Source organism: Astatotilapia calliptera, chromosome 3 (assembly GCF_900246225.1).
Source record: "Astatotilapia calliptera chromosome 3, fAstCal1.2, whole genome shotgun sequence".
Classification (NCBI taxonomy): Eukaryota; Metazoa; Chordata; class Actinopteri; order Cichliformes; family Cichlidae; genus Astatotilapia; species Astatotilapia calliptera.
Genome location: NC_039304.1, coordinates 37,256,955 through 37,327,616, shown reverse-complemented (window position 1 = coordinate 37,327,616; position 70,662 = coordinate 37,256,955). Strand labels below are relative to the sequence as shown.

At 39.8% G+C, this 70,662-nt stretch overlaps 5 protein-coding genes across 7 annotated transcripts; 3 read left to right on the top strand and 2 right to left on the bottom strand.

Annotated features, from left to right (window-relative positions):
- Positions 1-14,109: 14,109 nt before the first annotated feature.
- Positions 14,110-21,126, top strand: LOC113019438 (zinc finger protein 883-like). Of its 2 annotated transcripts, XM_026163165.1 has the most exons (5): positions 14,110-14,365; positions 15,070-15,388; positions 15,696-15,816; positions 16,898-17,434; positions 19,349-21,126. In XM_026163165.1, exons 3-5 carry the CDS (start codon positions 15,714-15,716, stop codon positions 20,674-20,676), a joined length of 1,968 nt encoding a protein of 655 aa, XP_026018950.1. In that variant the 5' UTR covers positions 14,110-14,365; positions 15,070-15,388; positions 15,696-15,713; the 3' UTR covers positions 20,677-21,126. The 2 variants fall into 2 exon arrangements, with proteins under 2 accessions (XP_026018950.1, XP_026018949.1); XM_026163164.1 differs by lacking the exon at positions 15,070-15,388.
- A 5,555-nt stretch (positions 21,127-26,681) lies between these two features.
- Positions 26,682-34,569, top strand: fga (fibrinogen alpha chain). The gene is made up of 8 exons (XM_026163162.1): positions 26,682-26,790; positions 28,495-28,596; positions 29,113-29,296; positions 29,684-29,829; positions 30,605-30,703; positions 31,579-31,740; positions 32,562-33,198; positions 33,647-34,569. Exons 1-8 carry the CDS (start codon positions 26,740-26,742, stop codon positions 34,345-34,347), a joined length of 2,082 nt encoding a protein of 693 aa, XP_026018947.1. The 5' UTR covers positions 26,682-26,739; the 3' UTR covers positions 34,348-34,569.
- A 63-nt stretch (positions 34,570-34,632) lies between these two features.
- Positions 34,633-39,900, top strand: LOC113019437 (fibrinogen alpha chain). The gene is made up of 5 exons (XM_026163163.1): positions 34,633-35,065; positions 36,623-36,744; positions 37,955-38,138; positions 38,243-38,388; positions 38,749-39,900. Exons 1-5 carry the CDS (start codon positions 35,032-35,034, stop codon positions 39,055-39,057), a joined length of 795 nt encoding a protein of 264 aa, XP_026018948.1. The 5' UTR covers positions 34,633-35,031; the 3' UTR covers positions 39,058-39,900.
- Positions 39,901-40,231: 331 nt separating this feature from the next.
- On the bottom strand, positions 40,232-46,588 carry fgb (fibrinogen beta chain). The gene is made up of 12 exons (XM_026163158.1): positions 46,424-46,588; positions 44,985-45,103; positions 44,216-44,318; positions 43,391-43,459; positions 43,060-43,174; positions 42,597-42,703; positions 42,321-42,435; positions 42,076-42,195; positions 41,864-41,986; positions 41,665-41,759; positions 41,134-41,324; positions 40,232-40,792 (listed from the first exon to the last, which is right to left on the bottom strand). Exons 1-12 carry the CDS (start codon positions 46,571-46,573, stop codon positions 40,561-40,563), a joined length of 1,539 nt encoding a protein of 512 aa, XP_026018943.1. The 5' UTR covers positions 46,574-46,588; the 3' UTR covers positions 40,232-40,560.
- A 64-nt stretch (positions 46,589-46,652) lies between these two features.
- LOC113019435 (protein starmaker-like) lies at positions 46,653-55,190 on the bottom strand. 2 transcript variants are annotated; one of them, XM_026163160.1, is made up of 6 exons: positions 54,898-55,190; positions 50,545-50,861; positions 50,261-50,355; positions 50,038-50,172; positions 49,062-49,848; positions 46,653-48,258 (listed from the first exon to the last, which is right to left on the bottom strand). In XM_026163160.1, exons 2-6 carry the CDS (start codon positions 50,825-50,827, stop codon positions 48,191-48,193), a joined length of 1,368 nt encoding a protein of 455 aa, XP_026018945.1. In that variant the 5' UTR covers positions 50,828-50,861; positions 54,898-55,190; the 3' UTR covers positions 46,653-48,190. The 2 variants fall into 2 exon arrangements, with proteins under 2 accessions (XP_026018945.1, XP_026018944.1); XM_026163159.1 differs by lacking the exon at positions 54,898-55,190 and having other exon boundaries at positions 50,545-51,347.
- Positions 55,191-70,662: the final 15,472 nt, after the last annotated feature.

Here is a 70,662-nt window from a genome sequence, read left to right as displayed (position 1 = left end):
CCTGTGGCTCAGGGGGTAGAGGGTTACCTGCCAATCAGAAGGCGTCTCTATGTCGCCATATCCTTGGGAAAGATGCTGAACCCAGAGTTGATTGATTGTTAGAGAAAGTGCTTAGAAAAAAGTGCTCATATGAATGTGTATGCAACTGGGTGAATGAGGCTTGTATTATGCATTGCATTAAGTCCTCAATTAGAGAAAGAATATGCTACTCCATTTACCATTAAGCTTTTACCATCAACCAGGTCACTAGCATCTCATCTAGGGTTAGGATTTAATTAAGATCCAGCACATTTTATAGTATTTCCTCCTGTTTGGAACACCCAAATGGAAAAGCTTTTAACATAAAAGCTGTAATGCCAAAGAGTATGACATTTGATCGCAAATGTGACTTTTTTGGATGTGTCGAAAACAAAAGTCACTTCTGGTTGATACACGAAAACCCACTTTTGCTTTTGTGTACTTCAGTCAAGTATAGGCTTTGCTGAGAGATATTTCCATGATAAAGTATTATCAAGAACCACTTACTCTTCTTCTACTTTACTCTTTCTGCTTAAATGATACTTATGTGATACCCAGCATGAGATCAAACTCCTTATATTTTATACATGTGTGTTTGGCTTTCTGTCTTGCCGTCTTGTACCCTTGAGCCTGAGTGGAGTTAATCTTTTGGTATAAAATCTAATCGTTGATGTATCTATGATACAACTCCTCTTTTTGAGTGATACTAAGACCTGTTTTCTTTGACAGACACCAAAACCAAGTGGTTAGGATTGGTGGTTAGATCTCTGTGAGACTCAATGATTAAGACTAAGCCAAACCTAAATGGACCATCAATGAACTGGCAGATGTTGAGAGAAGTTAGATTTGGCTTTTTTATGGGATGTTTAGTGCCAGCAACTTTGTGATTTGACCTAAATGGGTGTGGTTCATGTCAGCCCTGATTTTTTAAAATAATTTTTCAAACTGGAAAGGTTATTGTATAAGACATAATTTAAAAGGGAACAACTAGTTAGTGAAAATATGTCCTTTTACAACGTGGCCAAAGCAAACCTTAATCGCGACCCCAAATAGGTCACCAGTGATCTGACGGGTTTTAAAAGGTTGATCGCCAGAGCAGGCCTCTGGAAGTAACGTGCATTGAGATCTGGGTATTATTTTGGCTGCACAAAATGAGTATTGAAGTATTGATTAGCACATACTTCCACCTTCCCCTCTGCTCTCAGTGTGCAGAGAGAAAGAAGAAGTTGAGGAAAGGATGTGCTCAGGAAACCTCTGAATTCTCGAGGTTTCCTGAGTACATCACGAAATGCTGATATGCCCTCTTAATGTGTGTTGGAGCAGGTTTTGTACCTGAGGTATTATCTTGTAAAAAGGGTTTTGATGTTTCAGGATGAGGACGTGATCTTGCATGGTGAGAAAAGCTTCACTGTTTGCGTGGATGTTTGTGTGGGGGTGTTAAATGTAGACTGGGGAATCTGTGAAACTGAGATCAAAACGTTGAGCCACTACACACAGAGACTGAATATTAATAAGTGAATTTAAAAGCAGTAATATGCAATTATTTTAAATTCATTTTGATGCTATGCCAACTTGGGATAGGGCGATTGGCATTTCCCACCCACTTCAAATGTCTGGCCCATAGTTACGTAACTTAGCTAAGCAGAAAAGTGCACTACCAAGAATCCTAAGAGCAAAATCTGCAACTACAAGGCCCAGCAGAAAAGGAATGACAGAACACGCTCCGGTTGTAGGGACTCAAGAAGCAGTGGAGTGCATGGAAGGAGAAGACCTAAATTATAGCATCGAAATGTCATTTGGCTGTGGCTTTGCTTTTCTGGCCAAATTTCGGCACTCTGGACAACAAATTTTAGACCTATTCAGGGTTGAGGACACAAATGCAGATGAGGTGATGCTTTATTCTGACATAAACTTGGCTCACTAGCAACCTGAATGGGAAATCTCAAAGTCTGCCAGTTCGCCAATGATTTATCTAAGGGGTGGGGCTGGCTTTGCTTCTTCTATTTATGAAATTGCCATATACAAAAGCTTGTAACAGAAGTTCTGTGGAGTAAAAGCGCATGTAAAACACTTCATTTGGAAAGGATAATCTTCTACAGTAATTTCTAATAATGTGCTTGTTTGACATGAAGCTAAAGTGTAATGTAGCCCTCCATCACTCTGATGGCAAAGTGATTACCACTGGGTTATACTGATCAGAGACGCTTAAGGGAATATTGAACCATGGTAATTCTCATTTCTCCATGACGCAGCCTAAATCTGCAATTATGGTTTTATTAACATCAAAAATTGATCTTCTCCCAAATCAAGCCTGATTAATGAGTTGTAATTTTAAAAAATGTTGAGCAAAGGTCAATAAAATCAAAATTGTTATATTCACTGTCATCTTCCTGCACACCTCCTGGGCTGTTTCCTACCAAAACCCATTATAGCCCCTTCTCCCGTGAGATGTGCCAGATCTCATTGACTGCAATATGGCGAGTGAGGATTGTGTTGATGTTGTCAAGAAACTCCAAAAGTTTTGATCCACATGAACATTTTACCTTTTATTTACAACATTATATATCTAGTTGAGTTATTTCCTGTTGCACTGGTGCCTTTTATGGCTGCTGGAAATCCTCCAGAATGCAAAAAAAAAAAAAAAAAAAAGGAAATGTGTCTTTTTTTTACTGATGGAAAACAGAAGACACTGTGGGGAGTGAAATCTGGCAGTTGATCTTGGTGGTGATGGAAGATTTTGTTGGAATGGGCAAAAAACTTCAAAGCTTTTCAACCTGTTAACAGAAATTTTTAGTCACATTTTGTGTGTGTGTGTCTTTGGAACTCTTACCTACTTTATTTTTGTGGATTCAAATTCACTCGTCGGTAAACAGTGGCTAGATGTCCATCCATCTGTCCATTCATCTACAATTCATAAGAATCACTACTCTAAACTAAGAATTTTGGTCAGACTTTAGTGAAACTAACACAGAGTGACGTCTGAGTCTTCACCCAGACTGTGCTCAAGCCAAGATCACATGTCGTTTTACGGGCACTTCACATTAATTATGTGCACTTTTTCCAATTTCACCAAGTTCTCACTTCTGATGTATCAAACAAGTGCCACTTCAAATCATTTAGCAAAGTTGATTACATCATAAGATCCATGATGTAGATAAAAAGTATTAGCACTTCAACTTTGGCATTGTTCAATGATGGTATTGCTCCACTCATTATCACAGTGGGTTGCTCCACATGTTTTGATTTGGCAGTGTTTTACACAGATCAAATCATTCAAAAAGAATGTGTGTCTGCAGCTGGAATCAAACCAGCAACTTGTGCTAACCACTACACTTTACTAGCACTGGTTACATTTTGTACTTGATGATTAATTAGGTTAATTTTTGACTTCTTTATGAGTTTCAATTCTCTTCAATTTGCGCAATGCAGCAAACCAGTAATAAAAAAACAAAAAATGTGTGTATTTCTTTCTGCACTTCACACATTGCAGTAATGCAAATTGTAATGGATCCTGGGCCTTACTTTTTAGACTCTTAGAATTTGCTTTCTAGTGCCGTTGGATCATTTTTGGCATGATGTCAAGTACAGGACTTGTTTGCAGCATGCTAATTTGCTGCTCTTAAGGTAGGCTCCCTTAAAGCAAGTGTTTTCTCTTCTTTGAAGGTGTGCATGTCATAAGAAGTTGCTGTGCTGAATAATTTTTATTTCAAGCAGTTCCTGGGAGAAGAGAAACTCACATCAGCAGGCAAAGAGCAACTGACTCATCCTTAAATTCACACAAAACAAAGCAGAGCTCATAACCACATGAGGGTCGGGCCAGATTGGCTACAGCTGGTTCTTATGAAGTTGAACTCTTCGTATATGAAGCACAAAGTCAGCACTGATCTCCTTTAAGTTCAAGAAGAGTTGGCTAAAAGGGTTGCTGAATTACTTATACCCATCTTTAGGGAGTAGGATTCACTGATTTTTATCATGTTACTGAGAGATGTCCCCTAAAACATTCAACTGGCTGAAGGAGAGGCAAGTTTTCTGTAAAAGTGAACTCCCAAACTAGTTAAAACCAAAACGTATCCAGTCTAATTGAGACTTGTGAGATTTGGTCTGTTTCATTTTGAAATTTGATTTAAGTGTCTGGGATTCAAGCCAGCGGGAGGTCTAATCCACACAGGAAGTGGTAAAAACAACATTTCAGATAGAAATACGGTCTCGGCTCAATACTTCTTCGCAAAAGAGATTCTTCATCTCAAGAGTTTTACTTCCTAGTTAAGTAAAGGCAAGGAAATGAAGCTCTGTAGCATCCAGATACTCTCTTACAGAAAGATGGCCAATGTCCTTTGTGACTGATGTTCACACAAAAGCTGCAAAAGTCACCAGTTTCGTCCACTTTTAAGTTCTCAGCAGCGGCTGAATCCAATAAGATTTTTTGCAAGAGATGAAATCTGATCAGTTTATTTGCTAGTTTTGAGGATAAAATGTTTATCGGAGTGTTTGAACTTTTCCTTTAAATGAGCAAATTTCTCTGAGTTTACAGAATGACTTTTGCTCTGTATTGATGCATTAATTTAGCTTTGCTACCCGTCAATGAAATTAATCCAATGGAAACCAAATATTGGCACTGTGATTACTGTGATTGATTGGGGCAATTTAATATAAATGGAGGTTTTTTGTCACACTGTACTCAACACAGTGTTCAGCAGGTTTCTGCAATTTACTGATAAAACAGATTTTTTTAATATCCTTCTTAAATCATCTGTCTCAACTCCACATTTTGTTCTCGTGACTATTGTGTTGTGTGTTTGTTATTTTGGGGTATGTTGTGTCCTAGTTACTATAATAACAAGTTTCTGTAATACTTACTTATAATTACAGAATTGCTGTAATTGCAGTTGTTGCTGCCCAGTATATTTAACCCTCACACCCTCACCAGTAGAGTAGAGAGCTCTGCGCTGACTGGTTTGGGGATTTTGAGTGCTCATCTTCAGCTTTTTGGCTGTTGCTGATTTGTTCTTTGGAGCTCAAGGTGACCAAACTTTAATGAGAAGGTGCAGCACTAAGTTATGAGGTGATGCTAATGTGCTTGATTAGCATAAACCATACACAGGTACCTGCTAATTTGTGCTAATTAATACAATAACAAAACTAGTTTGTGCACACAAAGGAATGATTTGACTCCAGTTCACTTTGCTCTTGCATGCGAAGAAAATATTTGTTTATTAATATTATTATTTTTATTCACAAAGCTTCCTCTTATTAAAACTAGCTTCAAGTGGCAACATTTGAAAAACACAAAGTTTTTGACTAAATTTTGACACAGCATTAAAAAAAATCTCCTGAGGTGTAAAACTGTTAGAAGTGATGAAGAGAACTTTTAAAAGTTGTTTTAGAAGAAGAGAAGGGTCAGCGGGGGAGCTGGCTCCAAGGAGGGGCCACCTGCCCTTCCTTTTCTGCCCTCCCCATCCTCGGCTGCCTCCCTCTTCCCGCTCCACTACACCCACACACACGCAGGGCTTGGGGTGCAGGTGCTCTGTCCCCTTCTGGCCGCCTGTGCCTCAATTTTATTCCGCAACCTAGACATCCACATTACTCATACTCTCATAACACATACATATAGGGCCTTGGGGGTGGGCACGTTATACAGTGTCCAGCGGATGGTCTGTGTATTCAAACCCACCTCTGGCGATGGTGCCCTACCCTCAATTTTAAATGCACATAGACACTGAGGGTTTTCGGGAGGAGCCGTGCTGCTCTCTGGCAGGAAGCACCATGCCCTGCTGTGTTTTAAATGCACTTTAGAACAGCACACAGCAACACTACATATGAGCGGGCGGAGGGAGGTTTGGGGTCTTCACTCACCCCGGTTCTGTTACCCGTCAGGGCTGGGGGGCTGGGAGGAGGTGCTGGCCATCAGACTGGGGTCTGGGATGCGGGGCCTCCCTGCTACTGCAGATAAGGAGGCGATCTGCCTTCCTCCACCCCAGAGAGAAGGGTTACATCTCCTGGGTCCGGGTACTGTTTGCCCCTCTGGAGGCAGGGGTACCTGGACCTGGGATATAGAGCATGTTTGGGGAGTGTGAATGTGTGTACAGTGTCTATTTGTGTCTGTCTACACGTTGGTGAGTACCGAGTATTTGTTTCTGCATATGGGGATGTGAATGCATGTTTGTGTCCGCGTGCGCCTGTTCGTCTGTGTCTATATGTCAGGTTGGGTCTCAGACTCAACCTCTCTGGGAACATCTCAGGCTCTCTGAGGTACGGAGGCCAATCTCCCCTCACCACACTCCCTGCCAGTGGCTGATGCCCTCAGACGTTGGTGTGTTGGTGGTTCTTGGTGTCTGGAGCTGGGCGCTCATGTATGTACCGGCTCACTCCTGGTGGCCGATTGGCAGGGCCTGGCGCCTGTGGCCTGGCTGGGACCCTTCTGGGGGGTGGGCAAAGCCCGTGGGCATGTCACTGCAACCCCCTCTGGCCTCTGCTCCGTAGCTGCTGGATGACCTCTCGTTTTGGGGCTTTCCTCAGCTCTTCCCAGGAGGGTTGCACGGTTGCCCCTTTGGTGGTCCTCCTTGGGTTCTCGTACTCTGGGGTCTCTGAATGTCTGGTGCCTGGATCTCCTCCATACCTGCTTCATACCCTGGGGGACGGGGCTATGGCTCCCCACACTCCCTATCAGATTGTTACATGGAGAAACCTTTGGAATACAAGCATGCTGATCCACACAGGTGTACACACGGGTGTTCACAGACAAACTACACCTTTCTTGGCTGCAACCTCAAAGCACATTGTGTGCTGTCTATCTTGCGTGCTGCACAATAACATGTAATATTACGTATCTACTGTTATCTACTGTTAGCTAGTTTATTGTGATGGTGCTGTATTTATTACGTAACATGTTTGTTTTCTCTTCGGTTTTTTCTTATCTCCATACAGGTGATCCAGGTGTTTTGTTTGTTTTTCTTTTTTTTCTTCCCCCTTCTCACCGTCTCTTCTCCCCTCTATTTTTCTCTCCCTCTCTTTCTTTCATTCTTTCTCCCTGTCCTATCCCCCAGTCATGTCTGTCCCGTTTGTAACAACCAAAAATCAAATCAAATAAATACATAAGTATAATAAAGGTCAATCAAATGGACCAATATGGCAAGGCCATGATGATCCAATTGGTAAAGTAAATCTGCTTGGCATCTTTCGTGGCCTTCAGACAACAATTCTGATGGCTAAAGATCCAAACGGGACACAAAAAAAAAAAAAAAGAAGAAGAAGAAGAAGAAAAGAAAGTAAAAAGCACTGAGCTGCAGGAGCTTTTTCTTTAACCGGGTAAATTCAATCCTAGCACTTTGGACCTGAGTGGTTCCTAAAGTAAGGACCATGACCTACTGTTAGACAGTGAATATACTGCTAGTGAGCTGTAAATATTGTTATTTATTTTAAAAGTCTTGATAGCAGATAGTGCATATAACATTCTAGGATTAAAGCTTTATATGGGGAATGAACCTGAACAAATTGTTGGGCCATGAATCAATAAAACAACCCGTAAAGGACGAAATGCTTCTTCAACTCGTCTGATGAGATGTGTGATTAGAGGTTTGGGTGGGCTGAAGAAGACTTAGAAGTTTCAAACTTGCTATCTGAACTTTGATAATGGCTTTGGATCACAATGACACTTCTATGATTAGGCCTGTCGATGTGAGCTCAGTGAAATATTCTGATGGACTCAGTTCTTAATTCAAGTGTTACTTGATACAATGTGATGTTCGAATGGTCCCATTAGTTTAAAAATGTAAGATAAAGAGAGTTTTCTTACCCTTTGATTGACAAGTATAGCCCAGATTCTAAGTCTGATCTTCATCATATCCACATCCAGCTTCAGGCTTTAAATATAGTACTTCACAAATTAGTGGAAAGCATTATGTATTTCCATTATTTATTTACAGTTTATAGTAATAAATTGTAAATCAGTAATTCTGACCTCTTCTTCCTTCTTCCAATTGTAAAACTCACTCTGGACTGAATTGATGTTTGGACACCTTATGTTACGCCCCAGTCTAGGGGTACAGGAACGCAACATAAGTTTGAAAAGACTGCCCCGCCCTGGTCCCCAAAACCATACACAGAGGGAAACCAATTCCTTAGTGAATCATGTTTTATTATCTACACTGCAAAAATGAAGCTCCAGGGTGAACAAAGGCCAAAATAACAAACAAAACAAGCTAAGTCAGGAGGAGGTGCTATCTAAAACCCTATGTGAAATCAAACATCAAACAAAAGACAAGCGCTACACCTAACTCCCTAACTGAAATAAACAGGAGAAAACAGTGCAAGAAAAAACAATACGGCAGCTCACCCCTTCTGTTGCAGTGCTATTTACAATGTGCTATGTACAATGAAAGCTAATATACACACTATATACAAAACTCAGAGAAGCCGCACAAATCACAAGCACAAAAGTCTCAAGTTTTGAAGGCCAGGGTCAGGTCTGCTGCTGCTGTCAGTGGCTGCCCTGGGACAACTGCTGGTGAGGGATTTGAAAAAGATCACATGGCCAGGGGACCAATCAGCAGCCGTCAGCTCATCCACTCTGGGACCTGCAAAGACTTAAAGGAACAGACAACAACAGCCACCAAAACAGATTATGGACAGGGCCATAACACCTTAAAAATATGAACAGGTGTTTATCATATGCTCAAATATTTCTCATGTTTTGCATCATTTGTGCTTTGTACTTCCTGCTCTGAAGGAAGTGAACGCAGTGATGCCTGAACCAGTGTCATTGCTTCAGATATTAATCAGGCATTCATGAGAAATAAAATTCCAAAAACTGAGTCACTTAATTGAAACTTGCAAAGCAACAACAGTTTAAACTTCAAAGGGATGTCAGCACTGTGCGTAACAGAAGGACACAGCTTGTGGGCATGTGTGTGTGTGTTTTTTTTTTGTTACTCTTAGTATGATTGTTGGAGGCTTTATCAGCTGCCTGCCTGAGGAGCAGCAGGATGTCTAGCTCAGAAGCTATTTCAGCCTTTTTTTCTCATTTAGTCTTCATCCAGAAACACTTGAGTCACAGTAAGACACACGCTTTAGTTCTGAGATCTGCAAACAGGCCTCCTCCACTCTGATTTTTCTCATGTTTTCTACAGTTTGTTTTTTAATCCGTAGAGCCTCCACTTGTTTCTACTGATGTGATTGCAAACCATTACTAAAAAGCACTCTTAGAGTAAACTTATCATTTGTCTCCATCTAGTGGTGCTCAGAGGACACATACGTCCTGTCTTCATTCTGGTATGTATTATTATTATTTGTTGGTTTTATTTTTTTTTTATAAAATAATATTTTGTTATTAAAAACACACACACACACACACATATACTCAGAAAATTGTAGCAACAGTTATAAAACTGTGAAAATATCTGTGCTAGCAGAGGAGGTAACAGGAGAGATATTTTCTCTGATTTAGAAATAGATCAGTGAACTCATCACACAGTAGGACTGTGCACATTATCCTCGTTGCTCTTTTTTGAAATTTTCCAGAAGGGCCATTTTTTATAACTGGCTGTAGAAGCTGAAATTGACTCTTTTTAGTTTCAAAGACACAAACAGACACACAAAGAGACACGACTGCTCTGCACTGGGTCATCGCTCAGTGTCGTCTTCAGTCATGCTGCTTACCAGCACAGAATAATTCAATTGAGTTTACAGTCCAATAGCTGTGCTATGACTGTTTAATGTTTTTATTATTAATCTGTGTGAATTAGTGTAACTTGTAGCTTAAGTGTATCAGAAGAGTTCAACGCAGTGAATTCACTGTGTGGGCGTGGACCCCGAGGCCCATCCATAACGCAGTGTGTTACAGTATTAGTTTATACTGTCAAACAAATTCAGAGTAATGATGGCACTTTTCACACTTTGTTTAGCATCTGCAGTTAATTCCCATCCCATAATCTAAGCTGGGTAAAATATAGATATACATTTTTTTACAGTGGTTTCACAGTAAAGAACAAACAAACAAAATTATAGGACAGGCTGCACAATGAGTTGTTAGAATTTTTTCTGTAATTTTGCGTATTTTATTCCTGCAAAATTAAACTCAAAGCAGCTTTTTGTTTATCGTGTAAAAAAAACTGAGATGCATTGTAAAAATAAATAAATAAATTAGTGATTAAATATGTTATTTATTTAACTTCTTTCAACTACCAGAAAGAGAAATTTCACTAGTCCACAGTTTGCATGTTCTCCTGTGTGGGTCTGTGCTTCCTCCCAAGGTCCAAAGACATGCAGCAAGTGGGTCAGGTTAGTTGGTGGGTGTGGATGGTCAGTAGCGGTTTTTGATACGGGCGACACGGGCGGTTGCCGGAGCGGCATCGTGGTGGGGGGCGGCATCGTGGGCATCGGAAAAAAATAAATAAATAAATAAATTGCTCGCACTCATGCTGCCCCGACATCAGCCAGCGCATACTGGGAATGGCATAGGCACCGATCGGTTTTCTATCGCCCATTTGCTGGGAGTAAGGGCGCTCTCCGTTTGCGAAGTGCGCCTTCTGCTTGCGGCACAGGGAGGAGAGGGCGGGGCGGCGGGGGACTTATAATTTGCACCGACGTTTTTCTGTACGCGAAAAGTGAGCGCGAGAGCCCTCGGTGCGCCTGCTCGCTGCTGAAGTCAAAGTAAAACTTTATTGTCATCTCCACTGCATGCAGTACACAACCCGTGGAAAGGGGAGGGAGACCTGCTGCCTCCAAATAGAGCACATTTCATTCATAATGTTTTCATTCATAATGTTGTAAATCCAAGCCCATTATCTATTCATGATTTGAATCCTGGGTTGTGTGAAATCCCAGAAATACACCTTAGACAAAGTGAATCTGTGAACTAAGATGTAGCTCTGTTAGATTATGTTGTGGTGATTCTCGGGTTGGTGGATTGTGGATTTATTTATTTTTTTTTGGGGGGGGGGGGGGGGGGTAGAAATGACTGAAAGATTAATAGGCTCTGTTTTGAGTTTTGTTCAAAAAAGAATGACTTCATATAGGGAAAAATATATATCACACATGCAGGACACCTTAAACTAGTTTTTTAATTAAGCAGCGAGGCAGAACAAGGTCGGGGCTGTATCAAGACACGAGGACTAAACCCCAATTCAACCAGACCCAGAACTGATCCAGAATTAAAACAGGACTACAACAGTTCAAAATCAGGACTACTTGGTATTTAACCAAGACAGAACCAGAATCAGAACTAGATGATAGTAGCACTAAAAATCATCATAGACCTGCACTACACTTATTTTTTAATTCTACCAAAGTACACTATTTAGATTGAGAAAAGTTTATATAATTATTTAGCCTTGTTGTGCAAACAAGCCTGCATAACTTAATAAATACAGAATTTGAAAAATAACAAACCTAAAAAGAAACACTAGAAGATACATGAGTACCTATGATACGGTGATACTTTTGGTAAACAACCATTTGACTAACATGTGTGTCTCACCTGCTCTTGTTCATCTCTGTTCTGTCCTCATTCTCCATCTCCCTCTCTGTTCCTCTCTCTCTCTCTCTGTGCTGACAGTCATCAAATATACAGTTGAAACCAGATATTTATGTACTCTTCACATAAAAACACAAACACTTTTTTAATTGTAACATCAAATCAGACTAAATGTTTATTTTTTTTAGATTGATAAATATAAAAAACATATTTGTTAACTTTAAGAGTGAAGAGAGAAACTATCTGTATTTCTTAATTGCAAATGGCACCAAATTGTATTCAAACTGAGCCACACTTATGGAGCTCCACAGTTCTTTTCCTGGTGTTTTGGTTGACATCTCTTGATTTTCCCATGTCAAAGAAACAGGCTCTGTGTTTTGCCTTATATGCATCCACAGCTGTGCCACCAATTTATCCACATGGACTCTACTAACCTATCAGAAGCTTCTTCAGCTCAGAATGGAATCGTCTGGAGTTTCTTATTAATTAACAATAAACTTAGTGTACATGTACTCCTAAATTTGATCAAAGTGATAAAAATAGACAGCTCTGTCTCTCTTTATTTTGACATTTAACTAATTCAAAATATATTTCAATATTTATCTAAAACAAAAGTTTACTCTAAATTGATGTTGTACAGTAAAAATGTTTTATGTTTTCTCCCTAAAGTGTAAATATCTGGTTACAAATGTGAATATCCTGCTGTGTACTGAAATCCCTCTTGGTTTGCATAGAAATATACTGAACAACATACAAAGCATAATATATAAAATAACATTTACCTGAGTTTTTTCTTTGAAAGAAGCCTCTAATGTCCATTCTTATATTTCAGTACATAACTGAAACGGATTTAGTCGGGGAGGGTAAGAACTGAAAATATGAAATAAACACACGTAAGCTAAGACTCTCTAAAGAAACAGCATTGTTGTTGTTCGGCTTTTCATTTCGCCATTTGTTGATTCACTTGAAGAGCAAGTAACGTAATATGGGTCAAGCAATCAGTTTGACATCAATCTTTCGTGATGCACCGTCATATTTACATTATTTGTACGGTACGAATGATTTGCTTTGGTACCTGGTCAAACTTAAGCTCTCCTTAGTATGGCTGGCTCCGTTTCTCCAACAGCGCACTCACAGGCAGCAGCTGCCCAGCCCTCTCGCTCAGTCGCTTAGTGACTGAGCTCGGATCATACCAATATCAGGGGGGATTCACGCACAGTCGTAAATTCCCACAGTGTGCACTATGTGCTTCGAATATTGTGTGTACTTTTTGTTTTATACAGTTGTCAGCCAGGCATCTAACTATGAAAAAATTACACTCCAAAAGACCCCGGGCTTCTGACAAAACAACCCGGGCTTAAGCCCAGTAAGCCACCCCCACGCTCCGCCCCTGGTCCAAAATTAAAACCAATGGAAGATGGACAAGAAAAGTTCAAAGCCATCAGGTGCTCAGTTTAGAAAAAATAGAAAAGAAGAGGAGGAGAAACGAGCAAAAGATACAGGTAAGCAGATGTGTCATTGGATAATGGCAGGTCATCCTGAAATGATCAGAATCAGAATCAGAATACTTTATTAATCCCTAAGGAAATAATGTGGGTTACAGTTGCTCCAAGAAGAAATGGTAAAAACAGTAACAGTAACAGACTAAACTCCAAACAATACATTATGTTACAGATTTTAATATTAATTAGTCATTGTCAGTTGTTGATTTGTCCTGTTCTCAATGTATGATGAATTATGATAGCTGTTTGGTATCCGTTTGCATACAATGCATACTCTCTCTCTCTTCATATGTGTGTGTGTGTCTCTCTGGTGAATTTCGACAACACTTTTATGTTAATGTACAATCCTTAATATGTTTTATGTGTGTGTATGTGTGTGTGTGTGTGTGGGGGGGGGTCAGAGGGAGTGTCGCCCGGGGGGGGGGGCAAACAGGCTATAACCGCCACTGTGGATGGTTGTCTGTCTCTCTGTGTTAGCCCTGCAACAGACTGACGACCTGTCCAGGGTGAACCGTGCCTCTCGCAGAAGATAATATATGGATGAATGGAGATGGTTTGGCATCTCAAGTGGGCGGGTTTTTCACAGTGAGGCAAAAGACACTTTGCTTGTTAGCACAAACAGTTGATTGCAGTTCTTGCTGCCAAGTGTGGCAAAACCAGTTATTACGTTTTGGGGACTCAGCTAATTTTTCATATAGGATCAGGTTTTGATATTCTTTTCCCCATTAATAAATTAAATCCTTTAAAATCTGCATTTTGTACTTACTTGGATTATCTTTGTTTAATAGAACACTTGAGACAAGAAATGTGACAAATATGAAATAAGAAAACAAAGCCCAAATAAACTAATTAAAAGAATTTATTGTGGTAATTAGACTGAAACACTGATGAAAATTATGTGAAATTTTAAAATTAAATCTGATAAGAGGAACAGCGCCTGAAATAATCTGAACTATCAGACCAATCACTGTCACGGACCAGTGTAAAGAAAGGCGTTCATATCAATTTTGTCCTGAGCCGCGACCCTTCTGTTTGAACTCCATCCATGCTGTGATTGGCTACAGTTCTACACAAGAGCCCGCCTTCTCCTCCCTTCCCCAAAGCTCATTGGTCGCACATCCCCTTCTTCGCGTAAAGCTGGAAAAACACACCAAACACACGTTTCGGACTTCTTTCTCATGTTGTTTCTGTGCGTCCTTCTTCACAGTTTCTTTTCCTGATGAGATTATAAACAGAGGAGAGTGCAGCTCTGCATGTCAGAAGTAGAAATTGATGGTGGAAGTTTATTCATGTTTACACGAAGCGGAAATCGGGCTGCACGAGCGGTTTAGCTCGGGAGTTAGGCCGGGGGAGAAAGCGGACTAAACTCCTTCTGGTGAGTTCACCCTGTGTGCTCGGGGATTTCCTCTTGTGCTCGGTGTAAGGAGAGCAGGATATCAGACATGAAGTTTAAGTCTGTGCTGTAAAACAGGAGCTGGGCTACAGTTAGCCTCAAATTGCTAACTAAAGGGGAGAAAATTAGTTCGCAAAGCCACGTTAAGCACTGAATTGGAAACTAAAGCTGGGGCTATTGTAAAGTAAACCATACCAAGATACTCGGGAAGCTTAAAGCAGAGCAGTGCCTCAAGCTAAAACAGATAAAAACAGTGTAAACTGTGACACCGAAACACCGTCATTATTATTAATATTTATTGATGGATTGTTAATGTTTTACGTTTCTTATTGACGAAGATATTAAATATTTGCAGGTTTTTGTGCCTGTTGTACTGACATTGTAAAGGAGCTGTCAATGATTATTTTTTGGTTTTATAGGGAAAAAAAAGTTTTGTAGTCATAAACATGCATTAATTAATCTTGCTGATGCATTCTCATAAACTTGAAATGCATATCAGTGGCTGGTGGTTTGTGGAAGCTGCCATGTTGAATACAATGGATGACATGGCCTTAAGCCTGAATTATGCTTCAGCAGGAAGTCTGCTTGGTTTCGGTTGTTTACCTTTAACACTGGGTGTTAAACCTCACTGTGGGAGGATTCGTTATAGCATTCGTCCCAAAAGTCCTGTGATGTCATTTGTATAGGACACCAATGCAAAGCAACACAACACATTGTTATGTTGAGGACATCGAGGCGATGGTATACCTGCTGCTAAGCTGATGGTAAACCTCTGCACCTCATCATTGGACCACAGTGTTGGTTTGTGTGCAGCCATTTCCCTCGTTTTTGTGTTTCAAAAATGAGGAGTGTGATTCTTCCGGAGGCGTCACTCTTATGACTCATCCAATCAGTGGCATGGAGCCTGGTTACATCACATTTTTGGCTCAACTCAGCTCACTTGGAACCGGGGTCAAGTAGCTACCGGTGGCAAAGAGGCTTAAATGTAACAAGTGGTTGTTTAAGGTACTGCTGTCTTGGGCTTTTGGTGGTTGACTGCACACATAAGCACAATTAGTCCCATTCAATAAAGGCAAAGCATCTGTGTTAGAGATTTCCACTTAAATGGTAATTTTATTGGGCTATTTGATAAACAGACACATACTTAAACTTGCGTAAACAAATCCCCACATAATTAATTACTAGTTAAAATATTTTTATTTGGGTTTTAGTGGGTTTTCTTTTGGCACTGACAAAATTAATTTTGGCCTGCACCAAAAAATATTTATATGCAAGAAAAGCTCAAAACATGCTGAACCTGACTGTCTTTCAGGTCTCTTGACGGGCGATCATGGAGTCGGTCAGCAGTCTGTCCATGCTGGGCCGCAAGCAGCTCACTGTCTGCCTGGTGGACTGTATGAAGACTCTGGGGGTCCCGAGGGCAGAGCTTGAAGGTGAGCAGCATTCAGAAACACAAGCTCAGGATCCTTCCTACATCTTACAGTGCTGGTCACAGGCTTAGATACCCTCATCAAGTATACAAACAAGGGCAAGGGAATGAGGGAGTCAACAACAATTAGAGCTGGGAAAAGAAACAAGTCAAACACAGTAGTTTTTATAAATAATATGCTTTTATTGCTATAGTCAAAAAAACAAAAAATGGCTAAACTGAAAGTCAGTAACCAACAGAAATATGCTAAAATAACAATGAGATGGTTCAACAAAGCAAACTACTCACTAGTAATGCCAAAAACAAACTGCACAGCTACTGGCCTCCACTCGGCTGGTAGCTCTAACGCAGCCTTTCTTGTGTCTGGGCTGACTGCTTTTATCACTAGTATGATTTTTATCATGCTGTCAAGCTCCACAAATCAGTACCAGCATGCCTGAGGACCTGCTCCGATGTTCTTAATTTCCTATAGTGATGTTCCACAGTTACAGGCAAACCAGGATTTTACTGTTTGGGCAGATTACTTCTTGGGCATAAAACTGTGACACTGCCCACAAAGACTAATGTAAACCAGCCTTTTCTTTCTTTTATGGCAACATAGTCATCTGCTAAAATCCGCATTCACATGACTTAAACTTTTTTTTGTCTAGATTTACATATACAATGACCACTCGGAGAGAGAGACTGAACTCACATGAGCCTGAAGCTTCATGCATAGCTGATGATTCTTTAGAGGTCTTCTCTGGTTACATATGTAACAAATGTTGCCCTGTTGTCAAACTGCTGTTTCTGAGAAATAGAGTCTGAAGAGACTTTGGGAAAATGTGAAGTAATGCATAGATTTTTATCTGTTTTATAAAAAGTTTTAAAACTTGGCCACCATTCTGGAGTCTATTTTAAAGCCCTGTGAACAGGCGATTGGCTGAATTTTAAAACAGTTTAAGGTTTTTGCTCACTGCTCATATCTGTATGTGAACAAATTATTTCAGCCTCCTTTTAAAGTAAAGTTCAAACAGTAAACCCTGAAGAGGTCAGCAAATAATCCATCAGTTTTCTGTGTCTTCCTCTTCTTAACGTCCTTTCAGCCCCGTCTGGTGACCTTCCAGTCCTCACTCTGAGGGAGCTGTCTGTCTCTTTGGTGGACTGCATGAAAACTCCAGTGCTGAACAGTGACGATAATCACAGCAGCTTGCAGCTCAACTTGAAAGAGGAGGACGAGCAGTTGGGGAGAGAGTACGAGGGCTCAAAGCTGGAGCTGCACCCAGTCTGGCAGGACAGCGGAGTCGGAGCAGAGATTCATTTGTATAAAGAAGAAGAAGAAAATAAAAACAACATCTTGGTGGAAAACAAACCTGAAGAGCTTGCTCGGACTGATGGCAAAATGTTAGTGTTTCAGGAGAACGGCAGCGGCACCAAAGGGATGGCGTGGCTCATACAGTGTTCCGAACTATCAGAGTCCCTCGAAACAGCTGCACTGGGCGCCAGTTCAGAGGAGGACATGGATGCAATGTCACAGCAAAGTCAGGAAGAAGATGCTTTATCAGACAGAGCAGAGACGGCACAGCAGGACACTGAAGCAGAGGAAGCTGAAGATGCAGAAACCCCCGAGCCCGAGTCTGGAGGTGAATGTTTAATAACTAGTGTTTTAGTAATTTTTTAATTATTTGATTAAAACTTAAAATTTTCACCAGAAAGTTTTTTTTAAGGCTTTGCTGCCAATATTTTAGCTTTGCACTACTGCTCTGTTGCCTCTTGGTGGCACTGTGACTATTAGATACTGCTGAGTAGATGTTCAGGTCTTCATCAAACATGAGAAGTTTGGGCCGTACTGGACGACATATGTGTGAGTTACAAATTTCCCCATGGAGCAAGAGACACGCTCTTCAATAAAAACTCAAAAGTTTTCCAATTTATCATCAGTGAGGTCTTTGCATTAGACTGAGTAAATATGACGCTGATCAGATCAAACCTTTAACGTAAAACCTAGAAATGTCATTATTTCTAAATGATATTATTTCCACACTACCCTCCTAAATTGTTAGCTTTACAGCATGGCTACAAAAGGTTTGGTTTTTGTAGGGTTTTTTGTGCATCCTGTGATGTTACATGTGTGTACCAATCTCACATATGCATATAAAAAAAAAACATCAGTTGGGTTTATTTGTAGTAAGCCCAACTGTTCACATTCAACTGATGTGAAAGTAAATCTTCACCAGTTACAATTCTCCTGATGAATTTCAGAGCATGTTTAGCTTCTAGAAAAAGGCCTTATTATTAGGGGTGGGCGATATATCGAATATACTTCAGGTATCGCAAGTTTTTCCATGTATGGTGGTTAAAATGGCTTTATCGTGACCATCGAGTATAAATTGCTATGGCAATATTAAGCCATTGACACATGTCAACATCTCCTCACACAGCAAAGAAAATGTTAAACCAGCTGTGATACCTGTGACTGTTCTTGGTCAGTCATTTTTATAGTCACTATCTAGACTTTTCTTTCTGTAATTTGAGATAATCCCATTTTTTGTTTTAAAATTTTCATATATCATAAGCACAAAAGAGCACCTTTTTCATTTCAGTTAGTTTATTTTGTCACATGAATTATTGCTTGATGTACTTTTGTTTGTTCTGATCTTTTGTTTGTTAAATGTCTGGTGTTGAACACAGAAAGAGATGTACTACCACAGTAGTGTCATTTTTTTGTATTTGAAGTAGAAGTAAAACACCGAATGGTCGATTTGAATGTTGTACTACACCAAAGTGGGTTTTTTTTGTTTTGTTTTGTTTTGTTTTGTTTTGGGGGGGGGGTATTTGAACATTAGATTTTTCTCATATTGTCCAGCCGTACTTGTTGTTGTTATTGTTATTAGTATCATTATGATTAGTTGTAGTAGTACGAGTAGTATTGGTATTAGCTTGAGTATTATAAACTTAGTGCAAGACCCTGTTGCATCTGCTAGGAGTTCTCAGGTCCAACAATAGCTCGAGCTGATTCAATTTTGGTGAAAATCATGTCAAGGTCACAGCAAATGTAAAAATCAGTAAAAGCTTTGCTTACCCACAATTTTTTCTGGATCATCCACAAACTTAGCACCCTCAACATCAAAGTTGACCTTGAAAAAAGATTTAAAGAAACCATATTAAGTATATATATGTATTATAAAAGGGCATGGAGAGCACTGTACAAAGCACTTTTTCAACACAATGCCTTACGATGTCACAAAGATGGCATAAAGGTTCGCAAATTGCAAACAGCATGAAAATACCTTCAAATTTCAAGTTTTTACAGCTTATAGAACCCAAAGATTTCATCTTATGGGTAAACATGCTATTTTAGTATGTAATGCTTCAAGGCCATAGGTCAAAAGGTCAGACATTAGTCTTGTTATAAAAGCAGATTGATTGTAATTAAAACATCAATTTTTTTACGTCCTTCAAGCTTCTCTTCTAAACATCATTTTCAACACGCTAATGGAATAATTTTGAGCATTGTGACTTGTAATCATCACTTTCTTCTTTCCTCTTCCTTGCAGCTCCTTCTTGCGTGTCTTCAACCAATGAAAACCAAACAGAGAACCAACAGGATGCTGCGTCTGAACCCCGACACCACCGCTGTGAGCACTGTGGGAAGTCCTTCGCAAGGAAGAGCAACGTCCTCCGACACCAGCGGCACAACTGCAGCAGAACAAAACCCACAGAAGATTCAGACCAGCTGGAGCAGGAGACGTTCTCATGCAGCAGGTGCATTCTAACATTTGACACTAAACGCGGGCTGAAGCTGCATGAGCTCTGTCACAAAGAGAACGGTGAAAGTCACGAGGGCAAAGACAGTAATGAGGTTCAACGAGAGAGGCCTCACACCTGCACACAATGTAATAAGAGCTTCTACATGCTGTACACACTGCGGCAGCATCTCCTCACTCACACTGGGGAGAAATCTTACCACTGTGAGGTCTGTGGGAAGCAGTTTGGCAGGGAAGGAACTCTGAAGGAGCACATGCTGATCCACACAGGGGAGAAACCATATAAATGCGACCAGTGCGGCAAGACCTGTGCCAGGCGCGGGGACCTCAGAATACACATGTTGAGCCACTCTGAGGAGAGACCTCACAACTGCAGCCACTGTGGCAAAAGCTTCAAACAGCTTTTCAAACTGAGGAAGCACGAGCGAATCCACACAGGGGAGAAACCCTACCAATGTCAGCTTTGCGCAAAGAAGTTTAGACTGCAGGAATCGCTGGCATCACACATCCACACCCACACTGGAGAGCAGCCCTTCAAGTGCAGACTCTGCCCCAAGGCCTTCAGTATCAGGAGCAACTTGAAGAAGCACCAAATGATACACACCGGGGAGAAGCGCTTTCACTGCTCACACTGCGACAAAAGTTTCCGGCTGCAGCAGCACCTGATATTCCATGAGCGTGGCCACACGGGGGAGAAACCATACAAGTGTGAAAAATGTGGGAAAGGTTATTGTCACCCGTCCACGTTGAAAACACACCTGTCCGCTCATGAGGAGAAACCACCACGGTGTTCCCTGTGCGGGCGGGAATTTAGAGATCAGGAGGAGTTAGCCAATCACGGGTGTGCTGAGTCAGCAGAAAAACCACATCGCTGCTCTCAGTGTGGAAAGTGCTTTTCCCAGATCATGAATATGAAGAAACACCAGATGATCCACTCAGGGGAAAAACCCTTCGCGTGCAAGGAGTGTGGGAAGCAGTTCAACCACAGTGGGAATCTCACAAAGCACATGCGCACCCACACCGATGAAAGGCCGTTTGAGTGTGAACTCTGCAAGAAGCGCTTCAGGCTCCTGCAGCACCTCACAAATCACAGATTAACTCACAACAAGAAAAAGTAGAGACTGAATCTGATGTTTTAGTGGAAGCAGCCGCAGATTAGGAGGACAAACAGGGATGACTGCTGAGATGAGATTACGTTGACTCAGCTTCACCCCATTTTAAGCTTTAACTGTAGCTCTTTTAGTTGTTCTTCATGTAAAATGAGACGGAAGAATGTTAGAGAGAAACTCGCTGCCTTGGTCTTTAAATGATAAAATGCTTTTAGAATTATAGTTTGGGACAGTTTTGTATTCTTTTATTTTATTTTTTTTTACAGATTAATATATTAAATTGGGGATTTGTCCCAAAATGAAAAGGATGAAAAAAATGAAATGCCAAAAAAAGAAACTATTTCGGGAATAAAAGTCAATATTAAAACCAAAGAACTAAGAAACTATCTTGTGTCTGGATGTCATAGTTTTCATTGGTAAAATACAGATTGGATATTGATCATCAAGTAGTGAGTTACAATCATACTTTCACCACACTAGACTCTCAGTACGTCTACCTCACTGTAGTTGTCAGAGTAATTAATAATATAGATAATAGAGAAAATTAAAAAGAAAAAACTGCTGTTGGTCAAAATGGGCATCAACTTTTTGCCCTGTTTTAAGTCATGTATCTTTAATTAAGGAAACTCATTGCGCTCATTGACACAGACTGACTCCGATTGATTGGCAGAGGTTTCCAAATAACTGCAGATTGCAATCTGTCTGAGAGTTGCCACAACTACTTGTAGATGGTTGGCCTTGCGATGTAATTCAATGCAACTATTGGTCACCTATCTTTATAAATTTATTCTTCTCCTAGTTGCAGAGACAATGCTTTCCTACCTTTACTCCAGTGTGATATCTGCTGTAACCCAAACTGTGCTGCCACTGGATTTCTTGCAATGTGCATGTTTTTAACGTGATACGTGTCAACCTACGCAAGTGGCCAACACTGTTACCAGTAGGGCTGCCACAAACGATTATTTTGATAGTCGACTAGTCACCGATTATTTATGCGATTAGTCGACTAATCAGATCATCATCCACTGGACGTAAAACTACAGCTTATTGTACCAGCAGCATCTGCTCTTATATAACTATCATTAGCTTACAGCTTTAAGCTTTTAAGGTGCTAACTAAAAATAAAGACAAGATGATAGTTTATTCAATTTTAATGAAATTTGCAGATTGTTTTGGTAAAGTTTAATAAACTCCTTGCTATCTAAAATATAACAGGACACCGGAGTATATTCTCCAGCATCTCACACTTCTGATAATCAGCTGTCTGCTTGACGTTTATTCAGCTGTGTAAAAACTATAACTTTAATCTCAGCCAAACCGATTTACTCAGGAACAAATAAAATACTAAAAAAAAAAAAAAAAGCCAAACAACAACATTTTTAATTTATCTAAGTGACTCATATATATTTAACCTGAGTAGCGAAAGACGGCGGTGGGTTTGAAAACAATTTGCCGGGAGTCCGGTGTTCTCACGGCGCTAGTGACCTAGCCCCCGGCTAGCTATCGAGCTAGTGGGTAACAGACGTCTCCGAAAACGTCGGAGCGCTTTTGAAAATATGTGTAACAGCTACCCTGAGGTACCCCTGAGCAAGGTACCATCCCTACACACTGCTCCCCAGGCGCCCAATGGCTGCCCACTGCTTCACTGAGTGAATGGGTTAAATGCAGAGAGCAATTTCCCCACGGGGCTCAATAAAGTACAATAATAATGTAATAATAATAAACTGAGCCGATATTTGAGGTTTACACAGCTACATTCTCGCCTGAAAATATGTTAAACGTTTATTTTGTGACCCAGAAAGAATAATAAGAGTAATATTAAAACTAACTAGCTACCGCCATTGTTGACAACTGCGCTGGGCTGCGCTATGAATTCTGGGACACAGCTGCTTCTTCTTCTTCGGGGTTTAACGGCAGCTGGCATCCTTGTACATGCAGTGCTGCCATCTTCTGTTTCAGTCCGTTATTACACTCTTAAATCCTGCTATTATTCCTGCGTCTTTTGCGATCTTACAAAGCTTCAAACGACACGTCGACTATTAAATCAGTCGTCGACGATTTTGATAGTCGACGTAATCGTGACTAGTCGACAAATCGTGGCAGCCCTAGTTACCAGCATTCAAACTTGTGCTGGGTGTTTTATCTGTTTACCTTCAGATTGTGAGCCTTTATGTAATTTCAATTTTTTAATGAAGTGACAGTGATAATGGAACTAAATAAAATTCAGGGACTTTTTTTTTTTACCCTCTTGAATTCTCGCTCTTCGCTGTGGTCAACATATTTGTGCCTCAATGGGTTCGACTTATTAACCCATTCCCGCTCATCTATTTGGATATTTTTGGCAGTCTCTCTCCAGGGATTCACACCCTCCCCACATACTACTCTGCAAGTCAGAGCAGACCATTATACATGAGTTTACAATCCAAGAATCTTGTAAAAGTGTAAACCTTTAATCTGCACTGCCAATGTTGTGAATTTTTAAGCCAAAGTGGTAACTCATAATGCGTCAACACGTATTTGGTCATTTCTTACTATGTCTTGAACTTGGTCCTGAATTGTTTTTGTGTGTAAGACATGACTGAGCTGTTCAGTGTGAAGCTTTAGGTTTTTAATGTCTGGTACAAAAACAACAACACCTATGACCTCAGTAATAGCTTAGCACTTATCTTAGTACAAGGACATGCAGATGGTTGTTAAACTCCTGACATTCAAATACACTGCATTTTGACCATCTTCTAGGTTGGTGTGTAATTATTAATTTTAGTATCAATGAACTTCCATGTTAGGTTAATTGGTGATTCTGGCTGTAGTTGTAAAAGTTCATGAAGGAAGCAAAGCAGATAAAATAGCTAATATAACTGAGGAGTTGGTTCTTTTCTTCTTGAGGTGGTTTCAGAGACACCACTAGCTCCCCAAAGTGTCCCATTTCATCACACTGAAAGCAACTATATGAGAGAAAGATTAAAATATGACTTTGGAAACATGAGTATTTCTTTTCATAATAAATCTGAATCGCTGAACATGGCTGAGAAAAACATCAAAGTTAAGGTAAGTGCTTACTCTATACCGTTAACTATCGCTAAATTTAATCACATTTTTAATCTGAGAGTAGTTTGTGTTGGTCTTTGTTCAATGTTCTGATGGGACGAGTTCTAGTCACACAAACTCTTCACCCAGTGCACATGATAGCAGTGAAATTATCAGTTGCAGTAATGAAGGCAAATTTATCTGCAGCTCCTTTAAAGGAAAGGCGCTCCAGCAGGATCCAGAAGTGTTTGCTATATTTGACTAAGACTGAGCCAGAAACAAATTTCTACTGCTTTACAGCAGAGAATACATTCATAGACTTTAACGCTGAGCTAGATTATGCAGTTCTGGAGCTCAACCCTGAAACATCTTGATGCATGCTCAATCATCCAGGTAACCCTGAAAGCTCAAAGGCAAAACAAGAGCAAAGAACAAGGTACCACTGGGGCTCCACTGCCTCCCAATGGTAAAGCCTGCATCATTGGACACCCAGCAGGGGAAGTGAAACAAATGGATCCTACATGTATCATTGAGACAGAGAAGAGAGGGCAGGCTGCTGATGATTATTTGAGTCATTAAATTAAGTCATTAAATCCAATAATCATCCACTTGATCTGTAATTATGCCACAAAGCAAAGCATTGAAAACATATTAGAGGGTGGAAATAAAGCAGGAAAAGTAGCGACCTAACACACTTCGATGTATCACGCTGGCTCTGGCTCTCCAGTGTTTGATGTTTTTGCAGGATTTACTTATGGTTTTACAAAAGAAGTCGATGGTATTTAACTGATAGTAAATGAGAAGTGAAGCAACACAGTGTGTAAAACAGTTTCTTGTCTGTGTGGTAAAAAGTTGAGATGAAGATGATAATGTACTTCTGCACTTAGTGAAGAACTTACATTCTGCTAATAGGGTTCTTTATATGGTTAAAATCTGTATCTTTGTCTGCACTGATTTAAAGAGTTTTATGTGTCTTTGTGAGACATTCAATCCTAAATTGTTTCCTATCACTAATTTGTCAATCCACTTTTACTTTTCCTGAAAATAAAAGCATGCATATTGTTTGTTTCTTTGTCTAAGTATAAGCTTTAATCTTCTACAGACCCAGATCAGAAAGATTGGCTGAGACTTATTGCTGCTGCTGATATCAATACACTTCATATGTTACTATTAATCAGTCGTGCCATTTTGTTTGGTCTGTGCTGCTCTTTAAGCAGCCTTAAACTCAAGAGTGATTCTTTGTTTGTTCCAGTAGATGGCGGTGTTGCTTCATTATTCTCCTCACTGGTAAACAAGAAAGAAAAGATATTTCCTATAGTAATTTAGTCTGTCTATACATTTATCAGAATCAGAATACTTCATTAATCCCCAGGGAAATTATGTGGGTTATAGTTGCTCCAGTACAGTAACATTAACAAAAGCAGACTATTTAACAATACAATATGTTAAGAATATTGACAGCAACATTACAGAGTAGAAAAGAGCGTGTGTAAAACGTGCGTAGCTATTGCAGTGTTTACAGTGTGTTTGATGGAGGAGTTGTACAGGGAGATGGCCACAGGCAGGAATGATTTCCTGTGTGATTCAGTGGTGCTTTTTGGTAATCTCAGTCTCCCACTGAACGTGCTCCTGTGACAAGCCAGCATGTCATGAGTGGGTGGGAGGTATTACCCAACATTGTCTTTATCTTGGACAACATCCGCCTCTCCGACACCACCTTAAGGGAATCCAGCTCCATACCCACAACATTACTGCATCACTTTGTTTTTGATTTGATAAATAACCATGTTCCTGGTGTGTATTTAACAGTGTGTGATTCTCCTCATATTTACATATTTACATATTTATGTACATCTGTTCACAGAAACGGTTATAACAAAAGACTAATGAGAATTTTAGAAGGACAATTTTAATGGGAAGATAATTGTGATTCGGTTTATTTCCTTTCCTGTTAAGAGAAATAATATCGAAAGCGTTCACGTGTTTATAAAACTGTAAGTAGTTGGCTTAGTGTATCTCCCAAAATACTGTATTGGCACTATGAAACTGCAGTTTCTCATTTTTACTATTACTTTTGTACTGGATCAATAAGTTAGTCTCCTGCTTAACAATCAGTCAAATAAAGCCTTTGAAATAAATGATAAATTTTGCTGTGCACACCCCACAGCAGCCTAGCTGGTAGTTGCTAGCTCTCATCCCCTAGTTCTAGTCATTTAACTGGTTCTGTCCACTCTGTTGGTGTGTTTTTTAATATCGTGGCCTGCTGTGTGGTACTTTTTATGCGCTCCTTTATTCATTAACTTCTACAACAATATTTTACCTTCTGGCCTGTATTTCTCTTTTATATTTGGTGTTAACATACACCTTAACTTGAGAAGCTAAATCATTATTGTTATTTAAAAATGTTATACATTTTATCATTGCATTTTTTTTTACCTGTGTGTCGTTAACTTTTTTATTCTCTGGTATTTTTTTGTGAAGCACTTTGTGATCTTTGTATTGAAAGGTGGTAAATAAATGACATTTTTCTGACGCATGTAATATTAATATGGAGAGATTCATTTATATTTTAACAAAACCCGCGGTAATGCTGTAAAATGGGAGTAAATAGAAACTCTATTCTATCATTTTAAAATCCTCGAATGTTTTTGTTGCCCTTTTCTGATTGAGTTCAGTTGAGTCAATGTTAGTGTCGTTGGTGTTTGTCACTATTTGGTTGGTGTAAAATGTACAGGAACTGACAGGAAATCCTGCTGCAACTGAACTGAGTAGGCAGCATGTTTGACTTTAGTGTGTGTGTGTGTGTGTGTGTGTGTGTGTGTGTGTGTGTGTGTGTGTGTGTGTTTGAATGCATTATTTTTGAGTAAAGATACACACAGTACAACAAACACATCGATTAGAAGCTGTTGCTCAACTCTGATCTGACCTGACCAGTGTTTGCTGATGACTCACCGGTTTGTGAAACTGAACCTGAAGGCTTCAAATGATCAGAGAGCAGCGTTAGAAAATCATTCAGGAACAACTCTTCGCACAGAAACAGGAACGATGGAGCGACTCTGTTTCCTTTTGTGTCTGATATGTGTGTCCTCAACACTGGTGAGTTTCTCTGATGTTTTTAAATAATTTTACAAAGATGTGGCCCTGAAATTTTTTTCTTTGTCATTTTACTGTATACTATGTGTTGTTTAATAAATAACAAGAATAATTATGTATTTACTGATCACACATATGTTTATTATTTACTGATATGAATACATGAACATAGAATTTGGCTGTTCTATTTATAAAGATGTCGAGCACACTGTCTTATCCATTATTTACTCTTTTATTTTACTACCTAAGTTTATTAGATATATTTCTGGTAATTATTATTATTATTATTATTATTGATTTATATGAATATAGTAACAAAAGATTTAGCAGTTGTGGACGTCGGCTTGAGCAGAATGCTGAATACTGATCAATCAAAGAAACAGTCACTATCTTTAGCTGTTTTAAGAATTCAAATAAAGGATGTGTAACTTAGCAGACCTAACAAAACAGAGCTTCATTTATACTTACAGTTTTTATATATATTATTTAAAGCCAGTTATTTAAATACTGCAGACTGATTAACTACCACTGACCTAAAATTTTCGTATGCAACATTTAACCTCCTAAGACCCAAACTTTTCCACGGCATGCATTTTTAATTTCTCTTTGATATTTGAGCATATTGGGGCCAGATGAATGTAAAAACAAAGAATTACCTGATTATTATTTTTTTACCTGATTTTTTTCTCTTAAAAAAATTATAGCCACATATGAGGATATTCATTTAATATTTCGACAGAACAGTAGCAGTTTAATGTCCTCGTAAGTGAATATCAGGCCCATGTAGAGCAAAATTGAGTATTTTGGTCTAAATAACCCAAAATGTGATGTCCACATATGTGGACGTCAGGTAAATGGACTGATTCTTATATGGCGCTTTTCTACTCTCCCAGAGTACTCAAAGCGCTGTATACAACATGCCTCATTCACCCATTCATACAAGCGCTTCTAAACTCAAGTGCAACTAATAAGCATTCACACACATTCACACTCCGATGAACGCATCGGAGGGCAACTTGGGGTTAGTATCTTGCCCAAGGATATTTGGCATGCAGACTGGGGCAGCCAGGAATCAAACCACCAACCTTCCAATCAGTAGTTGATCTGCTCTACCACCTGAGCCACAGCCACCCCAGGGTCCTAGGAGGATGATAAGAAAAATAATTATGTACTAATAACAGTATAAAATTGAGTACATTTCAAAATAAATTTGCAATAAATAAATTTGAAAAGTATTTCTGCTTATATAATTATTGTAATTGTGGATTTTACTTTATAAAAATTATTAATAAAATCTTTATTTGTGGGTAAGAAGCAAACAATTTAAATATTTTTAGTCAGTAATATTATTCCAAAGAAACACCTCCTAATTTGAGCAGTTCAATTGAAATTGGTTATACGTGTTATAATGTACATGTCTGATGTGCAGCATCTGTTTTTAAGATTTTTAGTTAGTTTTATCAAAGAAGTTCAGAATGTATCACCAAGCCTTTAACCAGGGTTTTGTTTAAGTAGGGTTTCATTGTAAAAGTCCTTGTTGTAGACCAAATGGACTAAAATAGCTGCTCTGTCACAAAGACTCTTTGCTTGCAACTATATGTGCATAGTCACCCCTCAAAAATCCATTGTACACCAAGAACAACCAGAGACAATAGCTATGTTTTCTGCCCTAACTAAAACAATGTTGACTTTCTTGTCTTCGTCTAGGCCCAGGTTGATCCCAGGGGAGCTCGTCCAGTGGAGCAGGGCACCAGAAGTGAAAAATGTGCCACTGAGAAGGAATGGCCTTTCTGCACAGACGTTGAATGGGTATGCAGATTCTCTGTTGTCTCTCAGAGCTCAAGCTAGGCAAAGTTCTTATTGACCTCAATTAATGTGTGCAATTTTAAGATTCAATGTTTACAAGAAAGCTGGACTGGTGAAATTCCAGTTTCTGTCAGTGCAAAAGTCTAACTATGTACTTAATCGATAAGATTTCAAAATTATGTCTTAGTGTTTATATATGGTAAAGAGATGCTGCTATAATAAGGGAAGGAAATCTGTCAGCACGAGCCGATTGCAATAATTAATGCTTAAAATGACAGAAATCTATAATAAATGTTATATTGTGAATGACCATGAGGGAGGTCTTTATGGGTAGGTAAAATGGTTAAACTTGTGAAAATACACTACAGAATGTACAATCCGGGCCAGACTGGAGCTTTTGTGCCTCTGGTTGTACTGCCAATTATTAGAATAACCTGTTGTTCTATATTTAAATGACTCTGATTTTCATGTGACACAGAAATAAGGAATAATTATGTCTTCTCTTTGGTCATCCATTAGGGCCCTAAATGTCCATCAGGCTGCAGGATCCAGGGTCTGATGGAGAAATACGATCACAATATGCTGAAGAAGATCGAGAAAATCCGCAGCCTGCTGGATCAAAACAAGGCCAAACATCGCTCCGCTGATACGGTGTCGAAACAGACCTACACCTACTTGAAAGAAAAGCTAACCACTGACGCTGGTTAGTGTGGCTTTGTGCACTTCTTCTGTTTCCCAGTCAAGAGTTTAATGGTTACAGGAACCCAGTCTAGGTGGTTATAGGACACCTGGAAGTTGTTTCACAGTTAAATAAATATCTGCATAAACTGATCAAAAGTGCAACCCTAACAAGCAGCTTTAAAGGTGTACACAGTCATATTTAAAAGATATTTAGCGGAAAGAAATGGGACATGGGAGTGCGCACCAGTTTGTGGAAGCCATCATGTGGTTTTATTCCCAATATTATCTCAATTATTTATATCCAGCAGAACCCTCCCATCTCCGGACAGCTGACAAAATGCATTTAAACAAAAGTAAGAATCAATCCATCCATTTATTAAACTAAACGTTTCCTGTTTTCTTCTACTAGGTGGCGACAACAACTACCTTGAATTGGCTCAGACTCTTCGTCAGAGGATCACAGACATGAAGATTAAAATCGACAAACAGATGACTGTACTGGCAGCCCTGAGGGATCAGGTCAAAGACCAGGTCACAGAGATGCAGAGACTGGAGGTATACCAAGCCAGCACAGTCAAAAATACATGTTTGCATAAAAAACATGACAAGAACATCCTTAAAAGTATTTACAAATGCACTAGAGAAGAAAGAATTTAAAGTACTGAGGATAGTTGACTATGCAAAAATATTGAAATGCCTGTAACCAACAGTAGTGAAGCCACAGGTTTCAGAAGTCTAGAAGAAAGAAAATAAGAACATTTTAAAAAGCACTTAGCCAGCGCCAAATCACAACAACAGTCACCTCTAGTTGCTTTATGCTGTAAGGTAAAGACCTTAGAATAATACAGAGAAAACTCCAACAATCCGTTGAACCCTTAAAGCAAGCCCTTGGCGACAGTAGGAAGGAAGAACTCCCTTTTAACAGGAAGAAACAGCAGAACCAAGTTCAGGGAGGGACATCCATCTGCCGTGACCAGTTGGGGGTGAGGGAAAGAAGGCAGGACACAATAAATCAACATAAATCAGTATAATAAATATCTACACATGGATATATTCAGATTTGTACTGCGAATGTAGCTCAACTTCTGACAAAACTCTGAATATTAATTAATCAAAAGGTCCGATTAACTAAAGTAAAATCTTTTTATGGCACCTGTGTAACAGTGAGAAGCAGTAAAATATTGTTTTTTATTGTAAAGATATGTTACAATGGCAGAGTGAATTTGTTCACATATATTTAAAACTACCACTTTTTTTACAAGTTACTTTTACAATTTTTTTTTACTCTTGGGTTTCACATTTTTTTTAAAAACTTGATCTCCTCTTTCAGGTGGATATTGATATTAAGCTTCGTTCCTGCAAAGGATCCTGTGGAGGCTACTCTGAGTACCAAGTGGACACGGAAAGCTATGTCACCTTGAATAAACAGGTGAGAATTCAAGCGACCACATCTATCCACCCAGTTAAGGGTGAATAAATTAAAAACAAGCTCATTAAATTGCCAATCAGCAGAGTGAGTCAATAAATAACTAATTGTGGGGTTTGCATACAGTGAAACACCAGCTATCTCGAGTAATCTGCTGTTTTAAATACATTTTAAGTCCAAGTAATTTCACCTCTCACAATTTCTTAGGTTTTTGCATATCTGTCCCATTTTATTGACCACTAGAGATAACCTTGGAAAAAACTTCCTATTTTTAAATGGAAAAAGAAGTATTTTTAAAAGCTACCCAAACCTACATGGCTCTATGCAGAACTGTAATTGCCCCCAAAACTTAATAACTTGTGCCACCCTTGACATGAAGAACTTAAATAATTTGCTATAACTGTCAATGAGTCTTCACAGTTTTCACCCATTTGCAGTTTGCCATTACTTTTGTCACCAAAATAAAGTTATTACTTTACATCTGTTAAAAGTGGTTTAAAGTTTAAAGGGTTGCGGGTTGGACTCAAACTCGGGTCGGCCACTCTAATCATACAGGATTTGGTCACCTGCTCATCCCACCAAGCCAAAACATGAGAATAAATAGTGAGAAATACACTATTTTAAGATAACATTGGAAATAAAACAACCAAAAAGAAAGTTTTTATTGGCTGTTTTTTGAAAGGTAATAAATTCAAAGATACAGAAAAAGTTATATTTGTTAAAAAGTCAAAATATTTAGTTGTGACCATTTTTATATTCAATTTTTTCAGAATTAATAAAAAGATATTTTTGTGTAAGATTTGTGTTTGTCATTCTTCTGACAATTGAATTTTTCCCAACATTAGGTTGTGAACTTCTCTTTCTGTCTGTCTTTCCAGGTCCAGCAGTTAGACTCCCAGGCACCCCAGAATGTCGAGACTGTGGGGACGCTGTACGTGATGAAGAGCAGGCCGCTAAGGGATATGGTTGTGGATAGCAACTTCAAATCCGGGGCCGTTGAAGGAGCAGCAGGACAGCAGACTGCAGACAAGTTCCCTGATGTAAGAGAGCCGTCACATTTAGATTTCATCTCTTAAAAAGCATTACGTTGCTGGTAACTTTTCAGGTTTAGAGGTATATTCAAAAATAACTATTATTATGGCGTTTTCATGTACTTCAAATGGAAATCTTACAATAGGAGAGAGATAAGGCCAAAATTGCCTTTAGTTGACATTCTCCTGAAAGCTAAGCGCCTCATTTCTAAAACTATGCATCTTTACCATGTGGCTAAAATGTTAATCTTAACTCTAAGCGGTAATGCAGTGATTGATGAAAATCTTAAGTAAATGCTTCCCATTGTTTACATCTTGCACCAGTGAGCTAGTGTTTGATTGTTTTATGCTACTTTGGAGCACTTTTTGTCCCCTTGGATTGCCCACTAGTGGAGTTCTAAGACCCAGAGGAAGCAGACATATCAAATTTTGATATCAACTGACATTTGTTATTGACAGTTTAGTCTTTTTAAAACGTTTGACAGCATTTAGTTCAATTCAATTTAATTTTAAATACCCTAAAATTTGATTCCTTTTGGTTTGTGGTTCTTATTTGGTTAACTGTACTGTATGTTTGGAAACTTTAGGCTTTTATGTTACACAAACATTTATTGGGAATTGTTATGGCACCATGAAAAAAATGTCAGGGACTTCTCAAGCAAGAAGCAGCTATTGAGTTACTGACCTTCCGGAAGTTGGAAACCATTCTCCCTCTTGAGCAGGATCTATCATTTCATCAAATTCTGTTAATATTGCTCTATATTTGTATAAAAAAGTACTTTCACTGAACCAATATTCCTTAAGAGTTTTTTTCTCTTTTCTTTTTCTAGGTGAGGACTGTCCATTTGGTCCTGGAAGAGGAAGGCTCTAGCTCATCCCCAGCAACTGTTTCCAAGGTCCCAGGTACTTCCTTCTCTTCGTCTACATCCTCATCCTCCTCATCTTCATCGTCCACCTCTTCCACATCATCTAGATCAATCACTGAGATTAGTGGTCGTGGCGACGCGGACACGTTTGGTTTGGGTGGAGGGTCGCATAGCCTCGGCCAACCCAGTACAAGTCATGTGTCCACCAAAACCATCACCTGCACCAAGAGAACCCGAACAACTGTGGTTCATACAAGCGATGGGCCAGTGGAAAGGACAGAGGAGGTGATAGAAGGAGGACCCGGATGCCAGGTGACAGGAGACTTCACCAAGGGTGGGATAAGCTCCTTGTTCCCCTCTCTCAGCCATACATCTTCATCCTCTTCTACTGGCTCCACCAAGACCGTACATCTCAGCAGCACTAAGGGCAGCGTCTCTGGAAATACCAAAACTGGGTTTAGCGATCCATTCGACTCTGATGTCGGGCTCGACCTTGGCGCGTTTCTGACTGACAATACAGAAGATGATGTTCCTGATTTTCACGCCAGGAGTGTGAAGGTCACATCACGAATCGAACGCCAGGCGGATTATGTAGGAAAAGGTACTGAAACTGACCTGGAGTAAAATATACAAAGCCAAGAAGAAAATGATTAGCTAGATAGCATGCATTAGCATCAGATAGCTTGCTAGCTAGCCCTATGTACCAAAATGATAAGTGAATACAGCATTTTTTGTTGTTTGTTTCTGGAGTTTAAATATTTTAAGATTTCCCATATAATACATTTGATAAAAACATATTTCTCATTGATAGTTTACCAATCAACAAATTCCTGATTAGCGATTAACCAAACTCTCCAAAAATCCTGCAAATATCACCACCCACATCCGTCCTGCTAGCCACAGACTTATTTGCCACAAAAGAGTGTTTAACATAGAGATCAGGAGACGAAGAATCGACTGCCAGCAAGTTTAGCTTTTGTCGATGAAGTGTCCATTTTAGCCAGTCCACGCTAACTCGCGGTTTGCGGTATGCCCCTCTCTGTTTACAGATTGCGTTGAAATCTACCAGAACCATCTGAATGGGGAAACAAATGGCCTGTTTAAGATCAAACCTGGCGGCACCGACTCTGAGGCAGTAGTGGATGTTTACTGCCAGCAGGAGGGTATTATGGGAGGGTGGTTGTTAGTCCAGCAGCGAGAGAGTGGTGCACTCAGCTTCAACCACAGCTGGGTTGAATACCGCAATGGGTTTGGATCAGTGGACACTCAGGGCAAAGGCGAGTTTTGGTTAGGCAACCATAACCTCCACTTGCTAAGTAATGAAAGTGAGACTATGCTGAAAGTTGAACTAGAGGACTGGGAAGGTGCTGTAGCCAGTGCAGAGTACACTATACGGGTAGGATCAGAGGCGGAGGGGTACCCGCTGCATGTCTCCACATACAGCGGGGATGCTGGGGATGCTCTATTAATGCCAAAAGCATCTGATTTATCCCACAACGGAATGAAATTCAGCACCTTCGACAAAGATAACGATAGATCGGAGCATAATTGTGCAGAGATTTATGGGGGTGGGTGGTGGTACAACAACTGCCAGTCAGCTAATTTAAACGGTATTTATTATAAAGGCACATATGACCCCAAAACAAACATCCCACATGGAACCGAGAATGGAGTTGTGTGGGTGACATACAAACCAGCAAATTACAGCCTGAAAACTGTTCGGATGTTTATCCGACCAACTGCTTTTTAACTTGAAAAAACAGGTGAATAGATAACAACCAGAGGACAAAAACCAAAGGTAGAATCAATCTATCTGTGCAATAAGTACTTTCTGTTTGTGAGCATGCTGTGTAAACAGTATTGATTCTTTTGTTAGCACTACCAGTCCAATGTTCTTGCAGTGACCCAATGTTTTTCGTGTTTCTCAACCACTGAACTCTGCTCAATCAATAAAGACTCAGTCTTCACTTTACTCACTGTGGTTTGTGTTCTCATTTCCCGCTAAATAAATAACTTGAATTTAATCTTATTGACTTGAATTGAAACTTAAAGATAGAAAATATGTACAAAATCTATCAAAATATTAAACCACATGGTTGCAGAGTAATAAACCACATGTAAAATAACTGGGTATTAGGAGTATTTATATGGTCTTATAGACTGTATGTATAACTGGCACTCACTTTGCTATTAATATTTTAAAAATAAAGCGCAATTTAAGGATATATTATTTCATAATGTGAGTAATACAAAATATATGTTAAAATATTCTGAATGGGTATATCTAGTTTGTAGTGTCAAAGATTGCCGCTGAAAAGTAAAGCAGTTAACCATGCTAAGTCATTCTGTGTTTGATGAATTGTATTTATTGTTATGTTGTCTTCCTTCCTTCTTAGAGTTGCTGGGTTGATGATGACGTGTTAGCACACATAACATGCAAATTGAACTCCGCGCAAGAAGTAGCCAAAGCAAGTATTGTCGAATGTGTGTACACAAGGAACTGGTGACAAAAAGTTCTTACACAATATGATATAGTGCAAGAAATACTACTACTACTAATGGTAATAATAATTCAAAACTTTAAAAATTTATATGTGCATTGCTGAATTTAGGCATCAAAACAACAGGAACTACATAAAGATTACAAGATTAAAAAACATGAATGTGAAAACATGAAAACAAGATAGTGATTAAGTATTATTACCGAAAATAAGAAAAAGTATTCAGAAGGCATTAAAATGTTATGCACAAGTCATTCTATAAAGGAGATCTGAGTATCCCTTTGTTTTAAACCCTGAAACTTATAACAGTATCACATTCTTTGATCTGTGCTTCAAAATACTGAGTTAAGAGTCCTCAGATTTCTAAAGGAACAAAGTCGTTGTTTCCATTTAAAAGAAATAACAAAAAATCTCACATATAGATGACCTAATACATTTATTAGGCTGTCACTTAATGTATTTTTTTTTGTTAAATTCAATTCAGTTCAGTTTTATTTATATATAATATATATATAACACCAAATAACACAGCAGTTGCCTCAAGGCACTTCACATTGTAAGGTAAAGCTGTCCTAAATTAAAAGTATTTATAATAACGAGAATCTTTAATGGTTAATCCATCAGTCTGTGCAAACTCTAATCAAAATTATATTTCTAATGCTAAAATATAACTATTATTATCCATCATTTTTAAAATGCATTTTATTATTTATTAAAATGTATTTTTTACCATATAATAAAGCGCATCTTTAGATTATGATTAAGATGCCAGACAGCAGTTATTTTACTTACGAACATGAACAAAAAAAAAAAAAAAAATGGTTCTTCAATGTCAGTTAATTCGTTTTTGTTCAGTGTGAAAGCTCAAATTTCAGTATAAAAATGGCACATTCAGTTTATTTGCCTATAAATAACAATTAAATGAGACATACAACTGTAAAAGTTACCAAGGCACTCTTAGGATACAATTTATTTGAATTGATTTAAATGAAAATATGCTTTGAGTGCTCCAAGAGAGTAGAAAAGCTCTCTATAAAAATCAACTATTTAAATACCAACTGTGACTAGCAATACCTGTGATACTGTATATAACCCATAGAGGGCATTAAAAATAAAAGCACCAATGTGGTCTAGCGCAGATTAGTATGCAACATAACAACAGGATCTACATAAAGATTACATTTTAACTGTAACATCCTTGTGTTTTTTATGTAATAAGTTTTTATGGTCATTGTTTTTATCTCTGGCCTGGTGATAAGGACATTGGAAAGTTATCTTTTATGCTTTTTATCCATAGAGCCCATTTTCACCTCACAGTTTCATAACTATTATTGATTTTGTGCTTGTTTTTCATGTGGAAATGTTAAATAACAACCCCGAAGTTACTGATCTTTGTACAGTCCACAAGTTCCATCAGTGACACAAAATAAACACAAGAAAGTGCACGCAAATCACATTTCGTTTGTACTGTCCTATTTGAATTAGAGCACAGTTGAAGGTGGACTTTTTTTTCCCTCTCTGCAGTGTGTATCAGGTTCAAACAGCAGAATGAAGATGGCCGACCGTCCCCCAGTGCAACCCAGATATACAGGAAGCAGCAATGTGAAGCAAAACTAGAGACCCTGCTGTGTTTAGATGATGACTGGGTAAGAAGCATACAAGCACATAAATACCACTCTATTGATGAGTACTATAAAGAAAATCATTTGCTAGTTTAAACCATTGTAATATCAGGATGTGAAAATAATTTGAGTTTCTTGAGCTTAAATTAAAAGAAATTCACAGAAAACATGAGGGAAACCAACTTAAGTGCTCTCTTTGAGAGGAAGAGGGCACTTGGGTTTTGGTGTCCAGTACTCTTGACCACCACATGTCAGCTTTAGCCAAAGGTGACCAGCCATACTGAAAGAGGTCACTATGTTAGAAAACCAGCAAACCAGCATTTATTGACTTGCTCAGTCTCATAAACCAATAGGCAGAAAATCACCTTACACAAGCAGCCACCTTTAGCTGAAGTGCAAAGCGCACAGATGACATCTACAAAAACTTTGAATTGAATCCAGGATTTGCTCTTGATAACTGGTAGAATTTAAACATTTTCAGTCGACTTACGTATTATTACACAATTGCTTGAAAACTTAAACTAGCACACCTAAAGTACTTTTTATCTTGCTTTTATTTGTCAGGGATCGCAATCTAAAATACATCAGTCAAAAGGTTTAAGCTGTTTAAGCAGTAACTACATCTGTTCTGATATCCTTCCCTGTTTGAGATCAGTGGGGTTATCATTACAGTTACACATCCTAGAATAAAAACAAAACACCCCCTCTTCTTCCCAAAAAAGGACATAACCACATTAACCATTAAGCCAGTTAATTTGAGAAAAATGTCAATAATGAAATTGTTTCAATCAATTCCAGTTTATTTTATCTGTAACCCATGCACTGACACACATCCAACAGCTGGCAAGATGTAGACTAAATTTCAAAGTTGGTAAAGAATTTGGAAAGATTTCTTTAATGTTTCAATTTTTTCTTTGTAATCTGTCTTAAAATAAATAGTTACTCGTGAACTAAGTGTTATCAGTATAATTCATGAATACTCTGGCACCACTGATAACAATTGATTGTTATGAAGGACAGTCCTACAACATGGCTTAATTAGCAGTTGTCTAATTATTTGAATTATTTCAACCCAACACCGTGCTACCACTTTACTAGCATTACTCTGAAAAATCTAAAACGCAAAGTGTAAATAAGATGGGTTTTTTTTGTTGTTATGATGCATGATAACTCAGAATGACCTGTTATTATGATGCACTGCCAACCTGACCTGTTCTCTTGTCCTTCTCCAAAGTTTTCTAAATGCCCGTCTGGCTGCAGACTCCAAGGTTTGATCTCACAGATGGAAAACAAAGTGGAAAGAAAACTGCGGGAGGTGTGTAAAACAGCAGAGATGTATGAAGATGCAACAGAGAAGTCCATGACTACAATGACTCACATATACAACTTTAACCGGCGAGTCATCATCAACAGATACAGTTAAGACTCTTTGGGGATGTTTGGATTTGTGGTTTTGGATAATATAATTAGTAAATACTTACTAAAGTAATGCTGAGTTACTAATGCAGAATTTCATCTCTAGTGTTTAAGCTGAAATTCGTGGAACAAGCAGAAGAATTGGGCAGAAATTTCACAACGCTACAGAAACGATCAACCAGTCTGTCCCAACAGATAAAAAAACTGATTAGCAAACTGCAGAAACAGACAGAGGAGCTATATCGAACAGAGGTAAGACATAAACAAATACTATTGATTGGTCGACTGTGCAATTGTTTGACTATATTTACATTTATGACTTGTTGATTACCTTATTCTTCTGACACTGATTGCTGCAATGTTTTAAATTAGTGCCCTAAAACATTTTATTTTATATTTGACACGTTAAACAACTCAGTGTAGTTAGTATTTATGGAATTCCATTTCATAAATGGCGTTATTGTCCTCTATTGCAAAGAAACACATTTCAGACAACTTATGTTCAACCTGATACATTTATATTTTTTGTAATACTTTTTCTTACTTTGTTTTTTGTTCTTTATGGTGTTTGTTGCTTGAATAACTGCTTATTCAACTTGTTTTTGTTGCCAGGTGGACATTGACATGAAGCTACGAGCCTGTCGCGGGTCTTGCCAGTCTGTGCTGCCATTTGGCATTGATCATCCCGACTATCACATCCTTCGAACTCACATGGAAGACATGGACAAGACTCTAAACAGAAGAGCCAAAGCACATTTACCTCCTGCAGGCACCCCACATATTAAGCTCCAGCCTATAGACATAGTCCCAGAACCAGCTGAAGGATACAAGACGATCCCGACAGTCCAGAAAGAACTACTGACCCAATTTGAGGACATTGAACAGAATCAGATCATTTTGGAGGAGCTACTGGAGGAGTGACAGGATGTAAATGATCACAATCATGTAGAAAGGTTTAATTAAATATGGGGCTGACAGAAAACAAGGAAGCACATTGTAATCTTGTTACTTAAATAACCATTATTTTGTTTCATCTGCAAAGTTTAGCTATCGTTTCAGTTTATATTTGGATCAGCAATGTGAGTAGTTTGTGGGCTAGTCTTTTCCATATTTTTCGGTGGTATGTCATTTGAATAGATGAGATAACATGAAGAATAACTCTGATTTATGACATGCTGTTTTACAGTTCAATCCAGGGGGATTTTTGATTAAAAACAATAGGGGAAAAAAGCCTTTTGGTGAATTTTAATATAGTTAAACTACTAACGTTAATGATGCAGTCTGTGTTCTGCTGGGAAACTTTGAGTCAAGGTATTAGTGGATGTTACTGTGACATCTCCCTAAACACACCCACAGTACACTCCCACTTTTGGCAGTGGAACTGCCTTAGAGCATCTGCTTTGTCAGGCAAGAGAATACACCCCACAAGCAAAAGCTAGCTTGTGTTATTACATTGAAGAGGTGGACTGTGCTTTTTTCAAAGGATGATGGGAGTAGACAGTATTACTAATTCTGTGCCTTATCAATGCATCTTTTAAACCTGAGAAATTCTCCTGTTACCTCCATTCATTATCCAGACAATGCACTCCTGTTTGGTCATCTGTTATTTACCTCACAAACTCCATGATTAGGCAATAAAACTATTACTTTACCCTCGCTGTGCAGTCATTGCTTTATGCAACTTACTAAATTTTATTTGTGTAAGTGAAAATGCTGTCTGAATGGTTACAAGTTGCTATCCATTGTATCCTTATTCTGTTTTATTAAATAGTTTCTGATAACCAATTTTGTTTTATATTTATGTTTACTTGAGTTTACTGGATGACTGGATATCATCCCTGTCAATTATAATCAAAACTTTAAACTCCAAAACTTGCAAAAAATTAAATAATCAATGGTTTTACATTTAATTCATTGTCACATAAACCCTTTAATAGTTTTCTTGGTATGCAGCAAAAATGAGCAGATGATTCCAGTGGTGCCAGATTTGTCTTATTTATGTCACAGAAGTGCTCATAGTGTTTAAGCAAAAGAACATTTAAATAGCAAAGACATTTTTGTTTCTTAGGTGAAATAACCAACACAAACAATATAATATGTTCCTCAATGTGTTTATTGAGTAGTCGAGGACAGTTTGCATCAACTCATCCTTATAGTTGTCACACATAACAAAAAAGGACAGATCGCAGCATATTTACTCACAACTAATTAGGTTTTTTTCTCTTACTTTTGTTGGTAACAAGTTTATCTGACATCCCCAACATATTTTTAATACTTGCATTGCTCCTGCATTATTATAGCCTTGTTTTTTAGTTCTCGTTACAGTTTGTTGACACTTAGTGTTAGTTATTTGTAAATCTGCATGTCATATACCATTTATTTTGGCACCTTCTTTTATATGTTATGTGCATCGACACTCTTGGATTATCTGGAGGCAAAGTAAGGCCTGATCTTCATGCTAATAGCCTTGAGCGAGTACCAGCTGCCCTTCCAGTTCATCCACACCACACCATCATCTGTGCCATGCTTGGCCATCTGTCGTGTGTAGGCTCCTCCAATGTAGTACCGCCCATTGGGATTGGCTGAGTGGCAGCGATTGTACCACCAGCCACCTCCATCCTCCTTGGAGCACTGTTTGGTGGGATTACCAGGGGTCCTGATTGGTACGGACAAAAAGAGTAAAGTTAAAATGTGATATTTCTGAAAAAATCTAAATCTGAGCTATTACCATTTACATTTATTACATAACATTACATTTAGATGCTGGTAGATGTATTAACTACTGCCACATTTAGTTTATAGAGGGGTGTTAAAGCCAAAGTCAAAATCCTTTTGAACATATTTAACAGACTGAGTAAATTTGTGGGTCATCCAAAATGCTAAGATGGGCTTGATTTCTTTACATTTTAGTAACATGATAATTAGCTGTTACAGCTAGTATTCTAGTATTTATATTTTAAGTAATAATTTATTATTTACTTTTTTTAGGATACCTACCAGTTGTCGTTGTCTCTGTCGTAGGTACTGAACATCATGCCATTGTGAATGGTCATAGTACGGTTTTCACCAAAGAGCTCAAGAGATCCTTCCAGGAAACAGTTGCCAGCATTACCAGAATAACCACCAACAGCAAGCACGTAGTTGGATGTCTCTGATTGGACAGTGAACTGGTTGTACTGGGCATGGACCTGATTAAAAGCAGAAACCAGTTTTAATTTAATTCCTAACTGACATAGTCATTAGAAGGAGTAGGTGAAAACACTGTAATATTGCATTCATGTCTTCCTGATAATTAACTATTAGACCCTAACGATTAATGCAAATTCCAATTTCCTAAATTCAAAAATATTTTTTGAAATTGCTTCTTTTTTTTAGATCAACTATTCAAAACTGTACACAATTTGCTTTATTATCAAATAAACAAATTTCTACATTTAAAATTCACAGGAGTCTACAATTATCATGCTTAAACTTTTTCACTAGTCCTATCATAATTTCTTGCACCTGCCAATCCCTTTAAAAACTCACCTTGGCTCCTGTCCAGTCCTCCATCTCAATGAGAACCTCAGTTGGGCCCATCTTAGTCAGCTGACTGATACGGTCATTACCCAGCCAGTATTCACCTGTAGGCATGTAAGAAGGTATATTACAGTAGCTGACCAGAAATAAGTGTAACCATTAAGAAAAGGTTACAGTACATTTTTGTCTTGTGTTTTAACTCTCTTACCAGGAGTCGCACAGTGACCCTTGCCAGAATCAAAGGCAATATTTCCAAATCCACGGCGATATTCGTCCCAGCGTCGACCAAAGTCAACACTGCCGTCAAGCCTATTCTGGATAAGAAGCCATCCTGGGAGCAAATTTAAAAAGGAAATGTAAAAAAGACAAACCTTAACTGAAAACCATTAAATCACAGTAATGATTAAAGAAAAGTCTCACCTCCATTCTGGGAGGCCTGATCACAGAAAACCTTGTATGGAGGGTAAAAGGCATCAGGCTGGATCATATACATCTGGGAATCTACTCCTCCCCGACGGAAGATGTCCTCACACTCTTTACCTAAAACAAACAAAAGAAAAAGCTTTAACATCTGTGGAGCTTCTAAGTCATTCAGGTCATGATAGTCTTAAGTGTTTGAGTTCACAGCAAGTAGCCTCTCTCTAGCTTTTTTTGTCATTTCTTACCAGAAACTACTGGTATGGGACACTTAGTCTTGCATGGCGTCTTGCACTCATCCCTCTGGGCCTGGATGGCCTTCTCCAGCTTCTGTATCTTCAGCTTGATCTTGTCCAGGACCCCCTGGAGTCATGACATGTTATAAATTAGAACAAGGCTGATTGTACTGTTTTTGTTCTCATTTTCTATCATATAAATTCTACATGGTTCCTAAACTTGAAAGACACACTGTATCATTATAATTATACTATTATATGTATACTACTATGTCACTTTGTATTTACCTGCAATAATCTGATATTGGAAGGGAACACAGTATCCACTATCTCTTTGATGTAGGTGTGCTGCTCCTCCACTCGGTCGGTGTACTGACTAACTACCCTACTGTTGTCTAAGAGCACAAGAAAACAGAAAAAACATGTTCAGCATTTCACATTTTCAGATATTATTTTAAGGCAGGCGTTTTTAATGAAACAACTATTATAAACCAACAGTGTTTAATGGTTACCATAGAAACTTTTTTTGCTTCCTTTCTAAAAATTTTGTATTTAATTAGATGTGATTCACTGTATTTCATTGTATTTGTTTTATTTATTAACTTGTAACACTCACAGAATTACTGGCAATTAGTTATAATTGATATATTGTAATGTCAGTACAAATTAATTTAATTAGGCCATAGTTATAAATAATCTTTGGGGTTTTTTTTTTACATTTTCAGTGTTATATTGCAAATTTCTTTCGCACCGTTAGATAGCCTTTGCCTCTCCCTCAGCGAGTTGGAAATGCCATTGACGTAGTTGAAGACAGTGTTGGAGGACTGGGACAAATCATTCACCTGAGGCTTGAGTTCGTCAATGCTCTGTGTAAAACAGTTGCAAAAAATAAAAATAAAAATACAGGAGGTCGAACTTAGTCTTTTCACAAAGTAATGATTTCCCATAGTTGGTTAAACTCATATCCAAACCAAACCTTATTCTGCTAATCATAGCAGAAAACATTTTTACTAATGTTTGCTTGGAAAGATCTCAAAGATGACGACTACCGCCCTTTAAATGATTGCATAAGTTTGATTTACCCTCTTGACATTTCTCTCTTGCTTCAGCAACGTGGTCTTTAGATCGCAGCCAGTGGGACACAAAACACCCTGATGGACAAAAGCAAAACAAGTTAAGCTAACTTATCTTGAGTCACTAAAATACATGTTCTTTGACTTTGTTCTAATTTTCTGACTTCAAAGTAGCTTATTAATGTAACTTAAAGGCAATAAAAAACTACAGTTAACATCAGCAATTAAAGGTTTCCCAAGAACACCCCAGTCACAGACCAATTGATTTTGATGGAAACTGCTTGTTTTCAGCTAGGTGAACCTGGTCACAAATAGGCATATGGTGCTTTCTTTCTGCGGTTATCCCATAGTTTGCATGGAAGCAAACATTGATCAACTAATTGTGGCAGACTTTGCATTTTATTTGTACATTCATAATAAACTGAACACTAAAATTTGCACTTTTTACTTTTCATTTTACTTTTCATTGTAGTAACTAGTTGGACCAAATAGTTGCATGTCCTCACTATCTGCACATCCTCTACAGAGAAAATATCAAAGTACAGTATGACAGTAAAATAATAAGGGCACCTTAATGTCTATATAGTTGTGCAATATACTGGGATATTCATATTAGAGCTATTTGTATCCATTAAACCTATTTTGTTACATTTTGTAACTACGCAATATATTGTGTTAATCAATTGTGTTTAGTTAGGAACTTTTCTTACTGCACTGGAGCAACTGTGACCACATAATTTCCTCTTGGAAAGTATTCTGGTCCTGACATCACCTAAGACCACTGGCCTGTATTTAATTGTATGTGTGTTACTATTATCTTTTTTTTTTTTTTACCATCTCCTCTGAAGCATGTGTACATCCTCCTGCCTCGGGCTGCTCAACTTTCTCCTGCATCTGTCGGCCACCAACTGGAGCAGGAGTGGGGCGCCCACGATACCTTAATGAAAAAAATAATTTAAAAAACACACACAAATATACCTGGGCAGCACGGTGGCACAGTGGTTAGCACTGTTGCTGCACAGCAAGAAGGTCCTGAGTTCAATTCCACCATCAGGCCGGGGTCTTTCTGTGTGGAGTTTGCATGTTCTCCCCGTGTTTGCGTGGGTTCTCTCCGGGTACTCCGGCTTCCTCCCACCGTCCAAAGACATGCAGCTTGTGGGGATAGGTTAATTGATTAATCCAAATTGTCACTAGGTGTGAATGTGCGAGTGAATGTGAGTGTGAATGGTTGTCTGTCCCTGTGTGTTGGCCCTGCGACAGACTGGCGACCTGTCCAGGGTGTACCCCGCCTTTCGCCCTATGACAGCTGGGATAGGCTCCAGCGCCCCCCGCGACCCTGAAAAGGATAAGCGGAAGCGAATGGATGGATGGATGGACACAAATATACCGGCGATTATTTGTTATTTGTATCCCCCACAGTGGCACCGCAGACCACATCATGCCACTTTGCTGTATTTCACAAAATTTTATTATTAACGAAATTTTATTGCCAATTTTATACTATAAGATTTAATTACATTTCATCTATATCATAAGGATGGCTGCATTAGATTTTGTTTCTTTTCACTGTTTTTATTTCATTTATTAAAAAAGAAAGCCTTACCTGCTACCACTGCTGACAGGAGGAGGGGCATATCTATTTCCAGTGAAGGTCTCCCTGCCCTTTTGTAGTGGGCGGTGCCCACGAGCATCTACAGCTGTTCCATTTGATCCCGGTGTTGCCTGTGGAAGATTTTAAGAAACTGCTGTGAGTAACAAATTTCCTCTCATTTCATAAATGTTGTTTTAAAGACATATTTCAAATTAAATCATGGCAGTGAGAATACTATAAAACTATGCTGGACAACCAAAATATTAAAATTAAAGAAACAATGTATTCCATAAACATATATGATTATTTATTTGAAATTGTTACAGATCTGGCTTAATTAAATCATGTTAAAAAAATGCTACATTTATTAGACCACGTCACAAAAATGAGGAAGCACAAATAAATGGTCTGTAAAATGGTCTGTATTTTTATAGCGCTTTACTACATTCACACACTGGTGATGGCAAGCTACAGTGTAGCCACAGACACCCTGGTGCGCACTGACAGAGGTGAGGCTGCTGGACACTGGCGCCACCGGGCCCTCTGACCAAAATATTTTATAAATACATCAAAAACTTGTTTATGCCATTCTTTTTATGGCATATAGAGTGCTCTCTTTTCAGTACTGTAAGTATATAAATGTAACTTGTCACCTTGATCATAAAATAACAGTGTGCCTTATATTTTGTTTTCTAAAACAGTAAACTGGAAAACTCATGGATATCAATATTACTATCAACAATATTGTTTTCCAAAAAATATATCTTAGCATTAACAATGCAATTTTGATTAGAGATTTTACGCATACTGGTGGATTAATCATATGATAAACATAAAAATTCTGATTCTGGTAATTACCAGTACTACTACTCTTAATTTAGGGCAGAACTGGCATAAAACCTCAAAACATTCGGTGGTGGTCAGACAAATTTGGTAAGAACTGTATTTAAAAAGAAAAACTTGAAATTATTTCAAAAACATGTTTCAATTTCTCCCAAACAAATTTAGCTCCTAACGTAGATCTTATTTTTTAAAATTATGTTTAATCTATGTTTTAGCACCGTTTGTCCATTGAGAATTAGAATTGAGAAGTTCTAATATGTGCAAAGCAAATAAAAGATAAACCCAACCAAAATAGATACATAAATAAAAATAAAACAAAACAAGCAATGCATTTTTTTCAAGTCTAGCATTTCTCAGTAAAAATAGACCCAATCTGTGAAGAAATGTATTTCATAAAATAACATAACAGATAGACAGGTAGATATTTTGATAATAACACAGCTGAAATTTTAAACATAGTTCTTTACACAGTGTACACTCTTTTAAAAACTAACTGATACACTATGAAAGTAAGTTTAATATATTTTATTGTCTATGTCCTTTCATCAAAGGAATTAATCAAAATAATGTGTGATATAAAAACGTTTCCGCTTTAGACACATACTCACCAAGTCATCATCCTCTTCGTTATCAAACTCAAGGTCCTGTGCCCAGGCGACATACACACACAGATAAACCAACAGCAGTATCTTCATGGTGTACTTTATGAAGTTAGTCTTGTCACACACTGTCCAAACTGCCTTTTCTCTCCCAGACATTTGATTTTACCACATATTTATCCTCCATCTCTGCACATGCGTAGGCGTCCTCCCCCACTTGTATTGATCTGTTCCGTAACTGTTGGGACAGTTTACCCAATCTTAGTCACTGCCACACTAGGTAAGTCTGGGGAATGTCAATGAACAAAAGGGCAAAGGGGCCGAAAGGCAGAATGCCACAAAATGTGGTAACTTGTGTTTTTAAAAAGCTGTTTCTATCTAGTGAAACTTTTTCAGAACAATGTTATGATAGCAGCAAAAGCATCATTGCTTTAAAATAACATTTGAAATTCTTAGTTTCAGGAGTGGCAGATTGGTTAGAAACGTAGTGGCCTTAACTGTCCTTTAATATCAAAAACATAATATTAAAGAGGAGAAATTATATAACGTATTCTTTGAAGTGTGAAGAGTGTTTAGTGTTGGGAACTGTCTCCAGCGCTCCTTGATTCCTGTTTACTTTTGTTGTTTTCATTAGGAAAATGCAGAAAATGTACAGTGAGAACAGTTTTACGGTTTTCCCGAAGAACCTGCAGTGAGTCATGCATTGATTGGAGGTTAGGATGTTGAAACAACTGATATTTGTTTAAATCCAAAAGGGTACATTGTACAATGTTATGAAATCACTAAAATCAACACAGAGTCATGCGTGCACAAATGTGTGCTGCTGGACAAAGTATAATGTATTAAAAACCTTTGTTCTTTAACCTAATTTTTAGTAGTAGTTACTTTGTACTAAAGTGTGGCAGCCCCCACCCACTGCAACTCTCCCATATAAGAGTCACAATACCTTTCTTGGAAGACTCACTGGAGTCGTTCAAGAAACTTCTCAAAACTCACCTCTTCATCAAAACAAAACTTAACCTCGAGCCTTTTTAACTACTAGATACTCTTGTGCAAAGAATCCTTGGGTTTCTTGAAAGGTGCTATAGAAATCTAAGTTATTTTAAAGTTATTATTATTTTAAACAGGTGGTTTTATAGTAGCTGCTGGGTGAGACTGATCAGCATCCCCACACAGTAGGCTTGGGAATTAATAGATATCTCCATGATGTTAGTGTGTTAACTGAATGGTTTGTGTCTTAACCAAGTAAACAAATATGGTAACATATCACTGTATGAAAAGATTTTTTCTGACACAATATAGGTGTAATCAGTGTATGTATGATGTAGGAATGTCAATCAAATAGTGTCCTCACAGTGCAGATTTTCTGATCAATGTATGTCCCTAAAATGTAGGTTTTCAAAGACATTAGGTTTAGTTGGACCCGATTTCTATTGTGTGACAATAAACACAATTCATTTGTGTTGCTTTGTTTTTATTGTGTTTTTTATACTTAGAGTAATTGAAACATGCTTGATTATACAAAAATAGATTATTAGAAGAATTTGATCCAAGTTCACATGCACAAATGATTTGGATTTATATCTAGAACTGAACCAAATTCAGTAAACAACTGGTTGAACAAGAAAAACTACCCCTAAAGATGTTTTTAATACCTATTGATTACATTTAAAAACATAAAACAAAACAAAAAAGAGTAAGAAACAAATTTTGTGGGGCTGTCATGTGTAGTGCGTATAGTCAAGACTCTTGGTTTTTTCATCATCTGGTCTGAGTTCAGATCCTTTTCGAACAAACAAATGGGAAGGCGTCATTGCAGGTTGCAGTGCACCACTTCAGATTATCTGCAAAAACAAGAAAAACACATGTGAATTTAAGAATTTCAAACTGGAATTATAAATTGTGTGTTTTAGCTGATCTTACTATCGGTCAGGGTCATTTTGTAGATTCTTTGTGACTGAATATGTGGCTGCTCTTATGTCAATACATTGGCAAAGGGGAATCTGACAGAGCCATTTTCTAAATGTTTCTAAAAACTTTGCTTTGGATGAGGTGTGGGGAAAACATGAAGGTCTTAAGAGCATGCTTAAGATTCTAGCTCACTGTCAGGCACCTAGCAAACATTAGTAATCAGCTAATGCAGAGTATTTTTCAACCTTAGACCTACTCAAAGGATGTGAATGGCTTTGATTGTCCTTTAGGATATTAAAGTACAAAAAGTGTGTAAATAAAATACATTAATGGTAAAGCCAATCCATATATTGTCCTTGCTGTGTATATGTTCTAAGTGATCAGTGTATTTGAGATGCAGATATGTTTACTGACCAGATGTGCTAACTCGTGTCACTATAATACAGATGTGCTTTTTGACTAGTCTACTTATAATATATGTGTGCTAACTGTCCCAGCAATGCATGTGTACTTACTGGCTAGTTTTCCCCCAATATAGGAGTACTAAATGAACACCTTTATCTAGTTACACTCTTTTGTAAACTGTAGTTTGTAAAGTAATGTAAAACCCACCTTGACATTTTTATCTCCACTTAGAACATAAGTAAGAATAACAGCAGGCTAACTTTATCTGTACTCATATTAGTTTGTTGGTATGTGTACATGTCTGTGTATTTGTGTGTGTTTATAGCATTACAATGGCAATTTATCTTCATGCAGATGCTAGCTGTCTTCTTGGTGTTGTCATGGTCGTCATCATCGTCATCTTCACTGTCCTGCTCACTGGTATCATCATGGCTGTCCTTCTTACTGGATTTGCCATGGCTGTCTTGTTCACTTGTATCATCATGGCTGTCTTCCTCACTTGTATCATCATGGCTGCGCTTCTTCCTGGATTTACCATGGCTGTCTTGTTCACTTGTGTTGTCATGGCTGTCTTCCTCACTTGTATCATCATGGCTGTCTTTCTTGCTGGATTTGCCATGGCTGTCTTCCTCACTTGTATCATCATGGCTGTCTTTCTTACTGGATTTGCCATGGCTGTCTTGTTCACTTGTATCATCATGGCTGTCTTCCTCACTTGTATCATCATGGCTGCGCTTCTTCCTGGATTTACCATGGCTGTCTTGTTCACTTGTGTTGTCATGGCTGTCTTCCTCACTTGTATCATCATGGCTGTCCTTCTTACTGGATTTGCCATGGCTGTCTTGTTCACTTGTATCATCATGGCTGTCTTCCTCACTTGTATCATCATGGCTGCGCTTCTTCCTGGATTTACCATGGCTGTCTTGTTCACTTGTGTTGTCATGGCTGTCTTCCTCACTTGTATCATCATGGCTGTCTTTCTTACTGGATTTTCCATGGCTGTCTTCTTCATTTGTGTTGTCATGGCTGTCTTCTTTACTCGTATCATCATGATCGTCATCATCGCACCAGTCTTCATAGTAAAACTTGGAGCCATCAATCCACATCCAAAAACCAGGCTATGGACAGACACAAACATACATAAATACATATAGTGAACTTGCATAGTTATATCTTAGGTGGGATTTTGGTAGTGTTTAAGTTTGCAACTATTTAATTTCCACTGAAGCTGTCAGATTTCAATCCTGACTAAGTGTACAGGCATGGATTATAACACTGATTTAAAAAATATATATATATATCCATACATGGACGGCGCTAGTGGCACCAGCCCAGGTTTCTGGGAAGTTGTCGGTGTCCCCTCTGGTCAAAGACTGGACAAAGTGGTTTTCCTCATAATTGTGAATGGATGCCAGGTTGCCGCCATCGAACTGACAAAAAATCTGGTGGGAGCCATTTTGTATTCATTACAATACATATGAACAACTGAATGAATAGTATGTTGTATTCATCATCTCTATGATAGCTCACCTGAGCTTCAGTCCATGTCTTTGGGGTGCTGATATAGTTGAAACACCGGTCACCGAATCGAGACCAGCCGTCTGGGCAGTCTGAGTCCCCTATCACTTAAAAAAACAAAAAAAAAAACAAAGTCCAAATCAACAAAATTAAAAAAAGCACAGTTATACTTATGTTTTAACATTTTGTGTGCTAGATCTGTTCATTATATTGCACATGTTTTTACTTGTCTTGTACAGGTTTCTCCTTTTGAATGACTTAGTGTAATGTGGGTACACATTGCTAAAGCCACTCACTGCAGTTAACAGGTGGGGTATCAGGTGGTGTTGTTGTATTCGGTATCTTCTTTCCAGTCATGATGTCAACGCACCAACAGTACCCGGTAGACCCGGAGCACTGCCTTGGAAGGAAGTTTCCATTGTCATCACACTTAGGGCAGAATGATCCAATGAGGTATGAGCAATTCATTCTTTCATGGTAACAATGGCCTTTATCCCAGGACATGGTGGGGTTGATCGGAATGGCTTGGCTTATCGCCAGGACAGTGCACAGTGTAAGTGACACAGCAAGCATCTTCATGGTGATCGTGAAGATGATGATGGAGGAAGTTGACCTTCAGACAACACATCAAAATGTTAAAGTCTTGAGGGGGATTTTGTTTTAACCATGTGCTGAATATTGGAATATGCTGAATTTTAAGTGAAGCCTATTTTTACTTTTTTTTTTTTCTATTAAGAGATTTTACTTTGTAAGTTTCCAGGCTTACAAAAATTCTCTAAAAAAGAACAGATGTTAACCAAACCCTAACTCTAGCACTATATCACCAAGCTTCCTGTTGTGTTTGGGTCAAATCCGACTGATTTACAAATTAAAAATATTAATAAATAAATAAATATTGTGTTTTACATCTGATTGCCTCAAGGCCCTACGATTTCCTAAACACGACACACACTTGAACATATAAAAGTGATGAGCCCCTTTTTCGTTGAATTTTGAGTGTTTTAATGAACTTTGTTCTGTGGTGTTCCCACTCAAAATTGACCGCGATAGGAAATGAATGGCAGATCGTTACATGGAGAAACCTTTGGAATGCAAGCATGCTGATCCACACAGGTATGCACACAGGTGTACACACGGGTATTCACAGACGCGGACTACAGCTTTCTTGGCTGCTGCCTCAAAGCACATTGTGCGCTGTCTTGCATGCTGCACAATATCGTTTATTATTTAGTATCTACTGATATCTACTGCTAGCTAGTTTATTGTGATGGTGCTGTTTTTTTTATTATGTTGCTCTTTGTTGTTTGCTTTCTCTTATGTTTTTTTTCTCCATACAGGTGACCCAGGAGTTTTTTTTTGTTTGTTTTTTTCTTTCTTCCCCCCCTTCTCACAGTCTCTTCTCCCCTTTGGTTTTCTTTCTCTCCCTCTCTTTCTTTCATTCTTTCTCCCTGTCCTATCCCCCAGTCATGTCTGTCCCGTTTGTAGCAACTGAAAATAAAATAAATTCATAATTATAATAAAGGTCAATCAAATGGACCAATATGGCAAGGCCATGATGATCCACTTGGTAAAATAAATCCGCTTGGCATCTTTCTTGGCCTTAAGACAACAATTCTGATGGCTAAAGATCCAAACGGGACACACAAAAAAAAAAAAAAAAAAAAAAAAAAAAAAAAAAAAAAAAAAGGAATGGGAATCCCCCCCCCAAATTGAAAGACCCGCTTTTACAACCTACTGAACAACCCACTGAATGGCCCACTGAACAGCACATTGTCCCACCCACTGAACTGAATTTGGTGGTGAAAAATGTTTCTTATGTTAATTTCACAGCTGTTAAAACTGACTGGTTGTGTGCAACCCCACCCCCCTTACTGTAGTAAGTGACTAGAGGGCTAAGCATGATCTCGAAAAACATAAAATAGGCAAAACACAAAACAGTCACGAACAACTAATCTATTTGTTTTGCATGAATTCTATTGTTTATTTTATTCAAAATTGTATAACACTTTCTAGTCTTACTGTTGTCAAAAAATGATATTCAGATAGTAATCAATACTAAAATTAATATCATGTAAAATACTGCAACAATATCAAAAATGCCATCTTGGTTTCCTTCTTTAGCTGACACAGTATTTCACACAGCACGGCTTTAAGAGGAATTTCAGTGGTGAAAGTTCCTGTTTCACAGACGCTAATATATTTTAATTATTAATGTTTACCCGATGAGTGCAAAAACTAACATTAGGCATTTAACTATTAGCAAATAGTCAAATGGACTGTGGATAGATAAAAGATAAATAATTATTGACAGCTTAACGGTTCAAGGATGGAATACTGAGCTGTGACAGAGAGACCTGGAGAACTGGGCGGGTTTGGCTGCGTGGAGCAACAGGGAAACCGGAGCTGAAGTGAGCAGAGTCCAAAGTGTGGAGAACTAGTCAGAACAAATTAAGAGTAGAGCAGCTCAATCAGACAGGTTTCAGGACTGAAAAAGGAAAGCAGACTGAGACGGAGCAGTGTGAATGGTGGATGAGAGAGAGGTTGCATGCTGATTAGGGATGGGTATCGTTTAGGCTTTATCCGATACCAGTACCAAACCGGTACTTTTGAAACTGTGCCGGTGCTTAAACAGTGCTCGAACCGGTGCTTAAAGAATGGAGAACACAAAATTGGTCCAAAAACCTCTCATGTTCAGCTGTTTTTTTGTAAAAAGACAACAATGTTAGCCTTTTCTGCAGCTAGAGGGCATGTATGGTATCACTCTTGGCTGGAAGCAGTGCTTAATCAATGGAAAAAACACAAACCTTGTCCAAAAACCTCTCACGTTTAGCTGTTTTCCACTTTTTCTTTGGTCATTTTAGCCTTTTTGGCCAGGGTGAAGGGAGTATCTGCCATCAAACAAGACAGCTGCATGTAACTACGACTGTATTTGCTAGTTCACCTTAAATGCATTAATGTAATAACGTGGTTAGCCTACTCAGCGTAAATTACACACGAAGAACATTAAGCTACTCACGCAGAGAAGAATGGTTGCTGCTGCCATCATCATCATCATCCGTCATCATTTCTGCTACACTGGCAGGGCTAGGGGCCAGGACTCTCCTCTTTGGGTTCTTGGGGGATGTTGCTAACTCCAGGTCCGATAAGAGGCACCACACCCGCAGTAGATGTGCTCGATGTGAGGTCTTGCAGCAAGCTATCAAATACGGTGCATTTCTCAGCTTTTAACAAAATGCTATACGTCGCCAGGTGTTTCATCAGATTCGAGGTGTTACCTCCTTTGCACAGTATCCCCTTAAACCATTTGTTTTGCTGCTGAGCTTGCATCTTTTGCTGTGAAGTACAGCCAGACTTTGACCGCTTTGCCTTGGGCGTTTTTAATCTGTAGCTCTGTTTTAAAAGAACGTGCATACCTGGGCCCGCCTACTACGCTTGCAAAGGTAAAATGATTGGCTGGAATCCAAAGTGTATGACATCTCAGGGAAAAAAAAAAAAGCACCGAAATAAAGCACCGAAATGTGCGCTGCTTTTCGGTCTGGTTACTACCGTTTATGTCAGAACCAATACCGGTACCCATCCCTAATGCTGAAATATGTGACAAAATCTACTTTTACAATCATTTATTAAAAATCTGTTTCTTATTTTGTTTTTAGTCAGCTGTTATAAATGCATTTATATGTTTAATCTGTGTCAGAGTGAGCACACAGTTTTTTTTATATTCTTCTTCTTTTTAGAATAACTAATACTACGTTTTATCCAAAGTTCACTTGTAATTTTTCCATAATGTTTTTTTGTACAGTATTTCAATTATTTAGATGTAAATATAGTATCCTATATTCATTAATAGGTTCTAAAATATTTTTTAACTTGATCTATACTGGAATAATCTAAAAAATATGTAAAATGAATAGAACCTCTAAATTCCTCTTTGCCATGCAGAAGATGTATAAAGATGTATAAATAAAATAACATAAAATAACAGATAGCTAAGCCAAGATTGAGAAAAGGGATGGGTAGAGGTGGAGTGTGAAATGAAGGAGAAGGAACAAAGGCAGAGGGAGAGTTTTGATAAGGTTTAGGGAATGAGAGCAGAAGAGAATAAAGTAAAAGAAAAAAATAAGGAAAGACAATGTTTGCATCAAAGCAGAGGAAAGGGATGTAAGGAACAAGAAAAGTGAGGAAGGAAATTTAAAAATGGACAAAAGAAAGAGTGAAAGGTTAGGCTTAGGTAAAACAAGTAGAAGTAGGAGCATTGTAAGAAAATATTCTTATTTAAAACAGTGGCTTTGGAAAATGATAACCCAGTTAAGAAAACTTGAGTTAAATATACAAAAAAATAAAATTTACAAATAATCTAATTTTCACATTTGGTTTTTTACTTCCCCCCAATACAGTTTCCAAAAAATAAATAATAGATTAAGAAAAGCCACATTTCATCCACACGAGATGCTTCTTTCTCAAAAAATTGTCATAGTTGTGAGAGATTTTTATAATTTATAATTCAATTTTTGTTTGCAAAAATTATTGTTTGAATTACTACAAATGTCTTCAGATACTTAAAAATCTGACTTGTTGATTTTTTTATGCAATAAGCATTTGCATTTTAATTTTAATATTAATTTTCATAAAAGAAAAAAAAGTGTACTCACTCTGCTCAGTGTCAGCTGGAGTGCTGATTCAGGTTTGAAAGCGTCTGCTGTGTCTTCTCCCTTTATTCTGCAGATTCTGCTTTGTCATGATATGATTTCCCACAGAAGCACTGGATCACAATTTCACATGATGCATTAATTGCCCTTTTCATCATGCAGCACTTCATCTTACTCCTTTTTTTTACTCATTGTGTATCAGAAAATGAGCCATTGTGAGTGTATTTATTCTTTTCTCAGAATGTTAAGTCATGATGAGTTTTGTGTTACATCACTTCCTTCTTGGTATTCACAGAGACTCATTGAGTCTTGAGTTCCCATACAGTCTGTTTAGGTCACAGGTAACTTTAGTTACAACCTTGTATTGTGTTAATCTGGGTTACAGACAGCTTTTGCAGGTAAATATAAAACACCTTAGAAATGCATCATACATTTTTATTATCCCACTTCAATCTAATTAAGCAACCTGCTGATCATACTGCCGTTTAATATAATCTTGTTGTATTATTATGTTTTTTTTAATATATATTGCAGTAACAGACATGCCTGGTTTCTTGTAATTGAAAAAGTTGTGTGAAAATGGGGGAAAAAATAGTTGAATGCTACCTGCTATCTTGTTTGCCTCTTTATGAGGAATTGTTCTTCAAATTATTTATTATTTAAGAAGAATTTACTTATATGAGTTTTGTTCTGACTCCTTAAGAGTCGCCCCACATATTATGTGGTGTTATACAAGTTCATGCAGTCTTCATTTGTTTCTGGGGCACTGTTCATTTTATTTTGACATCCTACCTGACACTGCTTTGTGTCTAAAAGGAAAAGGGCAGTTAGCTACTCCTGTGCCTACCTATGCTGCCTCTTAAGCCAACACAGTCTGTAAGTTGGCAGTAATGTTGTGTTTTACCAGTGTGTGTTTGGCACTAACTGCTGTGAGTTGCTTGTGATAGTTTGAGCAAGTGAATTCTCCTAATGATGTGCTTCATTTGATACTAGCCTAGACGCTAATTAGCGCTAGCTAATTGCTAATGTTAGCTTGTGTAGTTCTGCTTCTCTTTGCATAGTAACAGGTCATAGCATCTTCCAATTCTAAAAAATGTTTGCTTATGTCAGCTCTTACGTTTTATTTTTGTTAGATTTGTGTTCTCATGAGTAAATATATTAATTTATCTTATGTTGTGAAAGACATTTTCTGATTGTCATTTTATTTTGGAAAGGATTTTATTTTGGTGATTATGGATTACTTCCACATTCAAACTGACTACTTTACCTACTGGTAGAAATACCATTGGAGGAAAATGGGTCTACGCCCTCAAAGAAAATGAACAAGGACAAATATTCAAAGCCAGGTTTGTAGCAAAAACAGTTACGAACTTTGGGAGGGAAAGTTTCTCGGCCACATGCGGATCATTGGTCTAAAGGACACTATATTATCAGCCACTAACCCAGATGCAGAGAAGAATGCTGAATGCTACGCTGAACTAATACAGTTTCTTGATGATAAAAGCCTTTCACTGGTAATGAGACATGCGACTGACGACGGAAGAAAAGCTTTAAAAATACTACGTGACCACTACGATAGTAAAGGCAAGCCCAGAATCATCGCACTGTACACAGAGCTGACGTCTTTACAGAAGAAACCAGATGAGACAGAGACAGATTATATTATCCGAGCTGAAAAAGCAGTGACCTCCCTAAGAAATGCAAAAGAAGTCATCAGTGATGGACTTATTATCGCTATGATTTTAAAGGGGCTTCCTGAAGCTTACAAGGCATTTGCTATTCACACAACTCAAAGCAGTGAAGATTTAACATCCACACAGTTCAAAAGCAACCTACGAAGTTATGAGGAAACCGAGAAATTCAACAACAAAGTAAAAGCGGATAATGTGATGAAGGTTGATTTAACATCAATCACCTGCCATGGATGCAGAAACCGAGGACATTTTGTAAAAGATTGTCGCCAAAAGGGAACACCTAAGTGGTGTACCTACCATAGAAGCTCGACACATAGTGATGAGACATGTAGAAGAAAAACCAAGTACAGAGATGATGCGAAACTAACTGTAGTAAAACAAGAGGACAAGAAAGAAGAGCAGACTTTTGTATTTAAAGTTAGTCAAAGACTTCTGCCTACTGACATAATAAGAGAAGGACTAATGGTGGACTGTGGTGCTACTTCACACATCATTACAGAGAAGAACAAGTTCATAAAGTTTGATGAGACTTTTGATCCTGAGAAACACTACATGGAGCTCGCTGATGGATCCAGGACAAACAACGTCGCACTCAAGAGGGGAGATGCCAACGTCTCTCTACGGGACATACAAGGACACTGTACCACCATCACACTGAGAGATGCCCTGTTCATCCCATCCTACCCTCAGAGCATATTTTCAGTGAAGGCAGCTACAACCTATGGAGCGCAGGTGGTCTTCAAGAAGGGACAGAATGAACTAGTGAACAAAGATGGGACAGTCTTCTCCATTGAAGAATACAACAGACTCTACTATTTGAAAACGGTAAACAATGAAACATCATACAATGACATGATGTCCTGTGACACTGTTAATCTGGCTTGTGATGTGAAAACATGGCACGAAATTTTAGGACATTGTAATGTTAGCGATGTGTTAAAGCTACCTGATGTTGTAGATGGCATGAAAATCACAGGCAGTGGTATGTTAGATTGTAATGTGTGCACAGAAGGGAAATTCACTAACAACAGAAACAGACAAAGCGACCCAAAAGCGAGTGAGCCATTACAGTTGGTGCACACTGATCTAGCCGGCCCCATTGAACCAAGTGGCCAAAGTGGTCATAAATACGCTATATTATTTACGGATGATTTTTCAGGGGCAGTGTCAGTTTACTTTTTAAAACAGAAAAATGACACCACACTTTTCTGGCAGCTCTTTACTAGAAAAAGAGCTGCCAAAATCAAAATGCAGCACACACCCACAACAGATGCTACAGTAACAGGACTAAAAGTACACCATATCAGATGTTAACAGGGAAAAGACCAGATCTCTCAAAACTGTGGATATTTGGGTCAGACTGTTATGCATATGTAAGGTAGTGACTGGAATAAGTCACAAGGTGTCGCTGTTGAGCTGCATATATGGTGTAAATGTTAGCAATTTTGGCCATTCGTCCTCTGCAGGACACCGTACTTTAGATTTCTTGTTCGCGCGGTCGCCATCTTGGTTCAGTGTTTGCTGTGATTTGGAAAGGTAAGCACTGCCAGTGGCGAACTGCATCAGTTTTGTGTTGTACTCATCCCCGAGACCGTGGAATGTTGTAGAAGGCACGGTTATTGTTACTTAATGTGTATTCTGTGTATATGTGTTGTTGTATTTTGCAATTTTGATGGTCACGAAGTGTTTGCTGTGATTTGCGAAGGGCCAGCAGCAGAGTTGGAGTGGTGTTTGCCCCTGCTTCCGAATAAACGGCGCGGTCCGAGCCACAAATTGAACGCCTGTGTCCGACTGGTCTCTCTGCGGTGCACCCCCATCCAACACATATTAACACAACGCAGAGTCCGGGGTGTAGGGAGGCCCCTGCACTGGTCGGGTTACATCTTTGGTGCCGTGACCCGGATTTGTGGCACTTCGAGAACGAAGAGAAAGCAATGCCGACACTCCCCAGCTACGCAGCCATAGTAAGAGGTGTCGCCATCTGATGGGGTGCTGAACTAAGTATATAACTGCCTGTGCAGCTGTATTACTAGGACTTTCATCTCCCCAGACATATCCTTTGAAAGTGAAATCTTGGGGTGGTTTCATTTGAGGGTTTCTGTCCCTGGAAAAAAAAAGAGACTCAGAGACTTGAATTGTAGCGAGAATGTTAAATGATGTTCCCTGTCTATAATGATAATCATCGGATACAGTTAAGAAATTGCTGATGATTTGTGTCATTCACAACCTCTGTGCTGAAGATAGTTGTTTAACTACACTCTGAGTTTAATGCTGTTTTTTGTGAATTCTTTTTTTTGCGTTATGAGATGATAGTTGTCATATATCTTTGTTGTGTTCTATTTTACTAGAAATAGATTGTACTTACTCACAGTTAAGCATACTACAAGCAACCCACACACATTCTCTGGTGCAACTAAACTAGAGATACAGGACAGTGAAAATGATGAGAGGCTATGCAGACACTCCAAAGAGGGCCCAGCCTCATCTTTTGAATGAAGGGGCAACAGCTAGCGCCAGTACAGTGGACCAACAGTCATCAGTGAGGTCGAAGCTGGTCACCCAGTTCCCCAGCTTCACTGGCCAGCGGTTACAGTATCACACCCCGATCAGGGACCTCACAGACTCTGGGCTGGGCACACAACAGACCCCACCACCAACCATGCTTTCACCCCAGACTGATCTTGGCGTGGCTCCAGCTCATGCTCCACCACTGCCACCCTATGGAGGCCAAATGCAGGTGCCCTCACACCTATCTGAAATTCGCCCAAGTTCAGGGCCAGCCAATCAGACAAGCCAGTCCAACCACAGCCCTCTAACTACAGCCCCTCCAGTGTTTCGGCCAGATATACAGATAACTATGCCCCCTGCTTTTTCCCCTCAGGCCAGTGTCCATGGGCCCACTGCTACACCGGCACCCCATGTTGCCTCATATCCCAACTACCCAGCGGTGCACAGTACCCAGCATCCCACCCTGAACCAATCACTTAACACTCCTTACCCAACGACGACCGTTCCATTCAGCTCCCAAGCATACACCAGCCATCTGTATTCCACACCTGCCCCCCAAGCCGCCATGCCAAACCCCCTAACAGTGCAGGGAGTGGGCATAATGAATAATCCCTCTGCAGCCGAGCAGACCCTTGAAAGTTCAAAGCATGGGCTGACGCCCCGTTTGCCCCACATGCCACTAGCTGCTGTCCATGACTCTCGAGCCCCCCTCCACTCATCTGCTATAAGCTCCAACACTGTCATGCCCCCTATCGTGAATATGACCCATGGAGGTTTTATAGCCCCACCCGGCACCCATGCCTCAATGCACGTACCAACCTCTGCTTTAGACTCCCAAGTTAGTGGACACCCTGGCATACCCCCCCATCAGGTGCATACCTCTTTAAGTGCTCCTGGCGGGGCTGCAGCCAACGCAAACCCCCCACTAGCTGCCTACGGTGGTTTTATACAGACTCATCAAGTGAAAAATGTCCAAGCCTTCACTGGCAGTGCTGACAGCAAGGTGCTTGTAGAGGACTGGATTCGTGACATGCAGTATTGTCCGACCACCCCCTGGGGCTACAACCCCAATGTCAGTGGTCACATGCTACCGGTGTGGGAAGCAAGGACACATAGCCCGGGTTTGCAGAGCAGTGCTCCCGGGGCCTGAACAGACGTGGGCACACGATCCTCAGCCTGTGACCCCATGGAGGGAAACACTTACTCAGCTCAGCCTTTAAACAGATAAAGCCCATGGTCGCCGGGGCAACCATGGGCGAGCAGCAAGTCCCCACACTGCAGGTGAACAAAGGTGACGGAGGGGAGAGCACTCCCCTAGTTGGTCCCAGGAACGAGGGGGAGGTGGAAGTCAACGGAATGAAGTGCAGGGCACTCATCGACTCTGGCTCCCAGATAACCAGTATTACGCACCAGTACTGGCGCAGCCACCCCACCCTCCATAAACAAAAACTGCAGCCTTCTAAGATACCCATAGAAGGTGCAGGGGGCCAGAGTGTCACCTACCATGGTGTGCTACGCATCAACCTAAAATTGTTGGGGAGAGAGTTTAAGGGTGTGCCTGCTTTTGTTGTCACTAACACAGAGTACCGCTCCTCTGTTCCTCTGCTTGTGGGAACTAATGTCCTCCGTGCCTCCAGAAGTCACCTCCAGGCAACCTACGGCCAGCAGTTCCTCCTCCAGGTCAAGGAGACTCATCCGGAGTGGCACGCCTCCCTGCTAGAGATTGAGAGCACTGACCAGTGTGATATGGATGACACAGTGGGCCCTGTTGTTTATACTGGTCGCAAGGTGCACATTCAAGCAGGGAAAGAGATGGATTTAATGTGCAAAATAAAAGCTGGACCACAAAGAAAGACTTATACAGCCCTAATTGAAGGCCACCCCTCCCTGCGGCTCAGCCAAGACATCCTGGTCGCCAGAGTTCTTGCTGATGTAAAGAAAGGATGTGCCCCGGTAAGAGTGGTGAACCTCTCCCAGCATGCTATCACTATCAAGCCTCACACGCATCTGGCCAAGGCATCTCTGGTGGAAAGTATTGTGGACTTTTCAGACAGGGTGCGGGGCAGTCATCACATTAGCGGAGGCAGAGAAGCATGCCTGGGTATGGACCACGTTGTGGCAAGCCAGGAAGTGGATTTAAGTGGGGCAGATGTTGAAAACGAGCACCAGCGTTCCCTTCTTAAAGAGCTTGTGGAAAGGAACATGGGTGTGTTCTCACAGCACCCCCTGGATTATGGCCATACAAAGACTGTGCAACATGAAATCCCTCTGGTCGACCCTAAGCCATTTCGACTGCCTTACCGTAAGATCCCCCCATCACAGTGGCAGGACGTGAGAAGGTTACTGACAGAAATGGAGGCAACAGGAGTTATCAGGCCCAGCAAAAGTCCATATGCTTCACCTGTCGTGATCGTAACCAAGAAAGATGGATCACTAAGGCTGTGTATTGACTACAGGAAACTGAACTCCTGTAGCACGAGAGATGCTTTCCCTCTCCCCAGAATAGAAGAAGCCCTGGAGGCTCTAGGGCAGGCAAGATACTTCTCCACCCTTGACCTCACCTCTGGTTATTGGCAGGTGGAGGTGGCGGAGCATGACAAACACAAGACGGCATTCAGCACCCCTATGGGGCTGTTTGAAGCAAATCGTATGCCCTTTGGACTGCAGAATGCTCCCTCCACCTTTCAGAGACTCATGACCTGCTGCTTTGGCTTGAACTTCACCCACCTCCTAATCTATCTTGATGATCTCATCATATTCTCCAAAACCTTTGATGAGCATCTGGAAAGACTGCAGCTGGTGTTCGATCGGCTTCGGGAGCATGGCTTGAAGTTAAAGCCTCCTAAATGCCACCTAGTGAGAAAGGAGGTTCAGTATTTGGGTCACTTAGTGTCTGCTGAGGGGATCCGGACAGACCCAGAGAAGATCAGCAAGGTGAAAAACTGGGTGAGGCCCACAAATCGCAAAGAAGTGTTGCAATTCCTGGGATTCGCTGGATACTATAGGCGGTATGTAAGTGGGTACTCTACCCTAGCTGCTCCCCTGTACCGCCTAACTGCTGGTGACCCCAGAAAGAAAAGGAGAGGGGGAAAGAAAAGTCTGGCTACCGACCCACCCTTTTTGTGGACAGATGAATGCGAGAAGGCATTTAAGACCCTAAAAGAAAGGCTGACAAGCGCTCCAGTGCTGGGATATCCTGACTATAGCTTGCCCTTCGTTCTGCAGACGGACGCCTCAGGGGAGGGTCTGGGCGCCGTTCTAGCTCAGATCCAAGGTGGAGCTGAGAGGGTCATAGCCTTCGCCAGTAGAGGTTTGAGCCCAGCAGAGACAAGGTATCCTGCACACAAACTCGAGTTCCTTGCTCTTAAATGGGCGGTCACCGACAAATTCTACGACCACCTCTATGGGCGTAGATTCTCTGTCCAGACAGACAACAACCCTCTCAAGTATGTTATGTCATCAGCGAAGCTGGATGCCACAGGCCAGCGGTGGGTGTCTAGGCTGGCTGCTTTCGATTTCGATGTCCAGTATCGGAGGGGACAGAGCAACACAAACGCTGACGCCCTCTCTCGCATGTCTAACCAGGAGGTCATGCACATCCTACAGACATGCCCTCAGTGGGTGGGTGTCGACGAACAGGGGCATGGTGCGACACAGGCTACCCAGGATACTCAAAGCCTCACTGGCCATGGCACGCCTACAGGGGAGGAACTGGAACTCGGGCCACCTACATCCACTGAGCCTTATAGGGATGTGGGGATGGAATCCCTGCCCACCATGACCAAACAGGAGATCCGTGCAGGGCAGAAAAAAGACCTCGTTATTGGCCCTGTCTTGCACTATAAGAGTATGAACCAGAAGCCGAGCCGCAGTGAGCGAATGAGTGCCGAAGGACACGTGCGCCTTCTCTTAAAGGAGTGGAGAAGGTTAGCGGTAAGGGATGGCAACCGCTGCGTCCAAGACAGCCAAAGGGGAGTAGTTGAGCAATTGGTGCTACCAGAGGATTTGCGTATATCAGTGAAGACTGCTCTCCACGATGACTCAGGCCACCTGGGTTTTGAGAGGACATTGCACATGATAAGGGAGAGGTTTTATTGGCCACGGATGTTCCAGGAAATCAAGGCTTGGTGCGAACAATGTGAGAGGTGCTGCCTTAGGAAAACTCCAACCGCAGGGGTCAGGGCCCCCCTGGTCAGTATCCACAGCAGTGCCCCCTTGGAGCTAGTTTGTGTGGATTTTTTGACTCTTGAGAAATCAAAAGGTGGTATCGAAAATGTCCTCGTTGTCACTGACCATTTCTCACGCTATGCGCAAGCATACCCCACTAAAGACCAAAAAGCCAGCACGGTGGCTAAGGTGCTGTATAGAAACTTTTTCTGTCGGTTTGGCTTCCCAGCAAAATTGCATGCAGACCAAGGGCGCAATTTTGAAAGTGCTGTGGTGAAGGAGCTTTGTAAATGCACCGGCATCACTAAGACCCACACCACGCCCTATCACCCACAGGGCAACGGGACAACTGAACGGTTTAACCACACCCTCATGAACATGCTGGGGACGCTAGAACCTCACCTGAAGCCCCGGTGGCACGAATATGTGGATGCAATGACACACGCCTACAACTGCACCCGCCATGATTCGACAGGGTACACACCATACTACCTGATGTTTGGCAGGCATCCACGGCTCCCTGTCGACTTGGTCTTTGGGCTGTCAACCACTAATGGGTCGGGGGGATATAGCGAGTATGTCCAGACCCTGCATGACTGCTTGTCACAGGCTTATGCACAGGCTAATCAGGCCTCTCGCCAGGCTAAGGGTCACCAGAAAAGATACTATGACCGACAAGCAAAGAGTCAAAGCTTCAGCCTGGGTGACAGAGTCCTGGTTAAAGTGTGTCATGTGGAGGGGCGAAGTAAACTAGGAGACATGTGGGAGTCACGTCCATACATTGTGGTGAAGAAACAGCCAGACATGCCGGTGTATGTGGTGCGATCGGAAAATGGTGGTACAGAGAGAGTGGTCCACCGCAACCTACTCACGCAGTGTATGTTTCTTCCCGTGGAGCAGGTGGGAGAGGAGGCAAGAGAGGAAATGGAGCTTGACGTGGAGGAGGTTCATGGAGGAGAGATTGAGGACGTAGAGGACAGTGGAGAGCAGGCTGGTGAAGTAATCAGACAGGATGAAGAGTCGGACACGATCGAGGGCGGGGAGGCTGATAGCCTGGAAGGAGGTGTGGAGGGAATTTCACCTGAAGCAGCAAATGGATCACCTGCCCCCACAAGACCGGAGGAAAGGGACACAGGGGCAGCACAAGAGAGTGAAGATTGGAAGGGGAATGAAACTGCCAGGGTCACCCACTCACCTCCCAGACCAAGAGAACCAAGGAGGAACTTGCCGAGGAGTCGGCATCCCCCAAAGAGACTGACTTATGGGTTGAGAGTTAACGAACCAGGGGAGGATCAGGAGAAGATAGAAAGGGGATGGAAGCTGTGGCAGAGGGCCAAAGCAAGAAGGGCTGCAGGAAATACATAGGATACACACATAGACATTTTCACATTACACTGCACATCTTCCACCACCATTATTCTTGTGTACATAGTGAGACTGTTCTGTTTTATTTTGTTTTGTTTGATGACTGGGACGCCATCACTTAAAGGAGAGGCGGATGTAAGGTAGTGACTGGAATAAGTCACAAGGTGTCGCTGTTGAGCTGCATATATGGTGTAAATGTTAGCAATTTTGCCCATTCGTCCTCTGCAGGACACCGTACTTTAGATTTCTTGTTCGCGCGGTCGCCATCTTGGTTCAGTGTTTGCTGTGATTTGGAAAGGTAAGCACTGCCAGTGGCGAACTGCATCAGTTTTGTGTTGTACTCATCCCCGAGACCGTGGAATGTTGTAGAAGGCACGGTTATTGTTACTTAATGTGTATTCTGTGTATATGTGTTGTTGTATTTTGCAATGTTGATGGTCACGAAGTGTTTGCTGTGATTTGGAAAGGGCCAGCAGCAGAGTTGGAGTGGTGTTTGCCCCTGCTTCCGAATAAACGGCGCGGTCCGAGCCACAAATTGAACGCCTGTGTCCGACTGGTCTCTCTGCGGTGCACCCCCATCCAACACATATTAACACAACGCAGAGTCCAGGGTGTAGGGAGGCCCCTGCACTGGTCGGGTTACACATACATACATGATCACAAGAAACTTGATCCCAGATGTGAAAAAGGAATATTTGTGGGTTATAGTAAAAATAGCCCAGCATACCTGGTTTATAACCCTCACACAGGAAAAGTGTCAAAACACAGACTCGTGAGATTTATCAAGAAGAACACTGTTGAACAACAAACACAGACTGATGAATATGACACAGAAATTCAGACTTATGAGCATGTAGTGCCTTCAAAAGAAAGTACAGAACAACAAAATGAAAATGCAGCAGAGAACAGACCTCGTAGAGAAGAGGAAACCAACACAAGTGAACCAAACCCTGACATAGAAAGAAATGAGGGTGATGAGCAAAACCAAACTGAGCGCTATCCTAACAGAGAAAGGAAACTTAAATATTTAGAGGATTACACATCTAACTGCAAAGATTTAGCAAATGTAACTTCTGTAAGTGTTGATTATTGTTACAGAGCAACCTGCGGAATCCCCCAAACCTATAAAGAGATGCTAATGTCACCAGAGGCACCAAGGTGGAAACAGGCAATGACAGAAGAAATCAACTCTCTGAAAGAGAATGACACATTCAAACTGACTACTTTACCTACTGGTAGAAATACCATTGGAGGAAAATGGGTCTACGCCCTCAAAGAAAATGAACAAGGACAAATATTCAAAGCCAGGTTTGTAGCAAAAGGTTACAACCAGACACAAGGAATAGACTACCAAGAGACATTTGCACCAACAGCAAACATGATATCTGTGCAAACCTTAATGCAAATAGCAGTCCAGAATGATCTTATTATCCACCAAATGGATGTTAAAACTGCATATTTGCATGCTCCCATTGAGGAAGAAATATACATGGACCAACCAGAAGGTTTTGAGCAAACAGAGTCAGGAGAAAACTTGGTGTACAAATTAAAGAAATCCCTTTACGGGTTAAAACAATCAGGTAGAAACTGATGCAAACTCTTGAATGACTACCTTGAAATAAATGACTTTGAAAGAAACCTTTCTGATCACTGTGTATACAGAAAGGACATTGAACATGAAACTCTACTGGTTATCATCTGGGTAGATGACTTGATCATTGCGGCTAGCAATACTAACTTGTTAAACACATTCAAAGAAACAATGAGGTCAAAGTTTAACATGAAAGACCTGGGGAAAATATCCAGTTTTCTTGGGATACAGTTTATACAAAAAGAGAGTGAAATCAGGATGAATCAGAAGAGGTACATTCAAAGAGTGTTGGAACGCTTTGGGATGTCTGAATACAAACCCAGATCCACACCGTGTGAACTAAAAACAGACACTACTACATGTGGAGGAAGTGATGCAAATGAGACTTAACTCAAGAGAGTACAGAGAAATAGTGGGCAGTTTGATATATGCCATGACGTGTACAAGACCAGATATAAGCTGGGTTGTTAGCAGACTATCTCAAACACTAGCTCAACCCACGAGAGAGGACTTAGTAATGGCAAAACAAGTCCTCAGATACCACATTAAATTATTGCTACAAATTGAATTTACTAAAAGTAAGCACACATTTTTTTAAACAAATTCCGTTTCTCCCCTTAAAGCTAGACGTTTTTCAGATTGAGCCTTTAAGGATTGACCACACTGCGTATAAAAGACAGACGCAGTCGTAACACACACCAGTTCAATATTGCAGTAACATAGCTCATAGCTACTAACGTAGCTCATTCAGAACTCTGCTGCTCGAGTCCTCACTAAGACCAAAAAAAGTGGACCACATCAGTCCAGCTCTGAGGTCTTTACACTGGCTGCCTGTCCGTCAGAGGATAGACTTTAAAGTTCTGATGCTGGTCTATAAAGCTCTGAATGGTTTAGGACCAAAATACATCAATGACCTCCTGACCCAGTATGAACCTTCCAGATCCCTCAGGTCATCTGGATCTGGTCTTTTATCAGTTCCCAGAGTCAGAACCAGACACGGAGAAGCTGCATTCAGCTTTTATGCTCCTTATATCTGGAACAAACTCCCAGAAAGCCTCAGATCAGCTGAAACACTCAGTTTATTTAAATCCAGGTTGAAGACTCACCTGTTCTCAGCTGCATTTGAATAAAGCACCAAATCCACACTTTTAAGCTTAAATTTCAAAACTTACATTTAACTACTGATTTTATCTGTTTTGATTTTATATACTGTTTTGTTTGTTTGTTTGTTTGTTAATTAGTTAGTTTATTTGCTTGTTTTAATCAATTTTAAATCATGCCTTTTATTTGTTCTTGTTTCTAATGTCTCTGTAAAGCACTTTGAATCACCTTGTTGTTGAATTGTGCTATACAAATAAACTTGCCTTGCCTTGCCTTAACATACACATACTAGAATTTCACCTACCAAAACAGGTGCACAGACTTTTTTTGTACATGAAAGTACAATTACCCTTGCCAAATGTGTGTCCAAAGTGTGTGTCCAGGCAGGTAAAATTTGTTTACAAATGCAATAGTTATCACCTTCTTCTAATTCAGGAGAATAATGCAAATTAAAACTACATAATAATTCACAATCTTTAATTAGGGGTACAACATGGCATAAAATAATATTATAATCCCACACTCCACTTAGTGAAAATAATGAGTTCTGTTTAATCTTCACTAAGAATAATGAATTTATCTAACATGTTAAACCTCTCTTTTACCTTTTTAGTAACCCTTATCACCTATAAACTCTGTAAATCATGAATATGACACAACACAAAACTTTAAATTCAAAATGTAAGATTTAGTCAAAACAAAGTATGATTTAAATAAAAAAAGACAATATTCCAAGTTCTGAAGTGTTTCTTTACAATTCAATTGGATGGTTTTTTCCTCTTCCCAATTCACAGTCAATGTTTTAGAAACAACACATTTATCCAAGATATTCCGCTTTAAGTTCAGTTCAAATTTGTAACCTTTTAGAGCTCATTTACTGAAACTGTTGCAGGCCTGATCGTTGCTCGGGCTCGTTGGGCCAGAAAAAACACACAAATGGCCGCTTCACTTGATAAACAAGCAGAAAACAAAACACACGTGCTCATGGCTACTCACAAATCCTTTGGGCTAAGTGCGAGGACAAGCTGAGGGGCAGGCTCGGTTTGTGACCATGCGGCCTCCACTCGGCAACGTGGTCGGAATTAGCGGCATACATGGGCTGCTGAGTACACTGGGACAAACCCACAGAAATCCTATCCACAGCAGAAGGGTCCAGAGAATTCCTCTCGGTCCATCATCACAGGGTAAAACAGTCCATAACAGGAACGTAGACTCTGCATCCACGGCTATTGTTTTGACTATTCTCCCGTTAGCTCTGGTACACAACCTCCTCCAGTAACGTGCTGCTTCAGACTCTCACTAGCTTAGTTTTTTTTTTTTTCTTTCGCCTCACTTAGATCCTGCCTTCCTTACGTCTGATTGGACAATAGGTTTACATCAACCAATGGGATAAAAGCAAATACAAGATTGACAACCCAAAATGAGCTTGTAAAACAACTTGAAGCAAGTTTTCCTTGTTTCACATTAGATAACAAACCTCTGGGTTTCTTGTAACTTTTAACTCCATGAACACTTAAATTATGATTGACTTCTATTTATTGTGATTTTAAAACACGTTTTTAATGCATTTGTACTCTTTTTTGTTTTTTTAAACACATATATGAAATATTTACAATAAAGTTTTTACATGACAATATTTATATCCTTTTAACCTGTAGGGTCTAAAATAGATATTTGAGACCAGGCTACACCCTCCCCGTCTAAAATATTTAGATGTCCTCATCTAACGCAGGATTTTAAACTTGGGCTCAGAGTACTGCCTTGGGTGTTTAGAGTGTTTTATATGATGGTTTTTATCTCTGGTGCTACTGAGGTTCAACTGTATAACCATGCCTTGGTGTACAATAGTCACAGGTTCCTCAGACTGCGTTCCAGGTTTGTCATAGGTCAAATGGATTACTGGTTTCACCTCTCGCATTGACTTTCGGGTTTTAGGTCTTGCGGGAGTCCTCAACTCCACTTCGGTGTCTGCAGCCGTATCACTGGTATCCCCTTCCACATTTGATGGCTGGCATTCCGCTTCATGAGAACTTTCAGAAGGTCCTTCCTCCAATTCCGGTTCACTCTCAGATGAGCGGGAATTATCAGAGGGAAGAGATTCTGTGTTAGGTCTGTCTGACCTGAATTCATGTCTCTGAATATGGTCACTGGTAATGGTGGGGTACTTGTAGACATACTCATTCTCAGATTCGGAGTCTGGCAAGACGTCAAGTAATCGATCTTCTTGGTCCTGTATCTGACGTCTGTTGGCATGACGTCTTCTAGTAACTGGTGTTCTTACTCTTTCAGGTGAAACTGAGTTATCTGCAATTCTGACAAGATAACTGATTGGTAGCAGATGGTCTCTGTGTAGAGTTTTGACACCTCCAGATCCTTGTTCCAGTTTTACCTGGAACAAGGATTTAGATGGTTTGTTTGACTGGTCCAATGACTGGGTCCAAATCTTGAGCGACTTGTAAGTCTGTAGGAGTCAATTGATCTTCCAAAGTTGCTTTTAGGCTTACTGGAAGGACATAAGCTTCTGGAATCACGGATGTAGGAACTCCCAGTTGGTCTACTAGCCTGACAGGGGACTTGGTAGCTTCATAGATAGATAGATTCCTTTTTACAGATGGCTTTTATTGTAGACTGTGGAACATCTGTCCATTCAGTGTCATTGGTGTGTTGTCAGGACAATAGATCTGCATCTATGTTGTGACGACCACGACGATATTGGATGTTGAAATCGTACGTGGCTAAAGCTGCAAGCCAACGATGTCCAACAGCATTTAACTTTGCCGTGGTCAACACGCAGGTTAGGGGATTGTTGTTGGTTCTAACCGTGAACTTAGCTCCATAAAGATAGTCATGAAATTTATCCACGACCGCCCACTTTAGTGCTAAGAACTACAGTTGATGGACCAGATAGTTTCGTTCTGAGTCACTGATCTTTCGGCTAGCAAAAGCAACAGGCTTAAGGCCCTCAGGGTACTCTTGATTGAGCACGGCACCTAACCCGTTCAGGCTAGCATCCACATGTAGGACATAAGGTTTGGTGGAGTCTGCAAATGCCAAAACAGGGGCATTGGTCAGACATTCAATGATTTTTCTGAATGCGGCTTGACAAGAGTGGTCCCATCGCTCTTTGAATGGCTCAAAAGGTTTGAGGTAGGTTTTGGTTGGGTCTTTGGTTTGAGCTCACTTGTTTTTCTGAGTAGGTGGATAACCTTTGGTGAGCTCAGTTAATGGGTGGACTATGCTTGAATAATTTGCAATAAATCTGCAATAATACCTACAGAAACCAAGGAATGAGCGAGGGGTTTTCAGATCTGTTGGCTCTGGCCAGTTCCTGGCAACCTCTAC

What these genes read in the sequence shown, in the direction of transcription:
- LOC113019438 (XM_026163164.1), top strand. Translation starts at nt 15,714, where the DNA reads ATGGAGTCGGTCAGCAGTCTGTCCATGCTGGGCCGCAAGCAGCTCACT. An exon ending in CCCGAGGGCAGAGCTTGAAG is followed by an intron (nt 15,817 to 16,897) that starts GTGAGCAGCATT and finishes ACGTCCTTTCAG; the next exon opens with CCCCGTCTGGTGACCTTCCA. An exon ending in CCCCGAGCCCGAGTCTGGAG is followed by an intron (nt 17,435 to 19,348) that starts GTGAATGTTTAA and finishes TCTTCCTTGCAG; the next exon opens with CTCCTTCTTGCGTGTCTTCA.
- fga (XM_026163162.1), top strand. Translation starts at nt 26,740, where the DNA reads ATGGAGCGACTCTGTTTCCTTTTGTGTCTGATATGTGTGTCCTCAACA. An exon ending in TATGTGTGTCCTCAACACTG is followed by an intron (nt 26,791 to 28,494) that starts GTGAGTTTCTCT and finishes GTCTTCGTCTAG; the next exon opens with GCCCAGGTTGATCCCAGGGG. An exon ending in CAGAGATGCAGAGACTGGAG is followed by an intron (nt 29,830 to 30,604) that starts GTATACCAAGCC and finishes CTCCTCTTTCAG; the next exon opens with GTGGATATTGATATTAAGCT.
- LOC113019437 (XM_026163163.1), top strand. Translation starts at nt 35,032, where the DNA reads ATGCAAATTGAACTCCGCGCAAGAAGTAGCCAAA. An exon ending in CCGCGCAAGAAGTAGCCAAA is followed by an intron (nt 35,066 to 36,622) that starts GCAAGTATTGTC and finishes CCCTCTCTGCAG; the next exon opens with TGTGTATCAGGTTCAAACAG. An exon ending in AGGAGCTATATCGAACAGAG is followed by an intron (nt 38,389 to 38,748) that starts GTAAGACATAAA and finishes TTTTGTTGCCAG; the next exon opens with GTGGACATTGACATGAAGCT.
- fgb (XM_026163158.1), bottom strand. Translation starts at nt 46,573, where the DNA reads ATGTCTGGGAGAGAAAAGGCAGTTTGGACAGTGTGTGACAAGACTAAC. An exon ending in GAGGCAAAGGCTATCTAACG is followed by an intron (nt 42,704 to 43,059) that starts GTGCGAAAGAAA and finishes TTGTGCTCTTAG; the next exon opens with ACAACAGTAGGGTAGTTAGT. An exon ending in TCAGGCCTCCCAGAATGGAG is followed by an intron (nt 41,987 to 42,075) that starts GTGAGACTTTTC and finishes ATTTGCTCCCAG; the next exon opens with GATGGCTTCTTATCCAGAAT.
- LOC113019435 (XM_026163160.1), bottom strand. Translation starts at nt 50,827, where the DNA reads ATGAAGATGCTTGCTGTGTCACTTACACTGTGCACTGTCCTGGCGATA. An exon ending in TACCCCACCTGTTAACTGCA is followed by an intron (nt 50,356 to 50,544) that starts GTGAGTGGCTTT and finishes TGTTTTTTTAAG; the next exon opens with TGATAGGGGACTCAGACTGC. An exon ending in CATGAAGATAAATTGCCATT is followed by an intron (nt 48,259 to 49,061) that starts GTAATGCTATAA and finishes TTGTTTTTGCAG; the next exon opens with ATAATCTGAAGTGGTGCACT.